This window comes from Bidens hawaiensis, unplaced genomic scaffold, assembly GCF_021521415.1.
Source record: "Bidens hawaiensis isolate Kalapana, Puna unplaced genomic scaffold, B.hawaiensis_p1.1 tig00069261_1, whole genome shotgun sequence".
Classification (NCBI taxonomy): domain Eukaryota; kingdom Viridiplantae; phylum Streptophyta; class Magnoliopsida; order Asterales; family Asteraceae; genus Bidens; species Bidens hawaiensis.
Genome location: NW_027506632.1, coordinates 1 through 55,000, shown reverse-complemented (window position 1 = coordinate 55,000; position 55,000 = coordinate 1). Strand labels below are relative to the sequence as shown.

The window sequence follows — 55,000 nt, the reverse complement described above, 5'->3', positions numbered from 1 at the left end:
GCGAACAAGATCTTCGCTAATGTTACCCAGACTTAGCTTCTTCGAGTTGAAGCGAGTGATGAAGTCTAGCAAAGATTCATCTTCCTCTCGAATGCATTTGAGGATTGTCCATTGCTCCTCGGTATATTTTCTTTGCTGGCTGAAGTGTTGGCTAAACTTCTGTTGGAAGTCTGCCCAGTCGTAGATGTGGTTAACCGGTAGACGATCGAACCACGCTCTAGCGGCCCCCACAAGCGTCATTTGGAACATGTAACACCACGTAGGTTCCGTCCAACTACTGACGGTTGCCCCCGCTATGAATCTGTTCAAATGATCATCTGGGTCAGATATACCATCATATGTGCCTATGCTTGACATTTGTTTGGCACTTTTTGGGGCGATTGCTTCCGCAATGTCCCTTGCAAATTTGGACGTTCCCGCATTTGCAACGTTTGGTCTGAATGTTTTGGAGAAGTCACGTGGACTTCCACCTGTGTTTATTGGTTTGAAGGCTTTTCCAAAATGCCTTCTCGGTTGGGAGTCCGTTTCCTTACGCTTCCCTTTTGCCCTATGGCGAGGGTTCGCGTCGGAGTCGGATTCCTCCGAGTCGTCCAAGTATTCTTCGAATTCGTCAGCCTGTTGGACGGAACACAAGCGTTCGTCCAACTCAGCTTGGAATTCCTTCTGACGTGCCTCCGCCCATGCCTTAACTTCATCGAGTGTTTGGCGGGGGAGCCTTCGTTTCTCTAACTGGGTATCGGTGAATCCCAGTGAGCGATTATTTACTGCACTTGCCCCAGCTTGGGTAACTGGGGTAGTGTTTGTAAAATTTACTTCACTTGCCCCGGCTTGTGTAACCGGGGTAGTGTTTGTAAAGACTGTGTAGCCGGTATTCCCCCCAGTAGCTGGGATTGTGGTTACCGGAGTTTCTTTAAACATCTTAGAAGTTTGAAAAAACTGGAGAAAAATGTTCTAGCTTTATGCACGGATGGCGCCAATGAAGAAACACTAACCGGACCCCGGGCAGATTACGGATAACCTGGGGGTTAGATAGATGTTTCCCACGAGGGGTTAGACCCAAAGAAGATGGTTCTTCTGATAACCTGCAAAACAGACACCGTGAGCTTGTCACTGAGAAGGGGGGGGGGGTTCCTCCTTGTGACCACCCTCCGGCGTGAGAATCAGACTAGATTGCTCTTTAAATATAAATGTATATTAAGAGATTGCTAGAGCAGATATCAGGTATAATATGATGATAATATGGTAAGATATGATGAGATGGTCATACCATTTGTGGTATTTATAGCCGAAGGTAGGTTTCCAAGGAGGTGTGGCCGGCTGAATAGTATTCCTGTTCAACCAACAGTGGCCTACGCACGTGCCCTGCTGGTAGTTGGTGGGTAGGCAGCGGCTGATAGTGACCAGGCCTGCTGTGTACCATTCCTTTTCCACCAACTGCCGGCTATGCACGTGGTATGGCAGTAGTTGGTGAGTAGGCAGCGGCTAATAGTGACATACAGTACAGGAGCATGTTGCTCGCCATACTGTTGTCAATAAGCTGTCGTATCTTTAGTCAGATCTTTTGCCCATACCTCGTCAGGTACAGTACAGAAGATCTTCCTGTATCGTACGGACTGGCTTATTTGGGCGGGAGTATTCCCCCTCCCGCCACTGTGCGGGATTGTTCCCGGCTTTGCTCATTCCTTCAGGTGACACTGATTGAGAGCTAAGTGCCTTGTGCGTGTAGCCTTGCTGCGCGGGTGGCCTTCCCTGATGGCTTGTATCCGAGGCTGCGGGAACATGCGGAGTCCTTCACCATTGGGAGGCATTTCCTGCAGGAACAGCTTGCGTACTGCGCGTAAGGACGTCACGTCTCTGAGCATGGTTGGTCCTGCGGATCTAGTTGGTTTCTGCGCAGACGCCCCTCTTCAAGGTGAGTCTTGCGGGTCCAACTGGGCTCTGCTGGGACCTACCTCTTCAGAAACATAGATATTACATCAATATAGCAGGTAGGTGGGCAATAAGTTGCGCCGCCATCCCTTTCTGAATTGCAAACCCTAACCTGCTAAAGACATACCCCTGTCTCTTTGGATGACACATTGCTTTGCACAACCCGTTGGACCCTGGTTAGGAAACGAATAGCTTCCGGTACCAAGGAGCCAAAGGTATCAAAATCCAGAGGGACAAAAACATGTTGGTTCTCTTCGCAGGCTTTAGCATGTTTCTCCACCTTCTTCGTTTCAGCCCTTTTCATTGCTTGCCCATCTACAAACTCATTATCCCTCAAACTAGATAAAGGAGATACCCCTCGTGAGGTCAACACAAGCGTGTTTTCCCCCGGCCCAACCAAAGACGAGCAAATATGCCGGTCGTAGAGTGGATCTCCTTTCCGTGGGGACTGTAAGGAAGTTTACGGGGGCTTTCTTTTTAGCTGATATCTCAGCTCGCCTTAAGATGTCCCAAAGAACGTCCTGCACCCAATCATGTCGGTATTTGAACCCAGGCATCTCCTTGCAATGAACCGCATGCTCTCCGAATTTATCCAGGCAAGCCTTACGGCAGATCGAACATGTTTAGTCTTCAGGGTACATTGGGACCATCAAACGGTACTTAAGAATGGCCATATACTCGACCGCAGACATGCTTTGGCCCAAGCCATCAATCGGGATAACGGTCAGAAAATCTTGGGCATGAGGACCTTGTAAGCATTCAAAAACCACCTTCTGTCGGGGGACAATCCAAAAACTTCTCCCAGGCTCTGAGCGATTTTGCCAAAAAGGGCATTCGCCAAAGTTTTTTGAGGCTTTGGTGGGGCGGTGTCCTTATTAGAGAAACCACCAATGTCAAAGTCTGGGAGAGCGCCATTTAGGCGTTCCAGGGCCTGCACGTAGTCTGAGTCCAGGTCGACAACTCCACTATTCCTTAAGATGTGATTCTGTAGCTTCCAAGACTGAGCCCTCGACGCTATAAAAGCGTAAACCCCAACATCATGAGCCGAAAGAAGGCCTAAACCCCCAAGCGCATCGGTAAAGATGCAAGTCGCCACTGAAGATCACCAAAGAACGGGCCTCCACATACAACTATGTCTTCGATGGCTTCTCGAAGCCCCTTATCAAAACAAGATACCGCATCATCCATCATATGGGGGTGGCATGTTCGTAACCCAAAAAACAACTTAGCAACCCCCATGCAAGACCTAAGCAGGAGGAGTTCGCTCTAGGGATCCCTAAGGCAATGTAAGAGTTTCATAAGATCAACCGCACGAGATGCTCTCCGCCTCGCCAACTCCTTAATAAAGTAGGGATCTCGACTAACAGCCCCTCCAAGGAGCTTTACCCCTCTCTCTGGTCTACCAATCCCACTAGAGAAAAGCCCATCTTTAACTTTCACTCCATTACATGTTGGCCAAAAAACCTCGGTTTTCTTAATATTAAATATGATCAATCTATAAGATTATGTGACCTCCTAAAAAAACAACTCTATCATCTTATTGTGAGCAAAACAATCAATACTTACTGGTGTAAGAAGACGGATATTACACACATTAATAGTAGACGATAACGGTGGGTGGCAGATTGGTGAACAAATTTAGTAAAAAGCAAAACAATAACCAAGTCTGTTTAAAGGAAACTATAGGAATCTAGTTATTAATGATGTTTTTAAGTTGTAGTTATAAAATAGACTATTATAAATTGCTTCATTCATCATGTCTTTTATTTCCAAAAAATCTATTTGTGTTGTTTGGCATCTTAGGACATAATTTATATGAATATGAGAATAGTTCATTTATAAACAACAAGCATGAGATTCTTATAAACGCCTAGCTATACCTCACTTTATCTCCAATATTCTCTCTTTGAGAAGGTCTGTCGAAGTGGTAGCGGTGTCTCTCAAATGATCATAATACTTTATATATATCCAATTACCCAAATTCAAATCCTTTTATATACATGAGCTGAGATTTAAATCAGAAACCTCTTATAAGAAAACATTAAAAAAAATCTTCTAACCATCAAATCAAAAATGGTAATGGCTTCTCTTTGACTGTTCATATATCTTTCAAATAAAAGCTCTACGTAAAATTTATTTTAAATTCTACATCATTAATTCACTGACAAACAAAGCCTTTTAAATATTTGAGTTTAAGAGGGTAAAGTATTGGATTTAAGTCTCACCAAAAATAACATAAATTCGCCGTTAAAAAGAAAAAAAAAACTCAAAATCCATTTAGGCATTTAAGTAAATATATAAGTTGGTTGTGGTTTAATGGCAGAGCACTCACTTTACAAGTGAGAGGTATGGGGATCAAACCTAACTACCACCAACTTATAAGGGAGATATGAGGGATGATCCTGGCTTGCCAGGGTTCGAGTCCTAATCTCACCCGGTTTTACCGGCTCCTCGCTGTCGTGCCGTTTGGCGGGCGTGGGGTCGGGTTTTATCCGGTGAATCCCTCAACAGGTGGACCGCTAGGGGCTCTGTCCGTCCGGACTAGTGGTCGGCTCGGGCTACCTTTAGCCAATGGAGACCGCGTACGAGGTACCCGGCGTTACTTAGTTGGCCGTTTAAAAAAAAGGTAAATAGTAAATACCAATCCCATAAATATTTCTTGAATACATAAAACAATCTATATGCGACAAAGAATCTTTCCCAAATATTAAACTGTCCCATTCCATCTCAAACTACTTGACTTCAACTCAAATTACCATCCTACCCTTACCTTAAATCATGCCTATAAATCACACCTTCTCTCATAACACCACATTTTTATTTCATTTCATTTTCACCACAGCATGGCTGTTGATGTTTACACCAGCCCAAGACTCTCTTTCTCAAACGACCCGGAACCCGACCCGACCCGACCCGACCCGACCAGACCCGGTGACCTCTTATTATCACCCACTTTTGATTTCGATTTTCGAACCTCAAATCTCACTCCAGCTGATGAACTATTTTCCAATGGCAAAATACTCCCAACCCAAATCAAATATAATAATATTATTCATAATAATAATAATAATATTCATACTATCCAAAACCCGGATAACAAAACCAAGAAACGACTTAAAGAGCTAATTGAAGACCAAGATCCGGATCAAGAACCCGAACCCGAGAAACCATCACCCAAATCATCATTCTGGCAATTCAGAAGAAGTGCAAGTTTAAATTGTGACAACTCAAAGAACACAAAGGGGTTGTTTGGATCATTATCAATCAAGAGTTTAGCAAGGAGTAATTCAACCGGGTCAGCATTAAACCCGAAACCCAATTCGGGTCAAAAAGTTGATAAGTCAAAGGAGTCAATGTTTTTAAGAAGGTGTTCGAGTTTAAGTCAACACGTTCCTAAAAATAATAATAGTAATAGTAGTAGTCATAATAATTCGCATGTTTATTACAGTTTTCGAAACTCTACTAAGGAGTCCAGAACCGGGATAAGGATTATCCCGGTTCTAAATGTGCCACCGGCGTATAATATTGCTAAAGGGTCGATTAATTTTTTCGGGTTTGGGTTTTGTAATGGGAAGATTAAAAAGAAGACAAGATCATAAGAGGTGGTGGTGTTTTATTATTTGTTTGATGTAAGTTTTGTTGTATTAGTTGTAAATATGTTTTTAGTTGTTATATAATATTAGGTTATATTGAGAGAATGAAATGATTTGATTCGGGAAGTATAAAGTTTACAAGGTGTTATAATGTTTGTTATAATTATGGTGTTTATGAATAACTGAAACTGATCGAACTATTTAGTAAGTCGGCTGGTTTGAGGTTTTAATGGTTTGGTTTGGTTTACGGTTTAGTTTTGACGGGCTTGCTGGTATAGCGGTTCAGTCTGGTTTGGAATTTGGAAGTAGAGTAAATTGAGCGAGTTGTTTAATTTATATTGTAGGAGAATTTGGGACCTTGTACAAACGCCGGAGACTAGTACATCGGGTACGCTCTTTATATACTAAATTTGTAGTTTTGAAGCAAGAGTTAGGGACTTTTTAGGTATGTAAGTATGAAATCTCGAGAAAAACACCATTAACTTTCCTCATGCTTAAGCACTACAATATGTTGTGGACCTATATTTACCCTTTGGATACCGACTAGCGATTAATCAAGATTAAGAAGTTTTAATCGAGATTAAATGGATTGAAATTTTATATGTAATTTTTCATATATATATATATATATATATATACATGTAATTTTTCATATATATATATACACACACACACCAAATTTTATATATAAATTTTCAATTTTAACTGATTTGGAGTAAATAGCGATTAATTGGCGATTTTTACAACCCGCTTTTACAAATTTTATATACATACTCAATCCCGTTTGACTTTTTTTTGTCATTGTTCGAAGATATTTAGTGGTTGGGTCCAAAATTTTACTAAACTAATAGAACAGGATAGTCAAGTTAACACGTCTCGTATTTGATCTAATATGCTTGTAACAAAATCGGAATTAGTATTATTGAAGTTGCTTTTTTTAAAATGTGGGAATTATAATAATTAATAATAATGAACCCTAACCATGATATTAGATAATTAGTATGATTGAACCGCGATTTTTAAAGTGGGAATAATTGTTGTAGTACCTAACCGAAAGCTTTTGAAACTTTTTTACTATTTTATGACATTTTTTTAATAAAAAATCTTATAACTAGTATTTCTATTTGTATATGTATTATAAGCATAAATGTGATAAATCAATAAAATAATCTAATAATTTATCTTTTTGACAATTTGTCAAATTCTTTTCGAGAATAAGATACCTTCTCAAATTACGTTAAGATTGTTGTGTGTGGTTAAAAGTGGTGGGAATAGATTTGTATGCCTAGTACGAAAATGATGAAATGTGCATGAGCATGTCTAAAGGTTGGGGAACATAAAAACAAAGCATCCTTGTTTAATGCTTTTCCTTCTTCATTTTTTTTTTTTTTTTTACTCTTGCTTTTTTTTATTTTCCTTTAGCAATGTGAATCTGATTTAATAATACACATAAGACCATCCATATTGGTTAGAGTTAGAAACACTTTTAAACACATCCCACTTGATGAGAGCATCTCCAATGGCCTCCATCGTTTCCTGCCCAAAATTTAGCCAATGTATAAAGGCTTGCCCTTGTTCGAACCTTACTGGCCTCCATCGTTTCCTGCCCAAATGTCGTGCCATCTCATCCTACGGGCGGCTCATAGGGTGACGCAAAGAGACTTAATTGATAGATTATACACAACCATATGTTTGTAGTTCACAATATTCACCTTTAAAAAGACTGGATTTTTTTTAATAGCAGAGATTATATAAAAAACAAAGAAATCGGCAAGAAGCCAATTTGTTTAAAAGACTGGATTTGTTTAATAAAATTGAATAAACACAAAAGTATTCTGTTGCATGAAAAAAAAGACAATAGGTTTTTATTACTATCTTCTGTGTTATTATTGTTATAACGTGGTTGAGATAGTAGTGAATATGAATAGCAATTGTAGTGCTTGAAACAGTAAAAGTAACACAACACGTGTCTATATTAGCAAAAAAAATATTGTTCAGTTAGCAGTTAGCACTAGAAAAATTAAAAAGAATGTTGTTTAGATTGACAGAAGAAAGTGTTGCTTTTTTGTAACTAAAACTGTAAAACATATAAAGTTGTACTTGAGTGTAAACAATGTTGCATTTTTGCAAATAAAATTATAGAAAATGCTTAATTAACAATAAAAACTTGCATTATTGCAACTAAAATCGTAGAAAACTAGTGTTACACATGACTTGTTGCGTCAGGACAGGTCAGTAGAACTCGGGCGGTGATATAACCCAAAAGTTGTTGGTTCCCGGACATTAAGACGATAAGTCAACACGAATTTGATCGGTTTCGGCTACGTCCGTTATGGTATCGGAATTAACACTTGGGCGTCCATATAACCTGACACGTCGTTAATTCCGGGTGTTGTGGCGGTGATCCTAGGTTGGAGTCACGCTTCTCATACCCTATGCAACAAGTTATATGCAAAACTTAAGCAAACCCTCATGTTTGAGTGTTTACTATTTTCTCAATCCTATATATTAGTATGATTGTGAGTGGAAAGATGTATTATTTGATAGATAATGAAAATATATGGGTAATCATGTGTAGAACTTATAAAAAATGTATAATTATTATGGATAAATGTTTATTTTATTAAATGATATGGACGGGATGGGTATCAGACTAGAACGTAGTTAGTTGGTATTCTTTGTATAGTCCAAGGGACTAATGTGTAATATTTGTGTTTATATATATATACATGAGAAGGGGAAATGACACATTGCTCATAACCTATTATGGTATCAAGAGACCAGTTCATCTTCTCCCCTGCAATCTGATCAGTCTCTTCATTGCTCCTGATCAGTCTCTTGATTGCTCCCCTCATCTGAAATTCTAATCCCGCTGCTCCTCTCTCTATGGCTGACGATAGCAAGCCAACACCACCTCCCCCCCGCCCCTCGAATCCATCCCGCCACCACCATTACCAACATAAAAAATCACATACCTCTTGTTCTAGGAACCGAAGAAGGAAATTATAACAATTGGGTTGCCCTTTTTAAGGTCCAATGCACCGTTTGTAAGGTTCTTAATCATATAATCCCGCCCGATGCCGCCCCTTCAGAACATGATGAAGAATGGCTTTGTCTCGATGCCATTGTTTTACAATGGATTTACAGTACAATCACTAACGATCTGTTAACCACTATTCTCCATCCCGATAATACCGCTCATAAAGCGTGGCAAGCTCTGCAAGACGTTTTCGCCGATAACAAACCGTCTAGGGCAATCTACCTTCAACAAAAATTCTCTAATACGAAACTAGCGGCGTTTCCGGATGCAACCGCTTATTGTAGAGAATTAAAATTGCTTTCTGATCAGTTGTCTAATGTTGATGCTCCTATCACAGATCAATCCTTGGTTCTTCAGTTGATTACCGGGCTCTCCAATGAGTTTGATTACCTCGCTACTACCCTCCAACAGAAAGATGTTCTGCCTACCTTTACGGCTGCCCGTACTGCCTTGCTCACAGAAGAGTCCCGCAAAGCACAGCAACAGCCTACTGCAACTGCCAACGCTGCTGTGGTACAGCCCCCCACTGCAGTCCCGGATCAGCTTGCTGAGGTCTCCAACAGGTTCAATCAGCGAGGTACTGATAAGTATCAGGGGCGCGGTCGGGGAGGCCGTCACCGCGGCCGGGGTAGGGATCGCGGACGCAACAATTATTCTGTTTCGGGCAATTATTCTGTTGCTCCCGAGTATCCGTGTAACGATTCCGGCAAATTCAGGTATACCCTAGCCGGAATATACTATGTACGTGTTATTCAATACTGAATATATGAATTATAATGTGTTTATGCGGGTATATAAGATTCACAGTACGAATTATACTCAAATGTACAACTAGTCGTATCGGAATTACGATTAATCGATGAACGATTATTGAAACCCGAACGAATCGGGAATTACATTATAGACGAAATATATAATGTTTAGTGATGTTTACGAAGTATTAAAGCTTCGGGATAAGTGAATTATAGCACAGAAAAAGGATTTCGATTTATTAGTACGTCGGTACGATAAACGAAACCTTTAACATCGAACCAAGCAAGAGACGATCGATCAAGCCGAAAAAGATGAACAATTACCGATAATACGATGTGTTAAGTCAATAAACGTCATGGTTTAAGTTTTTAAAGTTTTTAAATCAGTTTTATATAAATTTTAATTTTAAGCCGAAAAACGACCGTTTTCGTCTCGTTTAGAGCGGAATTAAACGTTTAACCGAAAAACGAACTGAACCAGATTATCCACAACATTATCCGGATTACGCAATCCGAATATGTGGCCATGGTTGGAGATGTGGGCCCCCCCACCCACTTAACATGGACCGATCGGTCCATGCTAGTCACACACACACTTCACTTTTCTTTTTTCCCCATTATTTCTCCCAATATCCTCTCAACCTCTTCATCATCCATCTAAAACTCAAGCTTTTTAGGCAAGAACTCAAGGTATAAACATGATTTTAATGGTTGATTCTTAGTTTTGATTCCATAATCTTGAGAAAATGAGGTTTCAAATGAAAAATGGGTGAAAACCCGAGATGAAACCGATTCTTGGAGGATCAAGGGATGTATACAAGTTATACAAAGGATCTTGGTCCAAGAAAGTAGCTAAAAGAGTCAAAAACGAATTTTTACGGTCAAAATCTTTGTTTTGATGTTTTAATCGAAACCATGAAAGAAATGGCTTGATTGTGGGTATAACTTGCTTGGTGTGGTGTTGATGTGCTTGTAAGTGTTGTATCTAGTGGCTAGCAAAGGCTAGAAACCAAGATCTTTGCGATCTAACGCTAGAAAACACAAGATAGTTCGGTTTTCGTGTGATTTAGTTATTTTGGACAGATTGTGGTAGGCTTAGAGTTGGGTCATGAAATTTCACAGAGATGATCTACACATGAAAATATGAGATCTGTGAAATTTTGGTAATTTTTGGATAAAGGATGAATATTTGGTGAATTTAATGCTCGGTTTTGGCTAAAATTGATGAAAAATATCTAAACATCATGAAAAATTCTGGAAAATTTAAGATAAGCTTTTTATAACATATAAAAGTCACACACAAAATTTCAGGTTCATTGGAGAAGTATAAGTAGGCTTTTCGGTAAAACGAGTTCTAGGGATTTCTAGCTCGGTTTTGGTAAAAATGGCATGAAAAATGAGTTTTTGGTTCTGGAAAAATTACAGTGAACTATGTGGGTGACAGGGGTCATCCCAGGAAAATTTGGGATTTTTCGAAGGTCGTTTGGTATTTTCGACATATTTGGTGTTTAAATGACGTTTAGAAATGGTTAAATAAATCTTAGATACAAAAATTAATTCTGGAAAAATTTTATAAAATTTCTTACTGTCAAAATATGTTTTGTACAAAATTTCAAGGTCCAAGACTAAACGGATATTTATTTGTGCTAATTGGAACTTAAAAACAAACTTTTAAAGCTTAAAACGAGTAAACCGGCAAAGTTCGCCTAAGCGAGCTGACTGGTGCATAAAAACCCTAAAAATGGACTATTTTCATGAAACTAAGTTAATCAAGTAAAAATAAATCATCCGAAAATAATTCGAAAGATTTGGGTAATTTTACCCGATTTAACCGTTTCCGGTGTATTAAAGGCGGAAACGGGCCCTGCGGCCAAACGGGGTGTCTAACCGAGCCCTAATTTCACCACTTTAATGAAAATATCAATGATGACTATTTTCGGGACGTATGTGGTCAAACTCATTTTTGAAAACATAAAGACGAATAACCGTGCTAAGCACGCAAAACGAGAAAACAAACTATCGGTAGTTTTGACTAAAGAACTCTAAGTGATATCACAATCTAAGTCCTGAGAAGTGTATCGGGGTTAACATCGTCCCCGGATCGCGTACGGTACTGGGTTAACAGTGTCCCCGGACGTACCGGTTAACACGAATTTAAGTTATATTAATAGAAATTGCGTAGTAATGACTTAGGGATCGTATTACAGATCCGGGCCGGTAGCTGTTCACGGTATTACACCTCTGCTCACCAACAAGGTGAGTTTTCACGAGCCCCTTTTTATTGAACTGTTTTAAATATTTTCCCGGGGCGGAAAGCATGTTTCTATCCAAAGTGTTTAAGTACGTGCTAATCGCATGGAAACGAATGTATTTATATAATGTTTATTGTACGGAAATTGTACGGTAATGTATTAAGATAGTAATTAACTGAGTTGCTAATATTGTAAGGCCCGAAACAGTGTTCTGGGGTAACCGAGTTCCCAGAGGTTATTAAATGTGTTTCTGGGGTAACAGAGTTCCCAGGGGTAATTGAAAGTATTCTGGGGTAACAGAGTTCCCGGAGGTTAATCGTTATGTTTTGGGGTTAATAGAGTTTTCAATTGTGAACGCAGTATAATTACATCACTTACTTATGATTTTTATAATGATTTGTCATGGTTTATTTAAATTAGTGAAACTCACCAACTATTCGTAGTTGACCCGTTTTCTTTACATGCTTTCTAGGTACACTCAAATCGGAATGAGTGATATGTGTTCGATGCTGTGTGCTATTTGTGGAAGTCTAGAGATCTATATTTTGCATTAAATATGATAATGTATTATCGGTAACACTTATGTGATAACGCTTAGATGGTTATGAAACTCAGAACAATGTAATACGTTTAAATTAATGTAGTGGTGTTTTCTTTATAAACAATGCTGTTGATATCAGATGTGTCTGTTGCATCCCGTGTACGTTTCCGCTGCGGTTACGGGGTGTTACAGAACTTGGTATCAGAGCCATTGGTTATAAAGAATTAGGATGTCTTTAAAAGATACCTAAAATATAACCAGTAGCTCAAGTATTATAGGATCTGAATATCAACTAAATATATATTGTGACGAGATCGGGATGAACTTGGATGGACAAGTGGGTTATTATGGTCCGGAACATAATAACAGACTTGTCTGCACGAGGGAATTCAGGGGAAGTCACCGGGGACTTTAATAGGTAAAATTGGCAACATACGTGCAAATATGTGATAATATTGTTATGTGGTCAAGTTGTATAAGTAAGTGTATATTAATTTGATTATGATTTACCCCATGGAAAGAACTATATGTTTGTTAACTTGTGTGCAGGTAAAATGTCAAGAACCCCCAGTTTGTCGATTGAGGAGGACCCGGAGGAGGTCAGCTCCGGGGACTCCGGGAGCCCACTTGTAGCATCTAGCACCGAGCCTTCCGAGGCTAGCTTTAGGAGTTCCGGCCAGTCCTCCCCAGCTAGGATTGCCAGATCCCCGACCCCACCCGTACCACAGGTCGCTCCTGCACCCCCCGGATTCGGACCCCGCCTCACGGCGCGATCAGTATCCCACCTGTCCGACCTATCTCGCCCCCACCCAGACCTGCTACTCGCAGGGGCGAGTCCTCCAGCTCTCGGCCCGAGCCTGCGACTCTACCTGTGTGGGGCCTCCCGAGATAGGAACGGGACGCGGCGGCCTGGCTCCAAACGCTCACCGAACAGGTGAACGAACACTCCGCCGCCCTGACGGTGGGAGTCCAGAGGAGGATGTACTTGGGTGATTGCATACTGGATCATCAGTATGCGATTGCCCAGCTGAAGAGGGAGTGCTCATACTCCCAATGGATGCTTGACAGGATGGAGAGTCGGGTTCGGGTTATGATGGCTGTGTTAGTGGTGTTGGTGGCGATGTTGGTGGGGTTGGTTTACCACCGTGTTTAGTTGTTTTGGGTTGGGGATAGACAGGGACCATTTTTTTGATACTCTGTGTAAGCAGTTAGTGGTGATGCTAACATGGAGTGAATCTTGTTTAGTTATAATACAACCACTGGCCCTTAGGGTGGGTCTCTTTTGGGGCATATCAGTATAGATACTTTTGGGTATCATTCAAGCACTGACCCGTTGCTGGTTATGTCGAGATGATGCCGACATAGGCCCTATGTAGGAAAACTTATCTAATGTAATAGTGACAGGAAAGTAATATGAACGAATGTTTGTGTAATATGTACTAACGTTTATTAATGAATGGAATGTTTGTTGTGTTTTATGATTGGAATTTGTATTGATTATATATATTTTCTTGATGTTGTGTAGAATGGCACCAAAACGTTCAGCCCAATTGTCGGAAGTGGACGTGAGCCGTCTGATTGCTCGCCAGTTGGAGGCGGCGATACCAGATATAGGTATCGCGAATCGCCGCCAGTATTAACAACTCGACCAATCCAACCCCTCCGAGCAATCAAACGACCACCAATAATGACGGGGAACGAAATACTAATCCTCCGCAGAATGAAAACACGATTCCGAGTAATGACGCACCGCCTAGGGTGGTCGTTACTGATAGTAATGGCCCTATACCTACGGTAGAGACGAACCGTACTGAACCGATTCGTGCATCCAGGGGATGTTCGATCAAGGACTTTATGTTGTGCAAACCTCTAGAGTTTAGCGGGTCTGAAGGACCAAATGGGTTGGTTAAGTGGATCGAGAAAATAGAATCCGTGGTAAATATCAGCAGCTGCCCCGAGGATTGTGTTGTTAAGTATGCTGCCTGCACATTCACGGACCATGCCTTGACATGGAGGAACACGATAGTGCAGACTCGCGGTCAGGCGACGACAAACCGCATGACCTGGACAGAGCTCAAGGCTCTTGTATTGGAACATTTTTGCCCGAGAAACGAATTGCAGAAATTAGAAAATGAATTGTGGAATCTGGAGATGCAGGGGGCGGACCACTTGGGTTATACGAACCGGTTTAATGAGTTGGCGCGATTGGTACCATGGTTGGTCACCCCAGAGTCGAAGAGGGTGGAGCGTTATATTTGGGGACTAACTCCAGTAGTAAGGAGTATAGTCAATTCTGGGGGACACCAGACGTATGAGGGTGCGGTGACGCAAGCTGGTATCGTCACGTATGATTTCGTAAGAAGCGGATCACTAAAGGTGGCAGGAGAGTCCGCTGGGGGGAAGCGGAGTTCACATGACCATAGGACCCAGGAAAAGCAGCAAGGTAAACGTGCTAGACCCACTGCCCAGAACTACGCAATGACTAGTTCGGGCGGAAGGCAAGAACCACCGAAGGGAACGTTTCCTAAGTGTGGGAAATGTGGTTACCACCATGGTGGCGTGTGCAAAGAGGTGGTGTGCCACCGGTGTGGCAGGATTGGACACTACGCACCAAATTGTAAGACAAATCTGAACAACCTGAACCGACAACCGCAACCTATCCGTGCGCAGCAATTTAAGACCCAACCAGCCCAACAGCAGAACCCGCAAGGAAACCAAATGGTGACCACCAGCCGTGCTTGCTATGAATACGGCAGCACGGATCACTTTAAAAGACACTGTCCGAAACTGAACCAGGGAGGAAACGGGAGGCAACCCGCGGGTCAGGCATCGTCGTCCAATCCGGCGCGAGGCCGAGCATTCGTGATGGGGGCGAACGAGGCACGCCAGGACCCCAGCGTAGTGACAGGTACATTCCTCGTCTCTGATCATTACGCTTCTGTATTATTTGATACAGGTGCCGATAGAAGTTTTGTCTCCGTTAGATTCCTTTCGATAGCAAACCTTCCTATTGGTGAAACCATAGAACCTTACACCGTAGAAGTCGCTAACGGTAAAACCATGATAGTTAATCAGATAGTTCGGAATTGCCCTTTTATTCTGAACGAACAATCCTTTCTGATTGACTTGTTACCGGTAGAATTGGGTAGTTTTGACGTGATAGTGGGAATGGATTGGTTAGCACGTAACAGGGTAGAAATAAACTGTGAAAAGAAAATCGTCAAGATCCGGGTGTCGGATGACGAGGAGGTATTAGTGCAAGGAGAAAAATCCGGCACCATGATACCATTTATATCCCACCTCAAGGTGTTAAAATATATACGTCAGGGATGTGTGGCGTATCTAGCGAGCCTGACGGCCACTGATTCTGAGGAAAAATGGGTGGACGATATCCCCGTGGTACGCGAATTTCCACAAGTTTTCCCAGAGGAACTTCCTGGATTACCGCCAACCCGACAGGTCGAATTCAGAATCGATCTGTTACCTCAAGCTGGCCCTGTTGCTAAGGCACCTTACCGACTTGCACAATCTGAGATGCAAGAATTATCCAATCAGTTGCAAGAATTGTTGGATAAAGGATTTATTCGTCCTAGTTATTCCCCGTGGGGTGCACCGGTACTATTCGTGAAAAAGAAGGACGGAAGCCTTAGAATGTGCATTGATTACAGGGAGCTGAACAAGTTGACAATCAAAAATAGGTATCCTCTTCCCCGAATCGATGATCTGTTCGACCAGCTACAAGGTGCGAACTACTTCTCAAAAATAGATCTTAGATCGGGATACCATCAGGTTAGAATCCAGGAGGAGGATATCCCAAAAACCGCATTCCGGACTCGCTACGGCCATTACGAGTTCTTAGTGATGCCCTTCGGGCTAACAAATGCGCCAGCAGTATTCATGGATCTCATGAATCGAGTCTGTAAACCCTACCTCGATAAATTCGTCATCGTGTTTATTGACGATATTTTGATTTACTCGAAAAGTAAAGAAGAGCACGAGCAACACTTGAGATTAATTTTAGAGCTTCTAAATCAGGAGAAGTTGTTTGCAAAATTCTCCAAGTGTAACTTCTGGTTACAAGAAGTGCATTTCCTTGGACACGTTATAAACCATCAAGGAATACACGTTGATCCAAGTAAGGTTGAAGCAGTTAAGAGTTGGCAAGCGCCTAAATCGCCAAAGGAAATCCGCCAATTCTTAGGCTTAGCTGGATACTATCGTCGATTTATAGAGAACTTTTCCAGCATCGCCCAACCTTTAACCCTCCTGACTCAAAAGGATCGAAGGTATGATTGGGGTGAAGAGCAGGAAACGGCATTTCAAACGCTAAAACAAAAATTGTGCCAAGCGCCGATCTTAAGTCTCCCCGACGGAGACGATGGTTTTGTCGTGTATTGTGACGCATCCCGGAGAGGGTTAGGATGCGTGTTGATGCAAAATAATAAGGTCATAGCCTATGCTTCTCGACAGTTAAAAATACACGAGAAAAATTACACCACTCATGACTTAGAACTGGGAGCAGTCATCTTCGCACTTAAAATCTGGAGACATTATCTCTACGGTACAAAGTGCACCATCTTCACCGATCATAAAAGTTTGCAACACATATTCGATAAGAAAGAACTGAATATGAGACAACGAAGATGGGTCGAATTATTAAGCGACTATGACTGTGACATCCGTTATCACCCCGGCAAGGCTAACGTCGTAGCCGATGCCTTGAGTAGGAAGGATCGGGTGAAGCCATCGCGAGTGCGAGCGCTGGGGATGATAGTCCAGTCGAACCTTTCGGATTTGATTCGAGTCGCTCAACGCGAGGCGTTGAAAGAGGAACAATTGGAAAAAGAGGGACTTTACGGTAACGAGAAGAATTTCGAACAGCGCGTGGACGAAATTCTCTATTTCAAAAATCGGATTTGGATCCCGACCCTCCATGACCTTCGTGAATTAATCATGGACGAAGCGCATAAATCGAAATATTCCATACATCCGGGATCGGATAAGATGTACCAGGATGTGAAGGAGTTCTACTGGTGGCCGGGTATGAAAAAGGATATAGCCACATACGTCGGCAAGTGTACGACGTGTGCGAGGGTTAAAGCGGAGCACCCGAAACCTTCGGGAATGTTACAACAACCGGAAATTCCCGAATGGAAGTGGGAGCAGATCACGATGGATTTTGTGACACACCTCCCCAAGACGTCCCGAGGATATGATGCAATTTGGGTAGTCGTGGATCGATTAACCAAATCGGCACATTTTATCCCGATTAGAAATAATTATAACACTGAGAGACTTGCGCAGATTTATATAAATGAAATTGTGTCCCGTCATGGGCTACCCATCTCAATCATCTCCGATTGGGATAGCCATTTCACCTCCAAACTTTGGCAAGCTGTCCAAGAAGCGCTGGGAACGCGTATTGATCTAAGCACAGCTTACCACCCTCAGACCGACGGTCAGTCTGAGAGGACCATCCAAACCCTGGAGGATTTGCTTCGTGCATGCGTACTGGATTTTAAAGGAAATTGGGATCAACATCTCCCACTCGTTGAATTTTCCTATAATAACAGTTATCATAGCAGTATAAAGGCAGCGCCTTACGAAGCATTGTATGGTCGGAAATGTCGATCACCACTCTGCTGGACTGAAGTGGGCGACACACAGGTTATTAGATCAGATCTGGTCCAGGAAACGACCAGCAAAATTCTTGAAATTAAAAACAATCTGAAGGCCGCGCGGGATCGGCATAAGAGTTATGCCGATAACCGTAGAAAACCGTTATCATTTGAGAAAGGTGATAAAGTGTATTTGAAAGTATCACCGTGGAAGGGTGTGGTTAGATTTGGCAAGGCGGGGAAGTTAGCCCCTAGATATATTGGACCATTCGATATTACTGCGAAAATCGGTCCTGTAGCATACCGATTAGAACTGCCTGATGAACTGAGTGCAGTTCACAACGTGTTTCACGTGTCGAACCTGAAACGGTGTCTGTCGGATGAGACATCGGTGTTACCCTTAGAGGGTGTTCAAATAAATGATAAGCTCAACATTGTAGAGGAGCCCATAGAAATAGTAGACGGGAAAATCAAGCAACTTAGACACAATAAGATCTCGTTGGTCAAAGTTAGATGGAACTCGCAACGAGGCCCAGAATATACATGGGAACGAAAGGACGAATTTCGGAAGAAATACCCCCACCTATTTCCTCAAAAGGAAGTAGTTGACGCGTAAAATTTCGAGGACGAAATTTTTTATAACGGGGGAAGAATGTAACGATTCCGGCAAATTCAGGTATACCCTAGCCGGAATATACTATGTACGTGTTATTCAATACTGAATATATGAATTATAATGTGTTTATGCGAGTATATAAGATTCACAGTACGAATTATACTCAAATGTACAACTAGTCGTATCGGGATTACGATTAATCGATGAACGATTATTGAAACCCGAACGAATCGGGAATTACATTATAGACGAAATATATAATGTTTAGTGATGTTTACGAAGTATTAAAGCTTCGGGATAAGTGAATTATAGCACAGAAAAAGGATTTCGATTTATTAGTACGTCGGTACGATAAACGAAACCTTTAACATCAAACCAAGCAAGAGACGATCGATCAAGCCGAAAAAGATGAACAATTACCGACAATACGATGTGTTAAGTCAATAAACGTCATGGTTTAAGTTTTTAAAGTTTTTAAATCAGTTTTATATAAATTTTAATTTTAAGCCGAAAAACGACCGTTTTGGTCTCGTTTTGAGCGGAATTAAACGTTTAACCGAAAAACGAACTGAACCAGATTATCCACAACATTATCCGGATTACGCAATCCGAATATGTGGCCATGGTTGGAGATGTGGGCCCCCCCACCCACTTAACATGGACCGATCGGTCCATGCTAGTCACACACACACTTCACTTTTCTTTTTTCCACATTATTTCTCCCAATATCCTCTCAACCTCTTCATCATCCATCCAAAACCCAAGCTTTTTAGGCAAGAACTCAAGGTATAAACATGATTTTAATGGTTGATTCTTAGTTTTTGATTCCATAATCTTGAGAAAATGAGGTTTCAAATGAAAAATGGGTGAAAACCCGAGATGAAACTGATTCTTGGAGGATCAAGGGATGTATACAAGTTATACAAAGGATCTTGGTCCAAGAAAGTAGCTAAAAGAGTCAAAAACGAATTTTTACGGTCAAAATCTTTGTTTTGATGTTTTAATCGAAACCATGAAAGAAATGGCTTGATTGTGGGTATAACTTGCTTGGTGTGGTGTTGATGTTCTTGTAAGTGTTGTATCTAGTGGCTAGCAAAGGCTAGAAACCAAGATCTTTGCGATCTAACGCTAGAAAACACAAGATAGTTCGGTTTTCGTGTGATTTAGTTATTTTGGACAGATTGTGGTAGGCTTAGAGTTGGGTCATGAAATTTCACAGAGATGATCTACACATGAAAATATGAGATCTGTGAAATTTTGGTAATTTTTGGAAAAATGATGAATATTTGGTGAATTTAATTCTCGGTTTTGGCTAAAAATGATGAAAAATAGCTAAACATCATGAAAAATTCTGGAAAATTTAAGATAAGCTTTTTATAACATATAAAAGTCACACACTAAATTTCAGGTTCATTGGAGAAGTATAAGTAGGCTTTTCGGTAAAACGAGTTCTAGGGATTTCTAGCTCGGTTTTGGTAAAAATGGCATGAAAAATGAGTTTTTGGTTCTGGAAAAATTACAGTGAACTATGTGGGTGACAGGGGTCATCCCAGGAAAATTTGGGATTTTTCGAAGGTCGTTTGGTATTTTTGACATATTTGGTGTTTAAATGACGTTTAGAAATGGTTAAATAAATCTTAGATACAAAAATTAATTCTGGAAAAATTTTATAAAATTTCTTACTGTCAAAATATGTTTTGTACAAAATTTCAAGGTCCAAGACTAAACGGATATTTATTTGTGCTAATTGGAACTTAAAAACAAACTTTTAAAACTTAAAACGAGTAAACCGGTAAAGTTCGCCTAAGCGAGCTGACTGGTGCATAAAAACCCTAAAAATGGACTATTTTCATGAAACTAAGTTAATCAAGTAAAAAAAAATCATCTGAAAAAAATTCGGATGATTTGGGTAATTTTACCCGATTTAACCGTTTCCGGTGTATTAAAGGCGGAAACGGGCCCTGCGGCCAAACGGGGTGTCTAACCGAGCCCTAATTTCACCACTTTAATGAAAATATCAATGATGACTATTTTCGGGACGTATGTGGTCAAACTCATTTTTGAATACATAAAGACGAATAACCGTGCTAAGCACGCAAAACGAGAAAACAAACTATCGGTAGTTTTGACTAAAGAACTCTAAGTGATATCACAATCTAAGTCCTGAGAAGTGTATCGGGGTTAACATCGTCCCCGGATCGCGTACGGTACTGGGTTAACAGTGTCCCCGGACGTACCGGTTAACACGAATTTAAGTTATATTAATAGAAATTGCGTAGTAATGACTTAGGGATCGTATTACAGATCCGGGCCGGTAGCTGTTCACGGTATTACACCTCTGCTCACCAACAAGGTGAGTTTTCACGAGCCCCTTTTTATTGAACTGTTTTAAATATTTTCCCGGGGCGGAAAGCATGTTTCTATCCAAAGTGTTTAAGTACGTGCTAATCGCATGGAAACGAATGTATTTATATAATGTTTATTGTACGGAAATCGTACGGTAATGTATTAAGATGGTAATTAACTGAGTTGCTAATATTGTAAGGCCCGAAACAGTGTTCTGGGGTAACCGAGTTCCCAGAGGTTATTAAATGTGTTTCTGGGGTAACAGAGTTCCTAGAGGTTATTAAATGTGTTTCTGGGGTAACAGAGGTCCCAGGGGTAATTGAAAGTATTCTGGGGTAACAGAGTTCCCGGAGGTTAATCGTTATGTTTTGGGGTTAATAGAGTTTTCAATTGTGAACGCAGTATAATTACATCACTTACTTATGATTTTTATAATGATTTGTCATGGTTTATTTAAATTAGTGAAACTCACCAACTATTCGTAGTTGACCCGTTTTCTTTACATGCTTTCTAGGTACACTCAAATCGGAATGAGTGATATGTGTTCGATGCTGTGTGCTATTTGTGGAAGTCTAGAGATCTATATTTTGCATTAAATATGATAATGTATTATCGGTAACACTTATGTGATAACGCTTAGATGGTTATGAAACTCAGAACAATGTAATACGTTTAAATTAATGTAGTGGTGTTTTCTTTATAAACAATGCTGTTGATATCAGATGTGTCTGTTGCATCCCGTGTACGTTTCCGCTGCGGTTACGGGGTGTTACAATCCGTCACAGCAGCCCTGGCCTTACCAGCCATGGGGTTACTCTCCTCCACAATGGGCGGCTCCACCATGTCCATACCCGACTATGCCTATGATGCGTCCTCCGGTTCGTAATCCGGGTATTCTTGGACCAGGTCCATCAACAAATTCTGCAGCATATACTCCTACAAACATTGAGCAAGCCCTTCACACTATGACATTGAATCCCGATCAGAATTGGTACATGGACACCGGCGCAACAAATTACATGGCTCATTCGGCAGGTATCTTAAATTCTTATGTTAATAATGGTACTAAATTTATTCTTGTAGGCAATGGTTCCAAAATCCAAGCCACCGGTGTTGGCCATACCACCCTGTCTCCCCCATGCCCACCCCTTTATCTACCTAAGATACTTGTTTCACCATCCTTGATTAAAAACTTATTATCGGTTCGCTGTTTAACAACTGATAACAATGTTTCAGTTGAGTTTGACCCTTATGGTTTTCTTGTGAAGGATTTCAAGACCAAGCGCCCTATACTAAATTTATACTTGGAACCATGCTATGCAAGACGAATTTTCTGCCCTTATTAATAATAAGACTTGGGATCCCGTGCCTCGACAGTCAAACATGAATGTGATTCGGTGTATGTGGATATTCAAACAAAAGTTGAAATCGGATGGGTCCTTGGAATGGTATAAGGCTAGACTCGTTGGGGATGGTCGGTCACAACAGATTGGTGTGGATTGTTCGGAAACTTTTAGTCCGGTCGTTAAACCGGCAACCATTCGCACGGTTTTGTCTCTTGCTTTGTCATACAACTGGGACATCACACAATTGGATGTTAAAAATGCGTTTTTACATGGACATTTATACAAAACAGTGTTTATGAACCAGCCCCCAGGTTTCCGTGACAAAAACTTCCCGGATCATGTTTGTCGGTTGAAAAAGTCATTGTACGATTTTAAACAGGCATCCCGGGCGTGGTACCAACGTTTCACCGATTATGTGACCCATCTTGGTTTTCGGCCCAGTTCGAGTGATCATTCACTCTTTATTTATCGACACGGTATCCACACGGCCTATATCCTTTTATACGTTGATGACATTATCATGGTTACCTCATCTCCAAAACTAAAACACCACTTTATGAGTCACCTGTCTTCGGAGTTTGTGATGAAGGACCTCGGGCCTCTCTCTTATTTTTTGGGCATAGCCGTCACCAGAACTAAGGATGGCCTGTTCTTATCACAATCCCGGTATGCTCAAGATATCCTCCATCGGGCTAAAATGAATGATTGTAACCCGGTTCAGACACCTGTTGATACCTTCGGAAAGCTCAGTGCCGAGTCCGGTGACTTACTTGATGATCCTACGTTTTACCGTAGCTTGGACGGTGCACTTCAATATCTTACTTTAACGCGTCCAGATATCTCGTATGCTGTCCAACAAGTGTGCATGTACATGCATGCCCCCCGGACGCATCACTTTCTTGCATTAAAACGTATCCTACGGTACGTAAAGGGTACGATAGATCTCGGGATTCTGATGCAACCTTTTCGGCATTTTACGTTGGTTGCTTACACCGATGCTGATTGGGCCGGCTGTCCTGACACCCGCCGTTCTACATCTAGTTATTGTGTATTTCTTGGTGATAACTTACTCTCATGGTCCTCAAAACGACAGACCGTTATGTCTCGTTCCAGTGCCGAGGCTGAATATCGTGGGATCGCAAATGTTGTGAGTGAGATCTGTTGGTTACGAAAACCTTCTCTTGGAACTGGGGCATCCGCCACGTCGCACATCGTTGGTCTACACAGACAACGTGAGTGCCATCTATTTATCGGGTAACCCCGTTCAACATCAACGTACCAAACATGTGGAGATTGACATACACTTCGTTCGCGAACAGGTTCAACGTGGACATGTACGGGTCCTTCATGTGCCGTCTCGCCTTAATTTTTCGGACATCTTCACCAAAGGGCTGCCACGCGTTCTCTTTACCGATTTTCGATCCAGACTAAGCTTGCGAAATCCTCCACCTTAGACTGAGGGGGTATATTAGACTATAATGAAGTTAGTTGGTATTCTTTGTATAGTCTAAGGGACTAATATGTAATTTGTGTTTATATATTTCAATACATGAGAAGGGGAAATGACACATTGGTCATTGATGTGCAAAACACAGTCTATTAAAAAAAACTTAACCTAACTTAGACACTCTAGTTTTAAATTTATAAATCTAGACTATCCTAATGCTAGACCACTAGACAGGCAAGTGTACCTATCAATTGTAGTAAAGCCTAACGAAGTCCGGATATCGAACCCACAGAATACTAGCGACACCTAAACTAGACTCTAACTTAACTAAACTTAATTAATTGATTTTTATGTTTTTTTTAAATATAAAATAAATAGTACTACTCTAAAACTAGACACGGACAAATCGGTTTAGAACTCAAATAGGGTAAGTAACTACCTAGGCAAAGAATCCCACTAGTCAACTCGTAAACTTTCGGAATTGGATTTATGATTGGTACCGTATTCTAAAAATATGAAATTTAAGGAATAACTATAGTAAGCTAGATCACCTCCCAGTCTCACCAACAATACCTAAGAACCATAAATATCATGTATGCTCAACGGTTTAATGGTTCGGATCACCTCCCAGTGTCACCTTACCTAACTATGTTAAGGTACCCAAAGATTAAATCACCTCTCGTTCTCTCAAATCACAAAACACCCTAAGGCGTAAAGGGGTATTTTTATTGAATTCGGTTATAATTCGGATCTGTAAGAATCTAAAGGAATCTAGGGTAACTCACTCCCGTGCAATCACTACTCAAACCCGCAAAAGACCAAAACAGACGACACTCAATTACCTCCCGGTCTCTCAAGTGACAGAATATAAGGTATCTCTAAATTCTCAATTATCGCTCCTATGGAATACGTTAACTATATACCATAAACTAGTTACAAACACACAGTAAGTAACCTAATATGAATCCATACATGAAAGACGTTCACAAGGACACATATGGAACAATAAAATTGATAATAAATTAATACCAAATACGCATGTGCATCACAACCAAATAAAATAAAAACTTTACCAAAACATGAACCAATCACTAATAATCAAAACCTAAAAATAAAACGAGTCTAACAAGTATTTATCCAAACCCAGGCAGTATAAAAGTTTAGCCAACCATAATAATATTTGACGAAACAAAGATTAAACAAGTATTACGGTTCATCGAAAATAATAATAATAGTTGAGCTACTAGCCTGTGAGCTTAAATTAATTCTCCTGCCTGCCTGCCTGCTTGCTTCTTTAATTCTTTTCTTTTGATTCTGCCGTGACTTAATTGACCAGGTTGCTTGGCTGCTTCTTTGACGTGCTTCCGTTAAACCCCAAAAAGGGGGCTGCCCCTCTAATTGCGTCTCCCCCTCTTTATATATTTAATAGTTGTAGGGTAAAAGAATTCTCATTCCACCGTCAACAATTTTTGGGCTGCTAGATCAGTTAATTGTGGGCCAGCAATATCACCAATAATTTCGTTTGTGGACTTTAGTTAATGTCATTCCATTGTTCTCAAATTCATACCTGTGCAATCAAAATTTAGAAAGCAATAATAAGCATCACATTAAACTAACAAATAAAACATTAACGGAGATGTGTAACATGACACTTTCTTTATTTCTTTTCTTTCAAACGTAAAATATTATTTAGCTCATCACGTTGAAAGATTTATAAGACAAAAAATATGCCTTAGATGTCACACATGCACTGATTGCAAAAGACGTTTTCTCTTGTCAGTTTCAAGCATGGTAAAAAATGCTCCTTTTCAGCTCAATGTCTCCAGACCCCATTAAACTTACATATGAACCAATTAATAATAATATTCAATAAAGACATAGCTCAAAAATATTTAAAAGTGTAGGAAATATTAATATAAAAATATATATAATTTAGACCACATCAGTCATAACCTATTAATGGGGATTATGAATGCGTTAAGACAACTTTGCAAGACGTAGCCTTTGCTTACATGTTTTAAGGCATGATACAACCTTTTAAAGGCTTATACTCGCATCTGAGCCGCATCGCATTTTGTCATCTCCAATTTTTGGAGCTTTATCTTATTTTGTTTATGTATTCGAATCTTCATATCAAAATATAAAGTTTTTGATATAGTGAGAGCATTCTCCCCCCGTTCTTCATTCATAACTCTATAATTACATTAAAAAACACTACATTTCTCGTTCTAGTTCAATTAAATAATATTTTTTATACCTTTATCATTACAGTTTTCTCTTTCCTATACTCACAACCAATCCAACAAATATTAAAAAATAGATAGGGCAAACAATGATTTCCCAAATTTACAAAAGAATCACTACATTTCTCTCTCCACCATATAATTTACACTCATAATCACTCGCAACCTCACCCTATAGTTTGCAAACTTCCCTCACATAATTACAGGTAGTGGGATGAGAATGCTCTGAATATGTATATATAGAGATTCACTATTAATGCCTCCAAAATTTAAATATTGTACTTTAAAATTTCGTTTTGTAACTTAAGCATTTTGATTTGTACATCAGACAAAGGAAATAGAAAGAAATAAAAATTTAAAAAGAAAAAGGAAAATATAGCGACGAAGATAAAGAATGTGATCTAAACAAACTTTTGACTTTATGTAGATGGATATGGATATTCAAATGGGAATGCCCTAAATAAACATTTTATCATACTTGCATTAGCGTTTATTTTGTTGTAATGGAATTAGGGTATGGTGTTCATTGACTCGGTTTTTGATTAATTATGACTAATCAGGTTATTTGAATTTGAAAATTTTGAAATTGAATTTGAATTCAAAAGGTTTGAATACGGTGTGCGTTAGGATTAATTTTAAATAATCTAAAATATGATAAAAACTAATAAATATTACTGTTTTAAAAGTATGCCCTTAATTTATTATTTTTTTCATGTTATATTTGAATAATAAACACTTTTAACAAATATGTTTGATGTTTCAACCACAATCTCATTGTATTTTTTTCATTATTGAATGCCTCATGCCCTTTATGGCTTTAGTACTTTTAAATATTGAACAATTTTCTTCTTCCTTTTTTTTCTGACATTCAAAATAATTGTTGATTAAAAATATTTTATTTTTATAATTTAACCTTGGTTCCTTTCCTATTTTTTTCGCTTTTATTAGTTTGGAGCTAATTATTGAAGTGTTCATAACAAGAACAAGATTGGATCTGAATTTAAATCATTTCTATAGTTTTTCAATAATTGGGAGCAGCATATGTATAATTATCATCCTTTAAATATAAATTACAAGATAAATATGCTAAATTAAATATATTTCATCTTACCACATATTTGAACTCAACAGTAGTTAAATATATTTGATTTATTTCACATACAATATTTATTTAAAACTAGTTTATATACTCATAATTATTTTTCGTAAACTAAATTCATGGACGTAAAACAATAAGAAATGACTATTTAGGGGTGAACAAACTGGTCAGACCTGTGAGACCTGACCAGAACCCAAATCCGTTTAGTGGTATTCTCAGGACCCGAAAACTGACCCTATTGTAAACAAACGGGTCTGATTTGTTCGGGTCTCGCAGGTCTTACCCGATTAATGTAAGGAGCGAATGGGCCAAGCCTTCGAGACCCGATATGGGTCCGGACCCATTTAATGGTATTCATAGGGCACCTGAACCAACCGTATTACTAATAATTGGGTATGATCTGGTCTTACCCCTTTTATGCTCACCCCTAACAAAAACGCGTTTATTAGTTTTGAATAAAAGACTTAAAGATATAATAGATGGTCAAAATTGGTTTTATTCGAAATACTTAATTAAATTGATGGTCACTTTCTAATCCACATCAAATCTTGTGCTTTTGCACACACATTCATTCTATTTCTGTCGTTGATTGATTAAAATATAAAATATATATGTAATAGATATATGAATCATGAATGTGAATATTAATCAAAGGTAGATAATTATTTGCCGTCGTTATTCACTTATCATTTATGAAAAGAAACATACAATGGAGTGGTTGTTAAACATAATGTTGTCCTTTTGGTGCAATTGTATGGAACAGGTATAATTACTAGATTTATGTTCAAATCAACCACAAATGTTATAATTCACCTATTGGCCCTATTATAATGTCCATTTGTCCAATTAGCATCATTTTAACCCACAACAATAACACTTAAAAGATAAAAAGGCTGAAATTTCACTTAGAGGTTGTTTATTTTTTTTTTGATAAGTTAGATATAATTTACTATAAAACGATTACAATAAAGTGGCAGGCAAACGGGCAACAGGCTGCGCCTCAAACCCCTTTTGAACAGCAAAGCCAATCCTGCTAAAAACGAAGCTTTGGGACCTAGAAGCTGAAGAGGTTCCGTGTACGACGCGCTAAACCCTACTCAAAAATTTCACAGCCTCTGGAGCCAGAAAACCAAATGTATCAAAGGCAAATGGTAGAAAGACATGTTGATTATCTAAACAAGCTTTCTCGTGTTTAACAACTTTGCCCGACTCAACCTTCAACGCAGCCTGACCCACAACAAACCCACGGTCCCTGAGCCCAACAAGAGGAGACACTCCTTTAAGATCCACACAGGCGTGTTTCCCCCCCTGCCCACCCGAACACAAGAATATCAGCTGGTCGTAAAGTAGACCTCCCTTCAATAGGATCCCTTCAGCTGGTTGTTTATTAACGGGACAATTTTATAGAATACTAACCAAGTTTTAAAAATGTTTTAATTAGGTCACTCAACTTTAACAAATGTTTCAATTAAGACACTCAACTTTTATATTTTATTAAATTAAATGTTTTAACATATTTTTTTAGCCTTTTTCTTTTTTGTTTCATATAGGAAATATTTTTATCTTTTTTTATATTGACGTTGAGTGGCGACGTGAATTTTATTTTTTATTTTTGAATTTCAATATAATTAACGTTTTTTAAATTTATATAAATTTAACTACATATATTGCAAACTCTGACCCCCCACATCTTATCCTCTATTTCTTTCTTAAACGTATAAAAAAATTTAATGAGACTCTATTTGAAGATTTAGTGACCCGATTTGAAAACATTTGCATGAGTGACTTAATTGGAACACTTTTAAAACTTTGTTACTATTTTATGAGATATTCCCTTAATTATCATAGGTTAAAGTTCATGACTATACCAACATAGTTGGTGGCCCATTGGTAAAAACAAAACCTTTAAAACACAATAAAAATGAAATGTTTTGATTTTAAGTCTCTTAGTTGACAAAAATTCACCATTTAAAAAATGAAAATAAAAATTTCTTCACTAGTCTCAAGATTCTATATAACTTCATATATAGTCAATTCAACTCACAATTGCTTAAAGGCATATGCATGTATTTCAGAGTTTGTTTGGTATGGGTTAATAGAACGAATAAAAAAATATTATTACAATATAATGAAATCGATCACTATCATTTCATTATCCTGTTTGGTTAACATCTAGAAATGAAACAAATTATTAATTTATTTTGTGTTGGTATGCATGAAAAACTGCAGAGCTGAAATACTAATGAAAACAAAACAAAATAAGAAATTGGTAATGACGGTGACAGTAGTCAGGTGATGGTGGCGACGTTTGTGAGGTGGTGGTGGTGATGATGACGGTGGTGGTTGTGAAGACGGTGGCAATTGTTGGGGACTTATGCGAATAACAATTTGGATAATCTGAGAGCCGTTTGCACTTTAGATTGAAACTATTTGGTTGTTCCACAAACATTTTAATCGTATAAAACTCAGATAAGATCAAGAACGAGTATGCAAATTTTGAGAGCGAATTTTTGAACCAATGAAATGACCAAATGATCGACGAATCGTTTATGTGGATTAGCGTTTGGTAACTGCATTTGATAGTTACCATTTTGAATTTTAAATAATTTAAAAATCCATCAATACCTTGACTTATGACCGCTGCCCCATGGACCTTGCTAACAGGGGGTATTGCGCCTCCTTGGACCTTGCGTTTATTAGGGGTTTCACCACTAAAATCGTAATAACTAAAACCGGCTGCACTCAACACCTCCCAAGTTGCTTATTGTATATTACGATTTACATTGGTCAACAAGTCAACTCATTACACTAAAATATCAAACAACAATGGTCATGGTGGTGGTTTGATGATGAAGATGGTGTTAAATGGTGGTGGCGACGGCAGTGGCAATGGTGGTGGTCAGGTGGCGACGACGGTGATTAGCTGGTGGAGAAGAGAAAGAATGGTGTAAGAGGGAGTGAAAGGGAAAACATGTTGGGGTGAGTTGGTTTTGAGAGAACGAGATTTATTGTAGAATTGGCTATTCAGTTGACCAACCAACCACATGTTTTTCATTCCCTTACAAGGTTTCATTGTATTTCGTCTGTTATTTTCGTATAACTAACAATCACTTAGCTTATCATATATGAACTCTCACAAATGAAATTAACACATCTATGATCACTTTCCATAAAACAATCACTTAGGTTAGAACACTAGAAAAATGCAAATAATTTGGTTCCTGAATAAAAATAGTGCAAGCAAAATTCTTGCAATAACAACGCTCATTTTTTTAAGCAAAATTCTTTTATTTTTCTTCTTTTTATCAACTAGCCAATCTTCTTGAAAATTTCCTGTATTTTTAATGTGATGTGTTATTCATACACCCTTTATAGGGTGTATATAGGGTTTTAATGTGCGTTAAAAGGGTGTATGAATAAACAAAAAGAGTGTATGAATAACCATAATCTTTCATCATTTATCTCTTCTAGGATTTCCAACCACGTTCAGCAAATGCTCAGATCACATGGTCAGTTGTCCTATGTTGTGTCATGCCACGTAGTATACAATTATCTATATAGTTACATGATGTACTATGTAGAGGTGTATGCCAAATTGCTATTCAACATGTGATTATAAGCTTTTTAGCATTATTAAATTTATAATGACACATCACACATGGTACGTTGGTGCATTTATATGTACATGCCTACATGGTAGTGGTGGATGTAGGGATGAAAAAAAAAGCCTAAGCTTGATATATGGGACATTCAAAATCCGAAACATTTGGGACGATTGATCAGATATGAGACTGGGAAAATAGTTATTTCGTTAGTATGAAATTAGGTGATACCTGGTCTGGTCTGAATGTCTAATTATGCGAAATTATATAACCACTTACCTAAATTGTTACCAAAATCATATACCTCATAATTTATAATTTTATTTTCCCTTAACCTATGCCTAGTGACTAGTGAGCTTCGTTCTACTAATTCCGTTTGGTATAAAATGAAGTTGTCTTTCAGGATATATATATATATATATATATTGATGATATTATTTTTACTAAAAAATATAAAATCATATAATATAAAAGAAAAAAAAATACGCATGAAAATCCTAATGTTTATTTTAAATTTAAATTTATGATTTAAACAACCTAATGAGTATACCAGATCTCTATGAGTATGCTCAATACCCAAGAAATACCCGACGAGTAATGGGCATGGTATTGAACATGATTTTACAAGCGAACATAAGACTGAGATTACCAATACCGTTCTCACTGTCATCCCTTGGTGGGAGATTACATTCAAATATTGTTATGATAAAGAAAACGAGTTATGAAAACGTGTCAAGAAGTACCAAGCATGACAAATTGACAAGTCAAACAAGAAATCTCCTACACCAAGCGTATCATACATCGATCAACATATTGTAGACCTTAGCATACTACAACAAGATCCGATGTAGTATGACACGTTGATCAAATTATATAACTACTTAATTTTGGGTGTCGGTGTCAAACCAGAAGAATCAACCAACTCTCCACATGGCAGCATGTGGTGATGCCACCTCAACGAGCCCCCCCTCCCCCTAAAATATGTATTTTTTTAAATAAGTTGCATTTTTTTATCTATAAATATATGTTTTTTGGGTTTACTAATTCATTTATGATTTGAAGCCGGTACCGTCGGTATCAACCAAAGTTTTGTCGTCTGCCACCATAAGGTGCGAGTTTTGTTGTTTCTTACTTTGTTGTAAATATGTTAATTTGTTGTATTTGGGCACTGACGACTTATTTTTTAGTTTAGTTCCAGTGCCGTAACTTGATACCAACTGAATTTACATCGACTCACAACCGCATTGCGCGAACTTACTAGCCAATTACATGTCGTTTTAAATATGTTTTTATCATAAGCTATACAAGTGCCAGTAATATTTTGGGTGTTTGCAAATTTATTTTTTAAGTTTATCGTAGTTAGTGTAATGTACCTAATCGATACCGATAGATCCCTCCTCCAAATTAATTCATCAAAAATTCAAAACCCTCATCCGATTACTGCCTATCACTCCTCCATATTCCATTTAAACTATACAAACTGAAATAAAGTTCAAATTCAAAGCCAATTTAATAATCACAATACGTTTACGTTGTGCTTCACTTTTCTGATTACATAAATACATATACCTGAATATATATTACGGGCTTTAGTAAGTGGGCTGGTACGGTTGTGTATCAAAACAGGCTAGGGCTATTCACGAATCAAGCCGAACCGAGCGAAGGCTTGCTCGTTGCTTGGCTCGATTACAACCGAATTGAACGGCTAATTTGAACTGAGCAAAACTTGAATCGAGCCAAAATTGAATTGCTCATTTTTCGATCGAACATCGAGCGATTTTCGAGCATTATTTGTTTATTTTTCACTTTAAAAAATTCATTAAGAAACAAGTTTGAAGACTGCAAATAATATATTTTGTAAACAAATTAGTATTCTTTAGACAAACGTGTAACAACTTGTAAACTTTTAGGAGAAAAAAGTTTGAAGTGAGATATAATGAACATAAACAAACTTTTAGTATTCTGAAAACCTGAATCGAATTAATGAAACTATAAAATTGACGGAATAGGAAATTTTTAAAAGGGTTTAAACAATTTTATACTAACATTTTATGTGTGTTATCTATATATTTATATATTTGTTCATATATAATTAAATAAAAATAAATTAAAAATATTCGAGCTGAACAGAATCGAGCAGACCTTTGCTCGTTGCTTGGCTCGTTTATAAACAGAAGCGAGCAGAGTGGCTCGTTTGCAATCGAGTGAAAAACCTAGCGAGTATTTTCAGAGCGAGCGGAGAGCGAGTTCCAGCGGTTTAGACGGCCCTATAAAAAATCCATGCGAGCTTGTGGCAAGGGAGATGCATCAACAAATAATATGTCTTACGTAAGTTACAAAAGATTGAGGTTTCTACTTATATGATTAGATTACTATAAAATAAATGACTCGTTTACTTAGACCTTTACTTGCTTCGTAAGCGGCGATTCCTTTCAATAGTTGACTTTTTCAAGTCAAACTGTGATTCTTGGGTCTGCAAATTTGACTCTTAATACTCAAGCTACCCTAACGTGCCACTAATCCGATGTAATAGGGATGAGCTTTTTTTCGAATACCGGCACCGTACTAACCGATCGTAAACGGTACCAGTGTCGGTTTTCCTTTTTCTTAAATTGGTATTGGTAAAAAGTTGTATCATTTTAGCTACTTAGTGGTAAAAATCGGTATTGATACCAAATTAATACAAGAGAGAGAGATTTTTCTATTTAAAATTTAAAAATTATCCTTATTGTATTACCTAATCTGCATCTAGAAACTATAATGTTCAATATCGAATAAATATTTCAAATCTCAATTCAGTTTATCTTCTTTTTTTCTTTTAAACCCACCTATCAAACAACTAGAAATCTACATTATCACCATTACATGGAATCTTCGTCATCATCATTCATCAGGGTTACAAAAGACCCCTCAAAAAAAATCAAATAATGATAATAATAATAATAAAATTAATAATAATAAAATCTAGCTCTAAATATAAATAAAAAACGAAAAACAAATTAAAAACCCAAATGTTTCCTCCGTCATTATTGTTCAAAAAAATGAAGAAAAGACACAATGACGAAAATGAACAAAAGACACAATTATAACTAAAAAGACACAATAAATCACAAACTATAATACAATGCTGAACAAAATATAACATAATGTTGAATATTATAACATAATATCAAGAAACAAAGAAACAATGTAAAGGAAATAAGACATAATTAATGAAGAATATAAACACAAAACACAATAATAAACAAAAGATATAATGATCTTTTCCACTCAACATTGTGGAAACATTTTTGCTTTTTTACTTTTTTTTGTTTTTTTATTAAATTTTAAGTTATGATTTTTTTATTTTTTAAAGATTTTTTTTTTGTGGCTAAAAATTGTCTCACCATTCTTATTTTTACCCACGTTTGTAAAATAACTTAACCCTTATGATACGTACAATGTGTAAATTAAAGGCCTTTATAAAGGTAGTTTACATGAAAGGAAATGCACTATTAATAACAGGATTTGAGGAATATTTCATTCAATTATGTGGTAGAATCCTCTGATTTGGTTCCCATGATATCTCTTTTCCTTATACGGTACAGGTACCGAACCGATATATTTGATATTTATTTTTCCTTAAATTCGGTATCGATACTTTCAGTATTGGTACCGGTACAGTACCGATCACATCCCTATGTATGTAATATCAAACAATTATGGATTCCGCCCTTGCGACCTTAATTTATATTTGTAGCTTGATCAATCTGAAATCTCAATTCAGAGAATGCCCTTGTAACTTTATAATCAAACTGTTATTTTAACTTTGAAATATACAAAATTCTCAGTTTTGAATATCAATTTTGGATGACAAATTCACTTTGGCAAACACCCCACAATACATTGTGAATCTTTATATGTAATTTTGAAATGCCAAGACAATGGTAATATCAATTCATTGTATGATGAAATAGAGTAAACTCCATAGTCCCAAAATATCATCATCATCGTACTCAGTATATCCCACCAATAGCAAAGCTATGGTAGGATCTGAGGAGGGTAAGATGTAGACAGCCTTACCTCTACCCCATAGGGATAGAGAGGCTGCTTCCGGTGAGTCCCAAAATATCCCTCGACCAAATAACATTCAACGTCAGATTATAAAGTAGTTAAATCAGAAGGCAATCCTTTAGTCATCGACACTGCCTTTTTAATTTCCATTATCATAAACAAGTAGTTCTACGCGATTATTTGTTGTAGTGTTGTAATGGTTGTCTTAAAAGAACTAAGTTGGTTTATATGGAGTTTTTAATGTTTTCAGAGTAAATGCACATTAATTACTCGAGTAACCAAGGTCAAGTTATTCTACAAAGGGAAACAAAAATGAGAAGGATGAGAAGTCATAATTAGTTGACATGTTTCATGTAGGAACCAAAGGAAAAAATGTATAAAAGTAATATTACACATTTTCTCTCTCTACATGCAAGTCACATGTTAATTCTCCCGTTATTTTTAAACGTCTATAACTTTTTCATATGATATTTTTTTAAAAAATAAAATTCACCATAATAACAAGTGTTTTTTTACCTTTAATATGAGTATAATTTTGTTATATAAGAATAAAAAATAATTTACGTCATTGTGTCTTTTTGCTTACCATTGTGTCTTTTTTGGTCATTGTGTCTTTATGTTTGTTATTGTGTTTTTTCGTCATTGTGTTTTTTCGCCATTGTGTCTTCCATATGATCATTATGTTTTTTTTAAATACTTATAACACCGTTGTGCAATAGTATATATATATATATATAATGAAAAATACTAACAAATTATCTAATACATAAAACACAATGATGAATGCATATTACACAATAATCTGAAACGTAAAACACAATAATAAATACATATAACAACACAATTGCCTGAAACGTAAGACATAATGGTAAATGCATATAACACAATGGCCTTAAACGTAAGACACAATGGTAAATACATATAACACAATGGCCTGAAACGTAAGACACAATGGTAAATACATATAATACAATGGCCTGAAACGTAAGACACAATGGTAAATGCGTATAAGACAATGGCCTTAAACGTAAGACACAATGGTAAATGCGTATAACACAATGGCCTTAAACGTAAGACACAATGGTAAATGCGTATAACACAATGGCCTGAAACGTAAGACATAATGGTAAATGCGTATAACACAATGGCCCGAAACGTAAGACACAATGGTAAATACGTATAACACAATGGCTTGAAACATAAGACACACTGGTAAATACGTATAACACAATGGTCTGAAACGTAAGACATAATGGTAAATGCGTATAACACAATGGCTGAAACGTAAGACACAATGGAATCTATATATTATACAATGCCTTGAACGTAATACACAAACAACATAATACTAATTTTCTCAAATTAAGTGAATATCGATCACAATGTCTAAAACACAAAGATAAGTATAAAGACAAATGTTGAGCACAAAGACACAATGACGCACGAAAGACACAAAGACGTAATCTTTGTGTTAATTTTTATCTTTCATACGAGTATCAATTGAAAAACACAATGACTGAAATATATAACACAATGCATAGAAAAACCCAATTAAAAACACAATGAACAACCAAATAACACAATATAAAAAAACCCACCAACTTTTTTTTATTTTTATATAACAATATGATATTCATATTAAAGATAAAAAAACGTTTGTTATTATGGTAAAAAAATTTTCTAAAAAAAATGTCGTATGAAAAAGTTATAGACGTTTTAAAATGATTGAGGAATTGATATGTGCCTTGTATGTGGAGAGAAAATGTCTTCATAAGTGGGTTATTACCTTCATGCCCTTTTCATTTATTTTTATTCTTGAATTAATCTCCACCATCCAAATCTAAGATCAATGGATTAGATTACTTCTCATCCTACTCATTTTTGTTGTCCTTTGTATTTTAACTTTACCCACCATGGGTATACAAATTATATTACACATATATATTTGTTTATATAGTTTCAAGATCAATTGCAAATACTTCTTAATATGAAAATAGTGAGAATGAATTTACTGTTGTTATTTGGTTTGTTTTTATAGGTGTATTTGTTATTTTTTGCTCGCATTAGCTGATTTCTGGTTATGAGACGTTGTAAAGATTTGTTGATTTATATTTTGTTGTTATCATTAGGTTTTTTCTTTTGATGTTATAAGTATTTATTGTTATATTTTGTTGCTGATTCTGATTTTTTTTTTGTTATTATTAGGTTTTTTTCTTGGTAATTATAAGACATTGCCTATGTATATTAGTATTGTAGGTTGTATTGTTTTCTAGGTTTTAATTTTTGATAGATTGGTATTGTTTCCTTTGTTTTCATGTTAAACTTACGTTGTACATGCAGCCTCCCATATTTATATATAGATAGTTATGTTAATCGGGGAGGAACTTCTTACTACACGAAGCCTGAAAAAAGATCTCAAACCACTACATCAATTAGTCATTTAATAATATATGTTTGTATATTTGTTTTTATCACATAATCAACAACAAAACCAAGAAAAAATATAAATAAATAAAATAACTTAACATTGTTAGCCATTTTGTTCCATTTAATTAAGAGGGAAGATAAAAAAAACATAAATAAAAATAAATTTAATGCAACCTTTAACTAATTAATTCTAATTAATTCATACCTTAAATATTCTATAATTTTGATTGTTGATTAAATGATATAGTGGTTAAGATCTATTATCGCACTTTGTGTAGTAAGAAGTTTCCTTGGATGTAATATGATTTGTATGGGTCCTCCACTAATAAATGTGTATTTACTTTGAAAACATTAAAATCTCAATATAAACCAAACTAAGTTCGTTCAAGATAATTATTACAACATTACAACAAATAACCATGTAGAATTACAACTTTATGAAAAGGAAGATAAAGAAGACTGTGTCGATAACTAGTGGATCACCTTTCAATTCGACTACTTCATCATCCGACGTTGTTGTCCTAATGAGGTACAGAAAGTGCCAAAAAAATTTCTCAAACACGGCTGGTATATACGTGTTTGATGGGAGTCAAGAATTCATGGCAAGCCAAGAGGAGGGTCGTGACGCTTGTAGTTGTGGTCGTGGCTGTCATGAGATGATAGTTGTAAATGAGTCAGTTTGAGTATTTATCAACTTAGTTTTATGAATGGGTGAACATAGTGCAACAGATCTAAGAGATTGTTAAATTGAAATGTTTAATACTACAAAGTTTAACCTCACCAGGGACGTTTAAGGGCACAAGATCTTCGCTACACTACTATGATCAATCGACATGTTGTGAATATGTTTTCCTCGGTTCCTTCATTATGAAATCGGTTAGAAGTAATTATGATCCATTGGTCACAAAGTGAAAAGTTTGCTATATTATCAAAACACAACTTAAAAGAACAAGTAAGGAATTATGAGTTACAAAAAAAGAATTAAATAATGATTTACCCTGAGATTACATCGCCTGTTTTCACCTTATATCGCCAACCAAACATTATTAGCTAGGGTTAGCGGCACCGCACGACGTTAGTGGGAACTGAAGACACCTAACAAAAGGAAAGTTAGGGTTTTTATGATTTTGGGTGGAGTAGGGTTCGATAATTTCTGTTTTATAAAGAAAACGTGATTGGTTTAGGCCTGAGAAATAAAAGGTGGGCCGACAAAGGCCTAATGGTGTAAGTAAAAATCACACACCCACTTTAAGAAAGATAATTATTTCAATTCAGGAAATTACATTAGAAATTATCTTAAAAAGTCAATATTGTTTGTCTTTTATCCTAAATTTCTTTTAACATTCTTTTGCACATAAAAATTAACATGCCTTATTTTTTTCCTCACATAAAAGCTCTTTAACAATATCTTATTTTTAAGGAAAATTGGATTTTAATAATCCCAACTTTATGTATTTGGCCAATAATAATCCCAACTTTGAAAATAGCTGTCACCGGTCCCAACTTTCACACTATTTGTTTTCATTGGACCTCCGTTAAATTTTTTTTAACACCGTTAAGTTTTTTCCAAATTTCAAATTGATTTTTTAGGGCTTTTGATCGGAATGAGATTATGAATCCATTGATGTATAACTTAACTTTAAATGACGCTTAAAACAACTTGATTTTTGTTAATTAAAAGTTTAAACGCCGGAATTGAAGCATCATTTAGTCGTTTGGACCACCGTTTGGAGATAAATTTTACATCAATCGACTCGTATCCTCATTCCGATCAACGACCCTAAAATACCAGTTTGAAATTTGAAAAAAAATTTAACGTCGTTAGGTTTTTTTTAACGGAGGTCCAATGAAAACAAATTGTGTGAAAATTGGGACCAGTGATAGCTATTTTCAAAGTTGGAATTATTATTGGCTAAATAAATATAGTTAGGATTATTAAATCCAATTCGCTTATTTTTAAAACAACATACTTTCCGCTTGTTTGCATAAAGGTATATTAAAATGTTGAATTTAATTGGACGAAACCATGAAAACATTATTAAAAAATTACGGCATAATAACGATAAAATCATTTGACTTTTTAAAGATGTTAAATTAACATAAACTATTTCATATGTTTTTTTTTTTGATAAATCATTCATGTTCATGTATATTGATTATATTGATTTTTAAAGATTATTTATTATTACCAACTTATTGAATTAAAAGTGGATAAGAACATTTAGCATACTTTGCTTTGACACATGTTCAATTTTAAACATTTGTTCGTGTTAGTTCTTTTCTTTACTTAGTATTAATGAGAGAAATGATTTATAATTTTGTTTAAATTTAACATGTGTAATGACTTTAATATGAAAATAATGTTAAAAGACTTGTATGAGTAGAGGCAGATACAAGGTCTAAAGAGAGTGACTATAGGCTCACAGTCGCCAACCGTCTGTTCCATACTGGTAGTGTATGGTATAGCCCAAAATTTTTCTATTTAGCCTCAAATGCCCATCATCCAAGACCCAAACCATTTGATGTTGAAACATAAATATTAAAGGTTACATAATTACATTATATTAGTTTTGTAAGGAAATATGAATTACTTAGTAGTTTTACAATAAATATTGTCAAATTATGCATATTTATATCATTTATGTATTAAATTTATTTATATCATTTTAAAAGATAAGATTGTTTGATCAAATTGAAATGTTACATTAATTGAAAGTTTATTGTATATTTGTTTTTAAGAGAGGGTTAATGTAGGAATACTTGACTATTTTATAAAAAGAAAAGTTTAATCTTCAAGTGAAAAAAAAACAATGGATAAGGCTTTAGGCTTCAACTTGAATAAGACCTCCAATTTTGAGGTGGTTATATAAACGTATGAATAAGTGTTCAAGTTATAACAAAAACATACTAAACGATGAAAATAAGCATACTAAACAACGAAAATGATCATTAAGTTATTTTAAAAATATTTGGGTTAGTTGTTTTGCTTTGTTACAATAAAGTTCGAAAATAACCCCGATTCTCATCTCGTTTTAAGCCTTCAAAGATGTTATAAGAATTAAGACAACCCTGAGCTGATGATGGGGTTTAGACATTAGAAGAATAGACAAAAAAAAGTACTCCTGCTGACATGACGTTCACATGTCAAATATGTCCCTAAGGGATTTGAACCACTACACATGGTCTAAAAGTTAACACCAATTATTGAAAAGGATAGAAAATGTAACAACGCATTAATTTCAAGGAAGTTTAATATGTTTATTGAAGCTAAAGAACTAAAGGCATCTTTGAAACAAAAGACGCATTTTGCAATTCACCATTTGTAGGAAGTGTAAGAGCATTCACATTCAATCAATAAAAAAAGTGAGTGAAAAGTTTTTATAATGTAGGGAGTGGTTGAGAGTGTAGTGAGTGAATGAGAAAGAAATAAAATTATTTTTGTGTATATTTGAAAAGTTACTATTCACCCTCTATAATTTTTAATATATTTTGTTAAGTGGTTGTGAGTGGATAATATATAAATGGTAATGATAAAGTTATTAAAAAATATTTAATTAAAAAATAATTTAATGAATTCTAGTATAATTTTAGATTTAGAGATAAATGATTAAATGTAAATGTTTTAAGCGTTAATCACACTATCTGTAATAAAGGACGTATTTGATACAAATTCAAATGCAATTTTAGTCCTTGTGAAAATAACTATTTGTAAGCTAATAAATTAATAATCAAATAATAATCTATTCAAAATTTGAACCTTGGCAATTGATAGAAAAGTTCACGTGCAAACCACCAAGTACACTTTTGCGAGAGTTGACGACAAAAGTAAGTCTTGAAGCCACCAAGAGCTGACTTAAAGCCATAGCACAATTGTCTTTTGTTAAAGCCTTGGGAACTCACCTCTTTTTTTTTTTTCGAATAGTGTGGATCAGTTGGTCAACTCCTCAATGGCATACTCCAACCGGTTTGCAGGAGACTAGCCACCCAAGTTCGATCCGGCACACCACCAAGGCAGAGCTGGCGAGCGCCGGAGGCCAAAAATGGCACCCTACCCAGATAATGCTGACAAGCGTCACAGGCCGGGATCGAACCCGGCACCTCTTCGTGCGGGAAACCCCCTAAGGAGTAAAACCCTCACACCTCCGACCAGCTGCGCTGGACATCATCGGCCTTGGGAACTCACCTCTAAAGTCTAAACCAAAGTATATACGTAATAAACTAATAATGTTTGTTGTTTTTTTTTCTTCTCGTTTTTTTTTCCTTTTTTTTGTCCTTTTTATTTTCGCGTTATAAAACAAAGACTTTATGATATGCTGCTACACATCTTCCTCTCCTGCTTGTGAGACGAACTTTGTCCTACTCCAAAATGAGCACAAGATTTCTTGTCATTTTAACCTTCCTCTTCTTCCAAACATGTGGCACAAGCACTATTACCGCTTCCTCAGATGTCACATGTATCCAAACGGAAAGGGAATCCCTTCTTCTATTCAAACAAGCCCTTACAGACAGATCTAATATTTTGAAAACATGGAGCGGATTAGAGTGTTGTGAATGGCATGGAGTCGGGTGTAATAGTCTAAACGGTCATGTTGTCAAACTTGATCTTCGATCTCCTGGGGCAATTATGTTCGATTATTATTGGCTCGAAGGTGAGTTGAGTCATTTGTTACAGAACTTGAAGCATTTGCGTTATTTGGACCTGAGTATAAACAGCTTTACTGGGAATTTTCCTAAATTCTTAGGATTGTTTGAACGCTTGGAATACCTTAACTTGTCACAATCAGGTTTTTATGGAATAGTGCCTCATCATCTAGGAAATCTATCAAGGTTACAATATCTTGATTTTAAGAATTGTTTTGTAAAGTATTACGATCAAAAAAAAGTTCCCCGTTATATGAAATTCTTAAAAGCGCCGATCATCAATAATTTGGGATGGGTGTCTTCGCTATCATCATTAAGGTACTTGGATTTATCAGGGATAACCATTAGTAAGCATATAAATTGGTTCCATCAAGTTAACATGCTTCATTCTTTGCATACATTAAACCTGGCATGGTCTGGTATTAGTATCCCTCCAATTAAATTCATCAATTTCACGTCTCTTAGTTCACTCGACCTTTCAAAGAATCACTTCAATTCCACCATTCCTATATGGTTATCAAACCTGACCACCCTCGTTAGTCTGGACAACTCTTGAGTCTAGAAGACCTAAATCTTAATAATAACCAATTGACTGGAAACATTCCAATGAGTGTTGGACAACTTTCCAAGCTCAAAAGTCTAGATCTCTCCTACAATTCATTGGCTGGGGTTCTTTCCGAAACTCACTTCACAAAGCTAAAGAATCTGATTCATTTAGATTTGTCGCTGAATTCGTTAGCATTTAATTTCAGCTCTCAATGGATCCCCCCCTTCCAACTAAATTTTTTTTTTGCAAGTTCATGTAGCATCGGACCCCACTTCCCAAATTGGCTTCAAACAACGACAAATCTTCAGAGGTTAGATCTTTCAAACTCGAGTATTAGAGATACAATACCAGAGTGGTTTGAGAACATATTGTATAATATTCTTTACTTGGATTTGTCCAATAACCATATCAAAGGCAAACTTCCACAATTCCATTTTGCTAGTAGCAATGAGATAGGCAACCGGATCCTGAAGATGAACTCGAACAAATTTGAGGGATCACTAGCTTCATTTCCATATACTGTGCAGATTCTAGATCTCTCAGATAACTTACTGTCTGGACACTTTCCTCAAACAGATGGAACAATGAATCTAAGTCTGGAAGTTGTTAATCTCTCAAACAACCATTTCACAGGAATATTTCCAATACACTTATGCAAACTTGCAAGCATTTTGGTTTTGGACTTATCAAATAATAAGTTTTCTGGAAGGCTTCCTGGGTGCTTAGGGAATCTGATTAGTTTGCAAGTGTTGTTGGATCTTTCAAACAACAATATAAGCGGTTATATTCCAAGTTCATTGGGTTCTCTTACAGACCTCAGCTCATTGCACTTGCGCAACAACAGATTGGAGGGGAATCTTCCGCTATCGTTACAAAATTTGACAAACTTGGTCACACTGGATATAGGGAACAACTTCTTAGAGGGTACTATCCCGTTCTGGATTGGAGAAAACCTATCAAGCCTTAGAATCTTGGATCTCCGGTCAAATAAGTTTATAGGAAAGATTCCATTACAACGTTGCCAACTCAATGCTCTTCAACATTTAAACTTGGCAAAGAATAATATAACTGGGAGGATCCCTCATTGCTTCGTTAATTTGAGCGGTATGATAACCAATCAGGTTAACTTCAGTTATTACGCTTATTACTATGAAGAAAATATTTTTGCTTACATGAAGGGAATTGAGTTGGTGTACACCAGCACAATAAAGTTTCTCATATCCTTAGATCTCTCTAGCAACAAGATTAATGGAGAAATTCCAGATGTTCTAATGAACCTTGTAGGATTGAAGAGCTTGAATCTTTCAAGAAACCAACTCATAGGACACATTCCCATGATGATTGGAAATCTAAGTCAAATGGAATCTTTAGATTTTTCAATGAACATGTTGTCTGGTCGGATTCCTCAAAGTTTGACTAGCTTGAACTATCTAAGCTCATTGAACCTATCGTTCAACAACTTTTCCGGTGCAATCCCGACTGGAAATCAGCTCCAGACTCTTGTAGACCCCTCTATTTATGTAGGGAACAACAAACTATGTGGCCCACCAGCATCAAGGAGTTGCAAAGGAAACAATTCACCACATAATCGTGTTGGTGAAGGTGAAGATGAAGTATTGTGGTTTTATAGTGGCATGGGATCGGGTTTCGTTGCAGGATTCACAGGGCTAGTTTGTAGCTTGTATTTCATCAGGGCTTGCAGGTTGTCTTACTTCAAGATTCTTGGGAATGTTTACAGTTGGCTTGATGGATTATTACTGTTGAATCTTGCTTGGCTAAGGAGGAAGTTTTTCTAATGATCAGGTACTTCCAGAGATGAGAAAATAATAAATAGTATTGATCCAATTTATGCACTAATTTGACTATTAAAATAATAAATAGTATTGATTCAAATTTACACCATGTGTGGACTTCAAATATACTAGAAATATTCCTTATTTCATAGCTAGTATGTTCTTTGTTTACTGTTCTTAATTCTGTTATTTCAAGGAAAGTTTGTCACAGTCATGTTTGCATCTGAAGTTTGTGTTCATAGCAAAAACTATGTTATCTAGTATTTTAAGTTTGTGTTCATCAAAAAAAATTTCTATCATCTTGAGAAAAAAAATTCTACATTGCGTTAGTATAATTGTCTCATTATTTGACGTTAGATGTACCCAATATGTACTCATGCTCACAAGTGGGTCCCACAACAGGGGAAGGAATGTCACACCCCGAAAATCTTAATTTAAACAGCGGAAGACTTTGACAAAGTCTTTCGGGTGGTGACAGACGCCGTCTCAGCCAATCACATTTAAGTATACATTCCAAACGAAGGTTGAACTTTATTTGACCATCAGAGTTATTACACGTGTCATATTACACGATTTTTATGTAAATTACAAGTTCAACATAAAGTCAACATTTTCCATTCAAACACACGCCACTATTTTCCGAGCTCTTCGCGAAGCTTCCATACTTCATTTAATTACCTGAAAAGCATATTAAAATATCGATCAACGCAATGTGTTGGTGAGTTTCCCTTTATATCAAAATAGTCCATATATATATATATATGAGTCGAAAACACAAGCCATTTAATTAACAAGCCCGATATCAATTCGTGTATAATCGTCACTACACCCCGAATTATATCCAAAATATCCAGTGTATAATGGTCTACCGCCATTATATCACCAACCGGGTGTAATGATCTACCGTCATTACATTACAAAACAATAGGCATTTCATTTCTTAAACAAATTGAGCTGTTGTAGACGAGCAAAGAATACAACATTGCGTATGAAATCTCAGTTGATAACTCGAAACATACCATACTCAAAATATACCCACTTTTAACCCAACGCGAATGGAAGTGGGAGGCGTCACCGCGATAGATCTACCCATATTTCTGTGCCCTTACTAATTCGGTTATATTTAGCCAACTAGACTCATCCCGCATTATACACCAATTTGTAAAATAAAATGCCTTTATAAAACATCAACGAAATCAATATGTAATAAAGAATATGCTTTTCCCCAAAACACAATTAAATATCGATTTGAAAACATTTCCAGTTAAATATCGAGGGGGTTCGATAGAGAAACTCACTGTCTTGTAGCCTTTCCAAAAATCCCGTGTCCTATATTAGAACACGTTTTGTTAATAAAAACTTGATTTTAGTTTTTATACAAAACTCCTTTTTATTTTATAAGTCTTATTCTAGTATTCACATAATCACATAAACACATAAGCGAGTACACATAGTTCGGTTTTCCGTTTAGCTATTAATTAATTAAATTAATTAATAAACAACTAAAATATAAGAAAATAACTTAAGATTCGGTTGCTGGAATTTTTCAAGAAAATATTAATCTTTTATTTTTCACAAAACTTGACGGTTTCGTCGGTTTTGTGCTTAAAATGTGTTAATTCGGGTTTTCGTTTAAAATGTAACTTATAAATTATGAAAAATACTTGTTACATCAATATTAGTCAAGTTTTACAAGTTAACTTGTGAAACTATATTATTTTCATTTTTTTGTTAATATTTTCTTAAAATAGCAACTTTTTAACGTTTTCGTGTCGGTTTTGCACGACGCGAACCGTTTAGGACTAAGTTTTATCATCCCGTCCTTTTCTCATATATTAACTTATGTTACATATGAGAATTTTATAACTTTAGGGGCTGTTCTAAAACAGTCACTAAGAGTTGTTGTCGGTTTCGTTTATAAAGCCGATTTTCGACCGTTTAAGTTACCGACGAGTCAAATAAATTACACAAATTTATACTAATCATCATATGAACTAAACACACATATAATAACATATAATTTACCATAAATTGCAGTTTTGACTATATATGTTCATAAGATGCCTTAATCGAGTTTTTCGGTTCCTAGTTCGTATTTTAGATTACCTTAATAATGTTATTAATCAAGCTTATCGTTACATATATGAAAAAAATATCATATTAATGATTAAATGTCCAGGTTCAAATCATCATATCATCTCATCATTTATATATAAATTCAAGTAGTTCATCAATTTATGAATTTCCTAAGTGTTCAATTAATAAAGTTTCCTATTATAGTAACTTTTAGTTTTTGATAATTCTATCTAATTCAATCTTCCCACTTTGATTAAGTACAATTCTAAGTTTAATTCATTCAATTAGTTTGATAGGGTTTCATGCATCCTAAGTGTTCTATCCAATTTTGTTCTTTCAATTTATCTTTCAATAAAGTTTCCTTATTTAGTAAGTTGTTTGCTAATTCAATTATTGTGTTAGCTAATCAATCCTTTAATCATGCATCCTATCTTAGTTTTAAGTTGTCATTCATCACATATCAAACACATATATCACAAGTATTCACATCAAAATCCAAGTTTCAACTTTTCTTAAATTAAAGTTTCCTTATTTAGTAACTTTACCAATCTTGGTTAATTTTCAAGTTTCAACTATTAATTCTAGCATATATCCTATCCTATTTTCAATTAGATAATTCCATATCATTTCTTGATTCATCAATCCATCCAAATTCCATTCTAACAACAAACCCTAACATCAAACTCTTCCAAATTCACCAAAAGTTTCAAGAGTTTATTAACACTTAACATCAATTCCATTAATCAATATAGAGTCTTTAGGATGTATGTATGTATGTATTATTGAGTTTTGATCCTCTCATACATATATACATACACTCACGGCACACATACATATACATATACCACACATATTAACAATCTTTCAAATCAAACTCAAGAACAATAATCCTTGTATATCTATAATCAATCCATAATATAATACTTACTTGATTTCTTGAGATTGTTAAAAGATGAAAATGGTGAGTGATAGTAGTGTGTGTTTCCTAGCTTTAATCCTCCCTAATGACTCCTTAATGGCTTAATCCTTCCTATTGATCTTCTAAACCTCCATTGAACTTGATCTTGATTATGATGTGTGTGTTTAATTGAATTTGAGTGTGTGTGAACGTGGGTGTGTGTGCCATGTATATATAGAGAGAAAGAATGAGATTGTGTGGTGAGGTGTTGGACAAGTGGGTGATGATGATTGATCCAACACATGAGTGTAATGATTAGGGTAATCATTATGTGGTTTTGTTGTTGGATGTTGATTGGATGAGAAGGGAGGTGAGGGTGTGAGGTGTCATGGTGAGGTGTCATGGGGTGGGGTGGTTTTGAGAAAACAAGGGGTGGAATGGTTTTGGGTTGGGTTGGGTTGGTTAGTGGGTATTTAAACAATAATCTTAAGTTTCCGTTTTAACGTCTAACGAATTTTAGCTAATCAAACGAATCCCGTTCCTAATTTTTTGTCAGACTTTGAACGAAATTGGATTCTAGATAATACAAGCCTAAGAAACTAATTTTTGGAAATAGTTGTCGTTGGGTCCGTACCGGGTCGTCCACCGACACTTAGTTTACTTTTTTTGCAATTTTAGTAATTTAAACCTTCTAAAATTAAGTTTATACATTGTTTCTAATACTTTAATAAGTATTTTAATTTTTCGAGATCATTTAGCCTCTTTAAGGATTTATTTACTTTTTGACTCGCTACCCGAGATTATTCCACGTCATGCTCGTTACGTGGCAATTTTTGCACTTTTTGTTGTCTTTGAAATGTCTAGATCACTAATAAAGAGGATTTTTCTCATAATAATGAAATTTTATTGCTAACCGAGATTATATTAGTTGCGGCTTAGGCTACTTTTTAGCCGGGTGTCACATTCTCCCCTCCTTTAAAAATTTTCGTCCCAAAAATGTAGGAGGTGGTACTCGAGTCTGATCTTTCCAGGGATAAATGAAGGTGTATTAACTGTCTTAACACATTTTTCACTACGATTTTAATTTATTTTCTAAACGAACTTAACTTTTGGCGAACTTAATATTCGGCGAACTTAACATTCGGCGAGGTTAGTGTTCGGCGAACTTGGCTTTGGCGAACTTAAACAACCGAACTTATACTAGGCGAAGTTCACAATAGGCGAACTTGCATGCTTAGCGAACTTATACCTGGCGAAGTTCACAGTAGGCGAACTTGTATGCTTAGCGAACTTGCTGTGGGAGAAGTTACCCAGCAGCAGCTACGGCTCGTCCCAAAACCTCTGTAATCAGTCGGTTTTCAAGGTGTAATATATCGATAAGATGTTAATAATTCTCGCAAACATTCCTTTAGCCGTTTTTGGGTAAAACACGACCCGAAAGTGCGTAAAGCTTGGACCTTTAGATTAAAACGTTCAATACTAGGTTTAAAGGTTTATTTCTAACGAGCCATAGCAGCCGTAAGTTCGTTAAGTTCATCTCTAACATCAAGTTTACAACTTTACGTTTCATTCATACCCGATCTATTCTAGACTCAAGTTTCAAGGCTAACCGTCTATAAAAACATAAACTTTAAGATCGAAATCATACCTTTACGTTTCGTTTGGCCTAGGCTAGCTTGTTTATGAACTATAAATCTCGTGTATGGCTCGAATAGTCAAGATCCACCAAAACGAATGTTCGCTCGACCTCGCTTTCCCTCTTTCTATCTCGGCCGTAAGGTGGTATAGGGTGTGTGTGTGTGTTATGAATGTGTTAGAGAATAAGATGGTAAGAATGAGGATTTAGGGTTTTAGGATGGTTTAAGGGGTATTTATATCCCTTAAAACCCATGGACATAAGGCCGGTTACTCTTTTTTTTTATCCATCTTAATTACTCCAAGTCCAAGACCCTTTTTCTTTATTAAACATTATTATATATATTAAACATTATAATTATAATCCATATGTATCACGATTTACTATATGAGCTATTTGTCATTCATTTATATGATTTTTTTGTGTAGTTTAAATGGTTTTAGTAATAAGAAGATCAATATTATTTTTCAATATTTTCTTCCATAACTCATATCAAAGTGCTTCAGAAATATATATATATATATATATATATATATATATATATATATATATATATATATATTATGGATTGATTTATATTTTTTTATACATGTAAATATATTTAATTTAATATGCCTTATAAGACAAATTACTTAACTAAAAGCATTCAAAACGTTAAACCAAAAAATTTATTTCAATCTCATTCCGCTATTTTCGTTTTCCAAAAATCAATTTGGATATTGAAACCTAGAATATTGTTTTCATCAGTTATTTACATAATTTCAATATTATATTAACTAATTAATTTTATGTTTATACAAATACAACGAACTGGGGTTATGTTAGTTTTATTTGTTGGTTAATACAAAATTAAGTGTTTATTATGGTTTATAATCAAATAATAAAGTTATACACATTTTTTTTTAAATTGAAGTTATAACATTTATTATTAAAATTTATAAAAGTTCATTAAGATTCATATCTTAATTATAATGTAACTTAATAGAAATATATATTATTTTTATTTTTTATTATTTGTAACTTAATCATGCTCCTCAATATAGTTAATCCGGTCTAAATTATTTATCATGCTTCCATAAAATTCGAAATCTTTGCTTTTTTTTCTATAAGTTGTTAATATATATATATATATATATATATATCGATTAGTTAAATATTCCAACAACTTCTCATAATATTAACTAATAACTCTGGATTATTATTAAACATACAAACAATCATAATAAAATACTTTCAACTATCATAAATAAGAATCACTACCTTCAGTTTATGCAACTTTAAATCTTCTAATAATTTGCTAACATAGAATAATCATTGTTATTTGAACTTGCTTTAAGGTTAGTATGTATGACAAACTGAAAATTTTTCTTACTTTTTCAGACACTCATCACGACTTGACTCAAATTTTCGGGACGAAAATTCTTTAACATGGGAATGATGTGACAATCGTCAATTTCAGGTTAACTCCATTAACTCAACTCCGTCAATTCAAACTTAAGATCATTGAATCTATAATGCACACCTCGATACATTTAAACTAGGGTTTAAATGACGCTTAACACTTACTACATGTGTAGTCTTTCGGGAATTGCACCGAAACTCAAACGAGTTGACGCAAACGATTGGTGAATAAACAAAAAACGTCAAAACAGTAATTATGTGATAATTATGTGTTAGACTTATGTGTTGTGTGATAACATCGTTATAAACACTAACTCAAGATGTAAACAAGTTAGTTTAAGCTAGATAAGTAATACTTAGAAGTGGAGGGGCCAAAGTGAAACATAGTATTATTATAAATAATAATAATAATAAACCCTAACTCACTTTTTTCTTTTCTTTTCTCCTACCCCGATCGGAATATCTTTCCCCCCCCCCCCCTTACGGCTGCCCGCCACCTATATACACACATACAATCAAGTTCTCAAGTCTTTGATCGAAGATTAAGGTGCTAGGAAGGTATAAACGACTATCCTATGCATCCTTTATACTTAATTTTGATGTTTAATGGGTTAATTGAAAACCCTAAGGGCCGATTTTATGTGTGTATGTAGTTTATATGATTGTTGTTGTTTTGATGATGATATGATAACTAGAATGGATATTGTTACATGTTAATTGCTTGTGTCTTTGATTTGAGTTCAAACAAAAACCCTAATCATGTATGTAATGTGTAATTGATGTGCATGGATAGTGTTTATGGAGTCTAGAGTGTTATGTGAATGCATGATGGTCCATAGATAGTTAATATGTTGAGTTTGGATGCAAACAGTTTCTGGACAGATTGTGTTATTGATGTTTAATTGACTGTAACGAGGTGTAAATGTGTAAATTGGTATTGTTGATACTACAGTAAACTAGGTTGAGTCTAGTTTCTAAAGAATATAAACTTGTAATTTTTGGACAAGTAAAGGTTAACTTTTATGATTTTACAAAAACGTTGTGCAAAGCTGAGCTGTTAGACCTGCTGTTAGGTTGTTTTGTAAATGTTATATCTCATGAACTACGAGACCAATTGGGTTGGTTCCACTTCTGGAAGTTGACTCATTGAGTTAGGAACCTAACCCAAGTGGTCTTGCATTTATTGGATTTTTCATTTAACGGGAATTTTAAATAAAATTCGGTTGCGCATGAATTTGACTGTTATGAGTTTGCTGTAATGATTTGATGATTGTGAGAAACCTATGTGGAATAAAAATATAATAAAATATTTTCTGGAAACCTAAGACATATATGCTTTTGTGATGATTTTTAGTAAATTAATTGAGATGCTATGATGGGTGGAATAGCACAATCTTTCAAGTAGGATTTCTGTCTCGGTGAAACTAGCTGCTGAGTTTTGTGAAAATGCATGAAACATGATACTTGCTATATAATTGTTATGTTTTGACCAAATTGCTCTTGCGGGGAATAATTGCTAATTGATTATCATGATTTGACCAAATTGACCTCATGGGGAATGATGGCTAGTTAATTGTTATGTGTTAACCAAACTGCCCTTACGGGGAGTAATTGCTAGTATGTACTTTATGAATACATGACACGTAAATAATTGCTTACACATGTAACGTATCACAAATACATTTGTTAAAGTCACACACAATTCACAAACGAAACACGAAACATGTTATGTGCATAGGTATTATGTGCCGGGTCTAGAGACTCGATAATATTCCGACACTTAGAAAAATCTCTTTGTTGTTTTAGAACGCTAGAGAGAGTTTTTTTTCTGTGACGTTCATCTTGGTGAATTATTTTGGGAATACTTCGCAAACAGTGAGTTTCACTTTCCCCTTTTAAACTTTTTAAACGCTTTTCACTTGGGGGAGATAACATACTCCGAAACGCATTTAAGATTTTGTTAATATAGATTATATATCACTTGTAAAGACTAAGTGGCAAACGCAATAACTAAAGTCCTTCATTCACATCGAACCGTTTAATATTAGATGATAGCGAGTCATTGTTGAGTAGTACTACTGGGTTTGACAAACCCCACCCAGCGCTAAACTCGACTGGAGGTCGAGTGGGTGTAATCTTGGCTAAACACATACCATGGTCTGGATGACCTGGTGGCAAGGCAAATGATAAACAGTCAGCTTCGGTGTCGAACACTTAGTGATACTTGTTTTATAGGCTAGCTACCTATAGATATATAATTGACATAACACTATCTGGTAACGCAAAACGCTGTAACGCAAAACGCTTAACGCAAAACGCTGAACGCAAACGCTAAACGCTCTATTTTTATATAACTTGTGAACTCACCAACCTTGTGTTGACTCTTTTAGTATGTTATTCTCAGGTAGCCGAGGCGGGCGCGCGGTTTAGGATCATGCATTGCTTGAAACACTTTTAACTATGCAAACTTATTTTTAACTGTTATCATTGGGTTTTAAGTCGTCCTGCGTGACCGTAACATTGTTTTCTATGGTTTTACGCTTCCGCATTTAATTACTCGTAAACGTTTTCATGTGTTTGAAACTTTGTTTTATGGTTTGATTATAACTAATGATTCCGATCCTGTTAGTTCACACCCTTTGACGGTAAAACTCCGTTAGTGGATTTTGAGGGTGTGACAGTATGTTTATGTCATTATCTGGCAATTTTCATATTAAATTAAACAAATCATTTTGTTATATTTTAATTTTCGGTTTTATATGCTATTTGATTATACAATTGTTAATTATAAAATATAAAATAAATTAAAATAATATACAGATTATTGATGAGAACAAATTTATCATGACCAATCAATATTAATTCTAAAGATATTTAGGATTATTATCTCATCAAAGTTTAGGTAATATGAGTTTGACAACGAATTCTTGACATTGTTAGCCATTTTGTTCCATTTAATTAGAGGGAAGATAAAAAAAACATAGATAAAAATAAATTTAATGCTACCTTTAACTAATTAATTTTAATTAATTCGTACCTTAAGTATTGTATAGTTTTGATTGTTGATTAAATGATATACTGGTTGAGATCTCTTTTCACACTTCGTGTAGTACGAAGTTTCCTTGTAATTAATGTAATTGTATATATATGTGTGTATTTAATATGATTTGTATGGTTACTCCAATAATAAATGTGTATTTACTTTGAAAACATTAAAATCTCTATATAAACCAAACTAAGTTCGTTCAAGATAATTATTACAACATTGCAACATATAACCGTGTAGAATTACCGCTTTATGAAAATGAAGATAAAGAAGATAGTGTCGATAACTAGTGGATCACCTTCCAATTCGACTACTTCATCATCTGACGTTGTTGTCCTCATAAGGTACGGAAAGTGCCAAAAAAATTTCTCAAACACGCATGGTATTTACGTGTTTGATGGGAGTCAAGAGTTCATGGCAAGCCGAGAGGAGGATTCTGAGGCCGAACTGATTTGTGACGCTTGTAGTTGTTGTCGTGGCTGTCATGAGATGATAATTGTAAATGAGTTAGTTTAAGTATTTATCAACTCAGTTTTATGAATGGGTGAACATAGCGAACCGGATCTAAGAGATTGTTAAATTGAAATTTGTTAATACTATAAAGTTTAACCTTACTAGGGGCGCATTTAAGGGCACGAAATGCTTATTACACTACTATGAGCAATCAACATGTTGTGAATATGCTTTCCTCGATTCCTTCATAACAAAATCGGTTAGAAGTAATTATGATCCATTGGTACCAAAGTGGAAAGTTGTATATTATCAAAACGCAATTTAAAAGAACAAGTAAGGAATTATGAGTTACAAAAACAGAATTAAATAATAATTTACCCTGAGATGACATCGCATGTTTTCACCTTACATCGGCAACCAAACATTATTAGCCAGGGTTCGCGGCGCCACACGACGCTAGTGGGCTCAAAAGGAAAATTAGGGTTTTTATGATTTTGGCTGGGGTAGGGTTCGATATTTTCTGTTTTATTAAGAAAACCGGATTGGTTTGGGCCTGAGAAATAAAGGGTGGGCCGACAAAGGCCTAATGATGTAAGTAAAAATCACACACCCACTTTAAGAAAGATAATTATTTCAATTCGAGAAATTACATCAGAAAATATCATAAAAAGTCAATATTGTTTCTATTATCGTAAAATATCTTTAACATTCTTTTGCACATAAAAATTAACATGCCTTATTTTTTTCTCACGTAAAAGCTCTTTAACAATATCTTATTTTTTTTAAAAAACACACTTTCCGTTTGTTAGCAAAATCGTATATTAAAATGTTGAATTTGAGAAAAAAAATCTGTTAATTATAATTGGACGAAACCATGAAAATATTATTTAAAAAATTATTGCATAATAACGATAAAATCATTTAACTTTTCAAAGATTTTAAATTAATACAAACTATTTCATAGAAATAGAATAAAAAACATTTTATTTTTAATATGAAAACTATGAGAAATAATTTGTTGTTATTATTAGGTTTATTTTTATAGATGTTTGTTGTTATTTTTTGTTAGTATTTGCTAGTTTTCTATTCTGAGACGTTATAAGTATTTGTTGATTTATATTATGTTATTATTAGATATTTTTTTTTGCTGTTATAAGTATTTGCTTGTATTTAGTGTTATTATTTTGTTCTTGAGTTTGATTCTTTTGTTGTAATTTTTAGGTTTTTTTTCCTTTTTATTATAAATCATTGTTTATGTAGATTGATATTGTAGTTGGTATTGTTTCTAACGTTCTTTTTTTTTTATAAATTAGTATTATTTCCTACGTTCTTATGTTAAGATTAAAATGTACATAAACTTTCCCCCTATTTCATATATTTTATTTTTTTTGATAAGTCATTCACGTTCATGTATTTTGATTATATTGATTTTTTAAGATTATTTATTATTACCAACTTACTGAATTAAAAGTGGATAAGAACATTGAGCATACTTTGCTTTGACACATGTTCAATTTAAAAGATTAGTTCGTGTTAGTTCTTTTCTTTACTTAGTATTAATGAGAGAAGTGATTTATAATTTTGTTTAGTTTTAATATGTGAATT

At 35.8% G+C, this 55,000-nt stretch overlaps 3 protein-coding genes across 3 annotated transcripts; all 3 read left to right on the top strand.

Moving 5' to 3' along the window:
* Positions 1-4,772: 4,772 nt before the first annotated feature.
* Positions 4,773-5,528, top strand: LOC143618326 (uncharacterized). Its single transcript, XM_077090583.1, has one exon. The coding sequence runs from the start codon at positions 4,773-4,775 to the stop codon at positions 5,526-5,528; it is 756 nt and encodes a 251-aa protein (XP_076946698.1).
* Positions 5,529-7,731: 2,203 nt separating this feature from the next.
* Positions 7,732-9,766, top strand: LOC143618324 (uncharacterized). The gene is made up of 3 exons (XM_077090582.1): positions 7,732-7,753; positions 8,510-9,256; positions 9,726-9,766. The coding sequence occupies exons 1-3, from the start codon at positions 7,732-7,734 to the stop codon at positions 9,764-9,766; spliced, it is 810 nt and encodes a 269-aa protein (XP_076946697.1).
* A 12,304-nt stretch (positions 9,767-22,070) lies between these two features.
* LOC143618328 (receptor-like protein EIX2) lies at positions 22,071-43,888 on the top strand. The gene is made up of 2 exons (XM_077090585.1): positions 22,071-23,246; positions 42,086-43,888. Exons 1-2 carry the CDS (start codon positions 22,071-22,073, stop codon positions 43,886-43,888), a joined length of 2,979 nt encoding a protein of 992 aa, XP_076946700.1.
* Positions 43,889-55,000: the final 11,112 nt, after the last annotated feature.

What these genes read in the sequence shown, in the direction of transcription:
- LOC143618326 (XM_077090583.1), top strand. Translation starts at nt 4,773, where the DNA reads ATGGCTGTTGATGTTTACACCAGCCCAAGACTCTCTTTCTCAAACGAC.
- LOC143618328 (XM_077090585.1), top strand. Translation starts at nt 22,071, where the DNA reads ATGAATGTGATTCGGTGTATGTGGATATTCAAACAAAAGTTGAAATCG. An exon ending in CATCCGCCACGTCGCACATC is followed by an intron (nt 23,247 to 42,085) that starts GTTGGTCTACAC and finishes CACCCTCGTTAG; the next exon opens with TCTGGACAACTCTTGAGTCT.
- LOC143618324 (XM_077090582.1), top strand. Translation starts at nt 7,732, where the DNA reads ATGACTTGTTGCGTCAGGACAG. An exon ending in GACTTGTTGCGTCAGGACAG is followed by an intron (nt 7,754 to 8,509) that starts GTCAGTAGAACT and finishes CTCTTGTTCTAG; the next exon opens with GAACCGAAGAAGGAAATTAT. An exon ending in TGTTGCTCCCGAGTATCCGT is followed by an intron (nt 9,257 to 9,725) that starts GTAACGATTCCG and finishes TTTAATTTTAAG; the next exon opens with CCGAAAAACGACCGTTTTCG.